The 72,089-nt window shown below is 37.2% G+C and overlaps 1 pseudogene; it reads right to left on the bottom strand.

Annotated features, from left to right (window-relative positions):
• Nucleotides 1-28,013: 28,013 nt before the first annotated feature.
• Nucleotides 28,014-70,141, bottom strand: LOC103214872 (magnesium transporter NIPA2-like; annotated as a pseudogene).
• Nucleotides 70,142-72,089: the final 1,948 nt, after the last annotated feature.

Raw genomic sequence — 72,089 nt, 5'->3', positions numbered from 1 at the left:
GGCTCATGCCTGTAATCCCAGCACTTTGGGAGGCTGAGGTGGGCTGATCACCTGAGGTCAGGAGTTTGAGACCAGCCTGGCCAACATGGTGAAACCCCATCTCTACTAAAAATACAAAAATTAGCTGAGTGTGGTGGCGTGCACCTGAAATCCCAACTACTCAGGAGGCTGAGGCAAATGAATCACTTGAACCTGGGAGGTGGAGGTTGTAATGAGCCGAGATCACACCACTGCACTCCAGCCTGGGTGATAGAGCGAGACTCTGTCTCAAAAAAAAAAAAAAAAAAGTTATACCCAGTGAAATACAGAAAATCTGAGATTTGCTTAAAAATACCCCCAGGGGAATAACAATAAGTAAAAATGCTGATAATTGTTGAAACTGGATAACAGTGCATGAAACTTCACTGTCTCATCCTTTCTTTTTCGGGAATGATTACTGATGTTCCTAAAAGAAAGTTTAGAAAATTTTACTCAAGAGGATCTCTGTGGAAAGGCAATGAGATTCCCATGGAGAAAATTTGTTTGGCATTTACCAGTCAGCAGACTGGGGACCAAGGTAGCACAGCAGAAGAAGAAGTAGAATGCACCGTTACTGTCGAAAGAACTTCAGGAGAGGTACTCAGTGCATGGGACTGTCTGTCGAATATGTGAAAGTACTCTATGTGAGAATAAGTGTTCCTTAAACACCTCCCCAGCTCAGACATTGAGAAGCCTTCATTGATAGTACCAGTCAAGCAGTGAGTATTCTATCCTCATGCATTTTTTTCTTTCTCTCTTTCAAAAACAGGTCTGGCAAGTAAAGGAGAAAATTAGTAAGATAGAAGAAATGGGAGAGGGGATTAGCAAGAGAGAAGAAGGCAGAAGAGGTGAGTGAGGGAGAGAGAAAAGCTACATACCCCATTTCAAGATGGGGAGAAGCTGTGTGTGATCAGCTGTAGTGATCCCACCTGCAGGCAACAGGGTGCTTCTGGGGAGAGGAAAAGGTTTCTTAATTCTAAATCAAGTTTTAAGTGTTGATTAATAAATGAGACTGGAAATTTAATTACTGAATTAATGTTTGGTTTTTGAATTAAAGCATCTGCAAGACTTCACACTATCTAGGTGTGACCTGCAAAGTCTTGGGCTTTGCCAGCATTTTTATCCAGTGACAGGTGATGAGCTGCCTGTGTTGAGTTCACTGAGAAGTTTTTGTTGTTGTTGTTGTTTTGAGGCAGAGTCTTACTCTGTCGCCCAGGCTGGAGTGCAATGGGGCAATCTTGGTTCACTGCAACCTCTGCCTCCCGGGTTCAAGTGCTTCTGCCTCAGTCTCCCGAGTAGCTGGGATTACAGATGCGTGCCACCATGCCCAGCTAATTTTTGTATTTTTAGTAGAGACAGGGTTTTGCTATGTTGGGCAGGCTGGTCTTGAACTCCTGACCTGGTGAGCCACCCACCTCAGCTGCCCAAAGTGTGGGGATTACAGGTGTGAACCACCACACCTGACCCCATTGAGAAGTTTTAACAAGGCAGATTGAAAACAAAAAAGATGCAGAAGATGCTTTTGGCTTACGCTGAAAGCATTCTGCTTGTTCAGTCTGTTTTGTATATGTGTTATCCCATATTAACCTTATAGCAATCCTATGGATGCTCAAAGGAGGCATTATTCACTGCATTCTGTTAATACCAGTAGATAAATTAAAATGTTAAGGAAGTTGAGTGATTTGCTCAGGATCACAGTATTGCTAAAAGATTGAAGCAAAGCTGGAACCTGGTCTTTCATTACTTTATTGGTGTCACGTGCGTCCGTGTGAAGAGACCACCAAACAGGCTTTGTGTGAGCGATAAAGCTTTTTAATCACCTGGGTGCAGGTGGGCTGAGTCCGAAAAGAGAGTCAGGGAAGGGAGATAAGGGTGGAGCCGTTTTATAGGATTTGGGTAGGTAAAGGAAAATTACAGTCAAAGGGGGGTTCTCTGGCCGGCAGGAGTGGGGGTCACAAGGTGCTCAGTGGAGGAGATTTTTCAGCCAGGATGAGCCAGGAAAAGGACTTTCACAAGGTAATGTCATCACTTAAGGCAAGGACCAGCCATTTTCACTTCTTTTGTGGAGGAATGTCATCGGTTAAGGCGGGGCAGGGCATTTTCACTTCTTGTGTGATTCTTCAGTTACTTTAGGCCATCTGGGCGTATATGTGCAAGTCACAGGGGATGCAATGGCTTGGCTTGGGCTCAGAGGCCTGACAATTGGTCCAGCATTTTTACACTTTATCTCCTAAATCCAAACCAGTCCGAAAGATTTAGAGAAACTCTGAGGAATGGACTAAAAGTGTTAAAGACTCCTCCTAGACCATGCAGAAGCATCAGGGTTTACCTGGTGGGTTCTACATTCTAATCCTGTAACTTGGTTCCTCCAGATTCCAGGGCCTTGTCACTTTTCTGGGGATCTCAGAGACTGAAAGTAGCTTCATGTTTAGAGAAGTCTGTTGGGGCCAAAAAGCCCAGCCCTTATTTTCTGGAATTTAAACAGATGTCACTTTTCTGTCAAACAGAAAAGACACTTGAAGGCTGTGACTTTTTTCCTCGTGACTCAAGTTTGATCAATCAATCGATCAAAACAGTGACTCTCATTCAAATGTATCCATTAGGGTCTCAAGGTAGAGACATAGACATAATTAGTTAATTCATATATAGATTATTGTTGGGTTAATTAATGAGCACCTACAATGTACCACCTCTGTGCTTGGCATTAGAGATGTGATGGTTAGAAAAAAAGAAAAGAAAAAGAAGAGAGGGAAAAAGGAAGGAAAAAAATGCAGTCTCTCTTGTCTCATGAGACTTAGAATCTAGGAGGGAAAATGGACATTAACGAAAGAATCATGCAAATACAAATTAAATATCTGCTATGGTAAGTGGTAAATAGGAGAGGATATGGTGTTATAAGAATCAGTACAGGGGTTTGTGGCCTACCTAGTGAAGTTAGAGTAATCTGGGGGAGTTTAACATTTCATCAACAGAGATTAACTCAGTACATTCAGTTGGGGTCAGGGAGAGAGAAAGGGAGATAGTTTTTAGAGACGTTCCTTCTAGAAGTGTTATCTTTCTTCCCTGAGAAAAATAGACTATTAATATAAATAGAATTAAAATTGAATTAATTTCCACAGGGAGAGCCTCTTCCTTCCATTGATCTGGGAAACATGAAAAACCTGAACTTAGTACTTTCGTAACTTCTGTAGAATAAGCTCTTTGTTATGCTCTAGGCTTTGAGGGAGCAGGAATTAAGACTTGGACTTAATTTCTTTTTAATGAACATGGTGACAAAAAGAAACTTTAGCAGGACTCAGCAGCAGTCTTGGCTTCCTGAGGCAGAGGAAGACTGACAGGGAGGATGGGGGACTGTGAATCAGACAAGCAAATGGGTCCCCATAATAGCCTCACTCTGGAGTGGTGTGAGGGTGGCAAATAAAGGTGAAAGGGAGCAGCAGGCCTTTAGGAAGAGGACACAGCTCTAAAAGACCCAGGGTCTCATCAGGACTGTTTGTGACCCAGGAGTAAATCTTCTTGAGCACTGGGATCTTCATGTCTCTCTCTGTTATTGATTCCCATGTTTAGTACCAGGCATTGCACAAACTGCTCTGCAAAAAAAATGTTTACTGAACAAATGACGAAACTTGAACCAAGAACTTTGATAAAATAATGAATAGAAAGTGAAGACCTTGGAAATAATGGAGAAAGAACAAAGTCATCCAAAAGGAGGGTGGGTGCTGTAGTTGTAAATTGCTGAACATCCAAATTGGCCTTCAGCTTCCTGCACATGGTCAAACCTTGACTTCATGCTCCAGTGAATTGGGGAGTCTCTACCCTTTTTTCTCAATAGTGTTTATGTATGATAATTTTTTGCAGATTTTGAAAGCCCGTTCAGTCCTGTGGGTGGGGATAGCAGGCTGATGAGTCAGGATGAATGCTATCAGATTACTGATCTTGGAAAGTGGCACTGTGTGGGGCTGTTGCTCTGGTTACACAGCAATACCCAACTTTTCTCCTGCACTCCAGGTAGCAGGAAAGAGGGTAGAAAACTGACGAGGGGAAAGGATTGAGAGCACCCTATACCTCTCTTGGTTTTGGTAGGAGGGATGATAACTTAGCTCTATCATTTCCTTTAAGACTTCTGTATATGCTAACTGTATTTTTATTAGGACTGTCACACATTGGCAGCATTCAATGAAGTGTCATATGCACACCAAGCCACCAGTATTACATCAAATCAGTGATTTTCTATGCTCTTTGAGAACAGTCTTAACTGTACTGCAGTCTCATATAACGTGCATTAGTCAAATCAGAAAAATACATTGCAATAAATAAAAAGGCAAATTGCAAAAATAGTAGTGTAATGGCGTGAAAAAGGAGAGAACAGTTGCTCATTCAGGTGTGGCAACAAATTTCAGAGTCTACCAATTGGCTTTTCTATCTTAAAATAATTTTGTTGCCTGGAACATTGCCTAATGTATTTAGGTGCTCAGTACATATTTGTTAAGTGAATAAATGCAGTTTCAGGCACTGCCAGTACTCATTCTACAACCTTGCTGAAATTATAATTACTTCCTTGGAGTAATAATGGATTTACAGAAATGAATCCCAAACTTTCAAACCTGGTTTTAGGGCAATATGAGGCTTTCTCTTTAGGGTTAAGTAAGTGTTATCCTCAGGATGTTCTTTATTTAATCTTATTTTTATTTGATGGCATTGTTTGAAATTAGTCTGGGTATAGGAGTAGTAAGTTTAAATCCATAATATCAAAAAAAGTTACTTGAATGCATATATCTGGGCCATTAAGAGAAGAAACTGGAATCAGCTACTTCTTTTTTCTTGATTTTGTTTTTGTTTTTTGTTCTTTTTGAGATAGAGTCTTGCTCAGTTGCCTAGGCTGGAGTGCAGTGGTGCAATCAAGGCTTGCTGTAGTCTTGAATTCCTGGGCTCAACCAATCCTCTCACCTCAGCCTTCCGAGTAGCTGGGACTAAAGGTATGCACCACCACACTTGGTTAATTTTTAATTTAATTTTTGCCCTTCCTTCCTTCCTCCCTCCCTCTCTTTCTTTCTTTTCTTTTTCTTTCTTGGTCATGTTGGTCTCAAACACCTGGGCTTTGTTTCAAACTCCTGGGCTCAAGCGATCTTCCCATCTTGACTTCCCAATTAACTGAGATTACAGGCATGAGCCACCACACCTGTCCTTGGAATCAGCTACTTCTGATCCTGACCTAAAAACTGGGTGGATGGGCTCACACTTTAGGCAAATGTCAGGCTAATTGGGCCTCCTTAATCCATACCCATACCTAATTGTAGGTAATTTCTAGGGTTCTTGTATGACCCAGGAGGAGTGAGGTTAGCTAGACAGGAAGATTCCCCACAGCTTGTCTCCCTTGCTGTGTCCCAAAGGGAAATTCTAGGTAGGTTAGGGAATTTTTGTTTCACTATGTTGATGTAAACCTATACAGCCTATCCCACTTGCTGAGTACAACTAAAAACTCTGGATAAAATACAAAAAATATCTATCAAAGGCTCAGATATTAAAGTAAACAAAGGTAGGCAGATTGTGAAGAGGCAACTCATATGGGGAAGGGACAGTGAGCCCTTGTTTTCTTTTTTCTCTCCTAGCTTTGCCCTGAGAGTGAATCTCAGTGTGGAGTTACTGGGCAGAGGTAGCTGAAACTTTGGAAAAATCTTGCTTCTCTGTCTGGGAGAACTAGGGAAAGAAGCATCTGTGGGTCAGAGAGTATGAGAAGAATTTTGGAAAGGAGAGCCTAGGGAAAAAGACCCCTATTTCTCTGAGTGAATCCACAAAAGTATCAGACTAACCCCTAAGCTATACATGTATGGTTCAGTCGCAAATGAGGTAGCACAGCTTGGGAGACCTAACCTGAGATTTTAACTACTGCTCTCAGACGATGAACCTAAATGGCTTGAATATGTGCTAAAACAAAAACAACGCTTCTCAGATAATTACAGTGGGACTCAGAGTCTACAGAACATCACATTCATCAATCTAAAATTACTCAGATCAAACAAACATAGCAGAAAAAGAACTAATTTTCAAGGGAAAGAAGAAAGAACAGATGCCAAACCCTAGATGACTCACATGTTGAATTAATAGACAAAGATATTAAAGAAGCCATAATGTCTATGATCTATGAGGTAAGGAAAAACATACATTTCAGCAGAGAAAAATTATAAAGGACTACCAAATGGAAATTTTAGAATTGAAAGTTAAATATCTGAAATAAATATTTCACTGAGTGGGTTCGTTAGCAGAATGGAGATGACAGAAGAAAGAGTCAGTGAATTTGAAGACTGATCAATAGAAATTATTCAGTCTGGTACACTGTTGTTGGGAATGTAAATCAGTATAGCTACCATGAAGAACAGCATAAAGGTTCCTCAAAAACAAACAAACAAACAAACAAAAAAAACAAAAAACAAAACTAAAAATAGAACTATGATATGATCCAGCAACCCCACTACTAGCATTTACCCAAAGGAAAGAACATCAGTATAGCAAAGAAACATCTGCACTCCCATGTTTACTGCAACACCACTCACAATAGCAAAGATATGGAATATGCCTAGGTGTCCAACAATAGATGAGTGGATAAAGAAAATGTGGTAGATATACACAATGGAATACTATTCAGCCATAAAAAGAATGAAATCTTGTTATTCACAGCAACATAGGTGGAACTAGAGGACATTATGTTAATTGAAATAAGCCAGGGGCAGAAAGACAAATATTTCATAATCTTATTTCTATGTAGGAGCTAAAAAAATTTAACTCATTGAGATAGGGAGTAGAATTATGGTTACTAGAAACTAGGAAAGGTAGTGACGAGGGAGGATTAAAGTGATTACTAGAGATGGGAAGGATTAAAGAGGGGCTGATTAATGGGTGCAAAAATACAGTTAGATAGAAGGAATAAGATCCAGTATTTGATAGCACAACAGAGCACTGTAGCCAACAATAATTTATTGTGTATATATATATGTGTATATATATACACATAGAGAAGAATTGAGATATTCCTAACACAAAGAAATGATACATACTTGAGGTGATGAGTATTTAATTACTCTGATTTAATAATGAAAAATGAAATATTTACATAAAAATATATTTACCTCATAAGTATGCATGACTATTTTTTTTTTAAAAGAAATTATTCAAAATGAAGAGAACAATTAACAAAGCAGATTGAAACAAACAAACAACAAAAAAACACAGAAATTCAGGCACCTGTGGGACAATATAACAAGGTCTAACATGTGAAAATTGAGTTCCAGGGGAGAGGAGAAAGATTGAAACAATAAACATATTTGAAGAAATAATAGCCAAGCCCAATTTGGCGAACAGTAAAAATGTACAAAACAAAGCTCAGTGAAGAGGAAATGAGATGTATTTTAAAAAATCAGGATTTGACACATTATAATTGTATCACTGAAAATCAAAAATAAGATGTCCTAAAAGCAGTTACATGAAACAACAGCTTGCATATAGGTGCACAATGATTTGAATTACTGTGGATTTCTCATCGGAATCTATGGAGGCCAGGAGACAATGAGACATCTTTAAAGTGCTAAAAGAAAAGGGCTGTTAATTTATTAACAAAATTCTAAGTCCTGTGAGATATCTTTTGGAACTTTAAAGATATTTTTGGATGAAGGAGATAAGAAAATTTGTTTCTAGCATACCTGCTTTATAAGAAATGCTAAAGGATGCTTTTAAAATGAAGGGGAAAATGGTGCTAGGGGTAAACCTGTCTTTAGGAATGTGAAAAGAACAACATGATGGTATATAGTTGGATAATTATAAAATACTACCATTTTCATTTTTCAGTACTTTAAAATACATATGACCGATTGAAGCAAACAGTATAACATTGTTGGGTAAGGTTTTCAATATATGTAGATGTAATTCATGTAGCAACTATAACATAGACTTCAGCCAGAGGGGGACTATTTGATTTCAAGACTATTCTACTTTACAGGAAGTAGTACAGTATTAACTCTATGAAGACTGTGAAAGATAAGATACATACATTATAATCCCTAGAGAAACCCCTAAATATAGTAAGAGATAGCTAAGAAAGTAACAGATAAATTAAAATTGAATACTAAAAATATTCAAGTAACCAAAGAGAAGGCATGAAAGAAACAGAAACAAAACACAGAGGGAACAACAGAAAACAAATTAAAAATGGTAGACCTAAATCCAACCATATCAATAATTATATTAAATGTTAATGACTGAAACACTAAAATTAAAAGGCAGAGATTGATATAGTGGATAAAAAAGCAAGAATCTGGGACGTGCTCCCTGTAAGAAATGCACGCTAAATATGAGGACATAAATACATACTTGAGGTGATGAGTATCTTAATTATGTAAATGTAAAGTAAATAGATGGAACAATATATGGGATAAAAATTATAAACATATCAAGGTTGGAGTGACTTTTTAAAATTTTAGGTTAAGATGATTTCAAGACTCAAAGTATTAGAGATAGAGATATTTTATAAGGATTAAAAAGACAATTCCTTAGGAAGACAAAACAATTATAAATGTCTATGCATCTAATCGTAGCTTTTTAAGTGTAATCTAATTTTTATTATATTTTACTTTAAGTTCTGGGATACAGGTGCAGAACATGCAGGTTTGTTACATAGATATACATGGGCCATGGTGGTTTGCTGCACCTGTTAACCTATCATCTAGGTTTTAAGCCCTGCATGCATTAAATATTTGTTCTAATGCTCTCCCTCCCCTTGTCCCCCACCACCCAACAGGCCCCAGTGTGTGATCTTTACTTCCCTGTCTATGTGTTCTTGTTGTTCAGCTCCCACTTATGAGTGAGAACATGTGGTGTTTGGTTTTCTGTTTCTGTGTGTGTTTTAAGAATGATAGCTTCTACTTCATCCATGTCCCTGCAAAGGACATGAACTCATTCTCTTTTATGGTTGCATAGTATTCCATGGTGTATATGTGCCACATTTTCTTTATACTATCATTGATGGGCATTTGGGTTGGTTCCAAGTCTTTGCTATTGTAAATAGTGCTGCAATAAACATGTGTGCATGTGTCTTTAGAGTAGAATGATTTATAATCCTTTGGATGTATACCCAGTGATGGGATTGCTGGGTCAAATGTATTTCTGGTTCTAGATCCTTGAGGAGTTACCACACTGTCTTCCACAATGGTTGAACTAATTTATACTCCCACCAACAGTGTAAAAGCGTTCCTATGTTTCCATAGCCTCACCAGCATCTGTTCTCTGACTTTGTAGTAATCGCCATTCTAACTGGCATGAGATGGTATCTCATTGTAGTTTTGATTTGCATTTCTCTAATGACCGGTGATGATGAGCTTTTTTCATATGCTTGTTGGCCACATAAATGTCTTCTTTTGAGAAGTGTCTGTTTATATTCTCTGCCCACTTTTTGATGGGATTGTTCGTTTTTTTCTTGTAAATTTGTTTAACTTCCTTGTGGATTCTGGATGTTTGTTAGATGGGTAAGTTGCAAACATTTTCTCCCATTCTGTAGGTTGCCTGTTCACTCTGATGATAGTTTCTTTCACTGTGCAGAAGCTCTTTAGTTGACTAGATCCCATTTGCCAATTTTTAACCATAGAGTTTTAAAGGTACTGTTCAGATCACCTGGTCACCTTGGGAAAGTCAATGCCAAGTCTGCTTTGTCTCTGTGAGGTATCCTCACTAGCATGGCTTCAGTGGTACCTGATACATATGGCTCCTGAGTCACAGTTGAGTCTGGCATAGTTACAAAGGCTATGTCCTCTCACCATTAGCTAAATAGTAGTCAACTTTTCATATTTAATTGTTCAGGTGTTTTAAAGTGATGATCACAAATATAATACAATTTTTCAGAGAAATTCAAACTAAAGATAAAATATAAATGAAAATCTTAGCTTTTGAGTTCAGTCTACATAGTCTTAAAAATTTAGCAGGCTTTTCTTATTGACAAAATACCATGCCAAGTGATATAGAGGCAGATAATATAACTGTATGTAACTGAAAAATAATCTCCAGGTGTTATTGGCTGATTTCTGTTCCACCAAAATTCATATGGTGAAGTCCTAACCCCCAGTTCCTCAGAATGTGCCTGTATTTGGAGACAGGGTCTTTCAGTAGATAATTAAGTTAAAACAAGGTGAAACAAGGTCGTTAAGGTAAGGCTTTAATCCGATATGACTGATATGTTCATAGAAAGAGGATGTTGGGACACAGACATTCATACGCAGAGGGAGACCCATGTGAAGACAAGGGAGAAGGTGGTAACTGTAAGTCAAGGGGAGAAGCCTCAGAAAAAAACAGTTTTCCTGACGGCTTGATCTCAGACTTCTTGCCTCCAGAATTGTGAGAAAACAAAATTGCTGTTGTTGAAGCCACCCAATCTTTGGTACTTTGTTACGGCAACTCTAGCAAACTAATACACTAGGCAAATGCCAGGGAAGGAGCAGGAGTAAAGTGAGATCCTTTAGGGATTAAGCAACACCTAAACTGTCTGCAAGGGAAAGCATTTCCTGCTTTGCAAAGGTGGTCACTCATATCCCAGGATTTTATTATTAATATGTGTGAAGTTTCTCAATATGTATAAGTACATATACATGATTTTCTTGTGTAATGAGAATAATGGAAGTAAGTTATTACTTCCATAAAATGTTGGAGTGGATGTAATTGTAGCTGAAAGGATGATTTTATTATATAAGAAAGATACTGTTGGCTAAAGCCAATTCATTAGAATGGTACACCAGTCTGTTGTTATTATTTTTATTTCTAGTCCTTACAAGATTTCATTCTTTTAGATAAAAACATGCGTATCAGCTTTGGAGTTTGATCGCCTTATGGGCATAAAGCTTTGCATATTTACTGCCCATGAATCATACCGGTATGTGAAATCCAGAGAAGATTCAATTTTTTCCTGCTAGATGCACCTCCAGCCGTTTAATTAAAATATGTATTATTAATAAAACTATATTTAAGTCATATTTTTTACAGATATGACTGAAACATTAAGTGCAAATTGTTTCATACTTTCATAGTAATTTGCTTTTAATGTTTTGTGCCTTAATCAAGGTAGTACACTAGTCAAAGGTTTGTGGTACTGCAGACTTCTTGATGGCAAAATTGAGAAAAACAAGTGGAAAGTCGTGATTAATGAAAGGACACATTTACTTTTCAGAAAGACTCTGGTTTTATTGCAAAAGGGTTCTGCACTAAATTGGAAAGAGCAATAAAAGAAAGAGCAGAAAAGAATATTTAATCTCTTTTAGTGCATAGCAATGCCATTTGCCATGTGCATGATAGCTTTGTGCATGCTTCCAACACTGTGTTTCAGCCTGGCTGTCTGCCTTTAGATGTCACAGTTGTTCTGCCATTGAACTGAACTGACTTCGTCTCTGTGTTTTCAAAATTCTTCCACTTTCCAGAAAGCTTGTATAATCAGTAACACTGATTAGAGGCGTTATAGCTCACTTACATAATTCTTAGCATGGAATTGATTCACAATAGTTTTATTAAATAGGTGATGAAGGTGATGGCTGGGTGGCTTTGTTAGACACTACGTAACTTGCTCTAAGAATGTAGCCATGGTGAATGGAATTTGTTATTACAGATGACAAAATTTCCAAACTCTTGAATTTGGTACAAGTGACGACGGTGGGGAGTGGTGCAGAGTTAGCAGAAAGGAAGAAAGTATGCAATGACTTCCTACTATGTGCCAGGTCCTGTGCTAATCCATTTGCCAGTTGTTATTTCATCCTCATGACATAACTTCAAGGAAGAAATGTACATCTCATGGGGTTCACATGAGGAAATGTAGGCCCTGGGAAGTTAAGTAACTGCCCCAGTTTCGTAGCTGGAAAATGACTGAGTCTGGGATCAAACTTTTGGCTTTTTAACTCCAAAGCTCCAGTGGGATCACTGTGTAGTCTCTTGCATATTGAGCCTCTACGAATCTATGCATCTTTTATGTCTGTTTCTAACTAACTGTATGAACATCACCACCAAGCCCTCGCCCCACCATGAGGTCCCCAAAAAATCAGCACTGCTCCTTCCTGTGTACTTTCCTACTCCTGTCCTTTCATTATCCTGCAATCCTTCCCACTCTCTCACTGCTTTTCTCTCTACCCACACAAGAAAGTTCTACATTACTTCAAATGGAGTGATGATGACCTTCCTACTTTGACACATTCTTTACCATAAGAATCATATATCTTCATGTTATTTAGCATTTTCAATAAATTCTATTATGATAGTTTTTTGCTAAGTGACCTGGCTGCTAAAATTTAATTTTTAGAAGTAATTTATTTGTGATTCTAGACCTGTAATTATAGAGTTCAAATTAATGAAGCCCCCTTCTTTACTTTAAAATGAGCTAGATGGGAAGCCATTAGCTCAGCTAAAATGAAGACAGCATTTTAGCAAGTTTTCTTTCGATACATAGATAGATAGAGATTCTGACTTTATGACATCTACTTAAATGGCGTCGGATTGGATAATTCTCCTTCGAGAAGAAGAAACAGCGTGGAGCTGACATAGGTCATAGAACAAAAACCCTTACTGAAATGTGTTTGCTGTAATACAGACATCTCTTTTAATACTGAATTCCCATTGCAGAGATACTTAAATATGACTTTTTGCTTTCAATTTTCCCATTTCTTTATGCTAACTATAGAAATTGAACTTAGCATCATGTTGCCACCAGAAAAAATGGATGCTTCTGTCTTTTCCCTAACCAGTGGGAGAGTTTACCTGTGTTTAAAGTAACAATGATGGCTGTATTAGTCAGAGTTCTCTAGAGGGACAGAACTCTCTCTCTCTATATATATATGTGTGTATATATATATTTAATAATACTTAATAACATAATACTTATAATATTTAATAAACTCATATATATGAGTTTATTTATACATATATACATATATATGTGTGTGTGTGTATATATATATAAGTTTATTAAGTATTAACTCACAAGGTCCCACAACAGGCCATCTGCAGTGAGGAGCAAGGAGAGCCAGTCCAAGTTCCAAAACTGAAGAACTTAGGGTCTGATGTTCAAGGGAAGGAAGCATCCAGCACGGGAGAAAGACGCAGGCTGGGAGGCTAGGCCAGTCTCTCTCTTCACATTTTTCTGCCTGCTTATATTCTAGCCACGCTGGCAGCTGATTAGATTGTGCCCAGCCAGGTTAAGGGTGGGACTCCCTTCCCCAGTCCCCTGACTCAAAAGTTAATCTCCTTTGGCAACACCTTCACAGACACACTCAGGATCAATACTTTGTATCCTTCAGTCCAATCAAGTTGACACTCAGTATCAACCATCACAACGACCATGCTTGAAAACAAAGGGAAGCTAAGCAAAATTAGGTCTGATTTTCATTAATAGTAGAAGAATGTTTAGGCAAAGAAACAGAAAGCCCCCATAGCCCAGGGCAGCCTAAATTCCAAGAAACAAGTGGCAAATCCCGAGTCTGGTTTTGCAGGTGCTGGTGAGTTTCTGTATTCTGTATATTTTTATATTTTATCTTTCACTGAGCTTCCCTGAAGAGAGTTCCATTGGTTTCACAGTGAGGGGCGCTGCCTCTTGACTCCACAGAACTCTTGGCATGGAAATTAACCAAACTTCAAAAGTTCTTTGTGTTCTAGAAAACAAACAAAACACACTCTGAGGGACTTATTTGCAACACTTAAATTCTAAAACACATGCGCATGCGCACACATACTTAAACACATATTTCAAAATGTGATGACCTATCTTGAAAATTTTGTAACTACCCACCCCCTGCCAAAAGCAGCATGATCTCTCAAGCCAGTTCAACCCATACAAAGTAGAAAATACCTAAAATAAATACAATTAACTGGGCACCACAGTTGCACAAACACAAATCTTCAAAGAAGAGAAACTGGAGAGGAAATAAACTAGAGCAAGCCAGCAACTCTGGCAGGAATGCGTAATGGAGAAGCCCTTTACAGAATGGCAGCTGTTAAAACACTCATCATACCAGACGGTCCAGTTGAGCAAGGCTTGGCCTCTGAAAATATTGCTGGGTTAGGTGGTATTTTTTTCTAAGGTGCCACATACATTTTTAGAACTGAAAGTGACCTAGGAGGACCGCATGACAGCAAAGTGACTGAGATCTGTTAAACAATGTGTTATCTGGTGCTTTCTTTATTTGTAAATTTTCATTCTGGTTTTAGAGCCAGGGGAGGTTTGGTAAGTCTCATTTATGGGCAGATACGGATGAGACCAGACATGGAAATTTTACTTGAGCGAATTTAATCAGTTTTGCTTTTAAACTTACACATGGTTAAATAAAATATTTCAAATACGGCAGTCACTTTCTTTAGGCCTTGTGACAGTCAACCTTGTGAGGTTGGACCATGATCTTCTGATCAATCTGTCTGCCCCGTGTAAGTACCTACTGTTGTGCTTACACCCAGAGGGCAAGCAGCAAACAGGCATCATAATGCTTACCTGTGTCCTTGTCCTCTCTCCAGTGTGGTTTTTGGAATGCTAATTTTAAGACTGAAACTTAAAAAATGTAATATTGTGCTGTTATATATTGGTGCTTACCCTAAACAGCTGTTTCCAAAAACTCTACAAAGTTTTAGGAAGGGCCTTGCAGGAGATCCCCCAGTGAAGTCCTTATTTCTGCTGATGACTCCTAATACAAGTAACTATTTTTTTTTTCTTTCCCCTTTTTGGAATTGTCTTGAGCAATGCACTCGAGAAGTTGATAAATTACTTGTGAACTTGTTCTAGCTACTTCAGAAAAAATTCAGAGTCATTAAAAATTTTTAGTACATTTTGCTTGAATTGTGAGGGTTAGGTCATGTATAGGAAAAGTGATTTGATGCTTTAGGAAACCTACATAGCCTTTTCTTTCAAGAGCCATTCTTGAACCCCATGCTGAACTAAGTGTCCATCCTCTGTGGTCCCACAACACATAGGGCAAAGCTTTGCACTTCTCACACTTGAATCAATCCATACATTTTTAGGTGTATCTCTCTCAGTAGTCTAAAATCTCCTCGAAGACAGGCACTGTGTCTGATTCATCTGTGTGTTCCTATTACCTATTTTGGTGTTTACACATCTTAGCCCTTACGTATTTATTTAACAGAACTGAAATGGGGGCAGAGGATATAGGTAACTACATTTCCGTGTAAGAACCTACATTCATTTAGAAGCATTCTTTATTTAAAAGCTGAGATAGATTTGGCTGCAAATACTTGATAAGTTTTTGCCAGACTTCTCCTATCTCTGGGCATTTGCTGTATCTATTGATTTTTATTTTTTAAATTTTCTGGTTGGACAATTTGTTGTACAATAATGATCCATCATGAAAATTAACTTCTAAATCCTGAAACATAAATTTATAAAGGATTATTCCACTTAGAAGCACCTCTACTGTGTTCCCTAGGTGATCTCTACCATCTGTTGAATCCAAGTATACCTACCTGTCATATTCACTTCTAAGTATTTTCCAATTTCTATTATTTTTGTAACCAGTCAATTATTTAGCATATTTTTCACTCTTCAAATGATTGTTTATTTAAGCAATATTTTACTACTGATATTGCTATTTATATTGTTGTTAGAGAATATCATCCAAGTGATATGGATTCCTTTTTTAATAGACTTTTAAAAAACTTTTTACTTTAAGCTCTGGGATACATGTGCAGAATGTGCAGGTTTGTTGCATAGGTATACATGTGCCATGGTGGATTGCTGCACCTATCAATCCATCATCTAGGTTTTAAGTCCCACATGCATTGGGTATTTGTCTTAATGCTCTCCCTGCCCTTGACCACTACCCCGCCACAGGCCCCTGTGTGTGATGGCCCCCTCCCTGTGTCCATGCATTCTCATCATTCAACTCCCACTTGCAAGTGAGAATATGTGGTGTTTGATTTTCTGTTCCGGTGTTAGTTTGCTGAGAATGATGGTTTCTAGCTTCATCCATGTCCTTGCAAAGGACATGAACTCATCCTTTTTTATGGATGCATAGTATTCCATGGTGTATATGTGCCACATTTTCTTTATCCAGTCTATAAATGATGGGCATTTGGGTTGGTTACACATCTTTGCTATTGTAAATAGTGCTGCAGTAAACATATATGTGCATATGTCTTTATAGTAGAATGGTATATAATCCTTTGGGTAAATACCCAGTAATGGGATTGCTGGGTCAAATGATATTTCTGGCTGTAGATCCTTGAGGAATCGTCACACTGTCTTCCACAATGGTTGAACTAATGTACACTCCCACAAACAGTGTAAAAGTGTTCCTATTTCTCCACAGCCTCTCTAGCCTCTGTTGTTTCCTGACTTTTTTAGTAATTGCCATTCTAACTGGTATAAGATGGTATCTCATTGTGGTTTCAGTTTGCATTTCTCTAATGACCAGTGATGATGAGCTTTTTTTCATGTTTATTGGCTGCATAAATGTAGTAGACTATTTTTTTAAAACAATTTTAGGTTCACAGCAAAATGTAATGGAAAGTACAGAGATATCCCATATATCCCTGTCCCCCAACATGCATAGCCTCTCCCGTTATCAACAACCCTACTGGAGTGGTTCATTTGTTAAAATCGATGAACCACACTGACACATCATTAACATCCAAAGACCATAGTTTACGTTAAGTTTCACTCTAAATGTTGTGCATTCTATGCATTTAGATAAATGTATAATAACATGTGTTCACCACTGTAGTATCATACAGAGCAGTTTCACTGCCCTAAAAATCCTCTGTGCTCTGCCTATCTATTCCCCCTTCCCCTCTAACCTCTGGAAACCATTAATCTTTATACTGACTCCACAGTTTTGCCTTTTCTAGAGTGCCATGGAGTTGGAATCATGTAGTAGATAGCCTTTTCAGACTGGCTTCACTTAGCAATATGCACTTAAGTTTCCTTCATATATTTTTGTGACTTGATAGTTCATTTCTTTTTAGCACTAAATGAATTCCATTGTCTGGATGTGTCACAGTTTATCTATTTACCTACTGAAAGACAATTTAGTTGCTTCCAAGTTTTGGCAGTTATGAAGAAAGCTGCTATAAACATCTGTGTACAGATATTTGTGTGAATGTAAGTTTCCATCTCCTTTTGGGAAATACCATAGAGTAAGATTGCTAGATTGTATGGTGTGAATACGCTTAACTTTGTATGAAACTACTAAACCAATTTCCAAAGTAGCTGTATCATTTTATGTTCTGCCCAGCAGTGAATGAGAATTCCTGTTGCTCCACATCCTCATCAGCATTTAGTGTTGCCAGTGTTCTAGGTATTGGCCATTTTAATATATGTGTAGCTTTATCTTATTATTGCCTTAATGTGCATTTCCCTGATGACCTATTTCGCTGATTTTAAAGTTTATGTGAAGGGGAAAATCTCCCAGAATAGCCAACACAATATTGAAAGAGAAGAACAAAGTTGGAGGACTGACATTACCTGATTTCAAGACTTAACTATAAAGCAATAGCAGCCAAGACAGTGTAGTATTGAAGAAAGAATAGATGAATAGATAAATGGAACAGAATAAAAAGTCCAGAAATAGACTTACACAGATATAGTCAATTAATCTTTGACAAAAGACCAAAGGCAATACAGTGAAGCAAGATACTCTTGACATCTACATGACAAAATTAAGATGTACCTAGACACAGACCTCACACTCTTCACGAAAATTAACTCAAACTGGATCACAGACCTAACTGTAAAACACAAAACTATAAAACTCCTAGAAAATAACATGGGAGAAAATCTCAATGGCCTTGGGTTTGCAAGGAGTTTTTCGATGCAATACTAAAGGCGTAATCCATGAGAGAAAAAGAGTCACTATAATGGAAAGTTTCTCTTCTACAAAAGACGCTGCAAAGATAAGAAAAAGATAAGCCACAGACTAGAAGAAAATGTTTTCAAAAGACATATCTGATGAAGGACTGTTATATAAAATATCAAAATAACTCTTAAAATTCAACATAACAAACAATTGACTGAAAAAATGGTGAGAGACTTTTACAGACTCCCCATCAAAGAAGAGGTATAGATGGTAAATAAGCATGTGAAAAGATGCTATACATCATATGTCATCAAGAAAATCGATTCTTTTTTATTTGCTGATACTTCATACATGCTCCAGAACATAGCTGTCCACTGATTGTGAGATATGAGGTTCCATATACGTCTAGTGTTGTTCAAATCTTTTCCACCTTTGTTGTTAAAGTATCTTTATTTTTGTTTCTTTAAAAATTATAGCTTTGCTGGCTATAGAATTTTAATTTGACAGTTATTTTTACCAACTATTTGAAGTTATTATTTCAATGTCTTTTGGCTTCTATCAGTATAATTTCTTTTCTGGCCTTTTTAATGGGTAATTTCCTCCTCCCTCTTTCCAGCTTGCAAGATTTTCTTCTAGAAATTTTACTTCATTAGTCGCATTTCATCATGGTTTCTCTTTGTTACATGCTTATTATATTAAGCATATTTCAAATTTTTTTCTTCAAATTATTTTTTTATAGTGCCATTTCTCATTTGTTCTGTCTGCTGACCCTCCCTGTTTCCTTGTGTTTTATTGTGTTTGGCAGATAATTTTTTCTCTTTGTTTTCTTGGAAAGTTTCATGTGCCTTGGGTTGAATATATTTTCCTATGTTGCAACCGCACAATTTTTGCCAAGATATTAGAGATTTTAATTTCTCAGTTTGGGATTCCAACACCACAGGGATAGCATGTAGCCTTCCATAACTGTGCAAAGTATAAGGTTGGAATTTTCATTTTTATGCATATTTTTTTCTCAATCTGCAATGATGTCAGCACTGAGACTGAACTATTCTTTAAAAGAGAAAAGAAAGTTTGTGCATATTATTTTATTCAACTATATTAAGAAAAAATATCTGATCATTTGCTTCTGATTCCTTTTTTTCTTGTTCTTTACCCTTTTATTAATGTAAGCTATAAGAACAAACTGTAGTAGCATAATGAAACTTACCTATTGGTTTAGGATAATGGCATTGCACAGTTATGCACAATACATTCTCATTCCAGACCTGGTGAAAAATGAATGATAAGTATCAATATAAATTATGTCCTATGGTTAGCAGAAATTAGGTGAGAGGGTTATAAGACAAACACACACATATGCAATTTGTCTTCAAATATGGTTTACTGTTTTTGTTTTTCTTATCATAACTTCATTGGTAATTAAACTAAAGAACTTCTGCACAGAAAAAGAAACTATCAACAGAGTAAACAGACAACCTAAAGAATGAGAGAAAATTTTTGCAAATTATGCATCCGACAAAGGTCTAATATTCAGCATCTATAAAGACCTTAAAATGACAAGAAAAAAACCAAACAACTGCACAAAACAAGTGGGCTAAGGACATGAACAGACACTTTTCAAACAAAGGCATACATAAGAAAATAAAAACTCAACATAAATGATCATTAGAGAAATGCAAATCAAAACCACAGTGAGATACCATCTAACACACACCAGTCAGAATGGCTATTATTAGAAAGTCAAAAAATAACAGATGCTGGTGAGGTTGTGGAGAAAAAGATTCTTTTTCTTTTTCTTTTTCTTTTCTTTTTTTTTTTTTTTTTGAGACGGAGTCTCACTCTGTCACCAGACTGGAGTGCAGTAGCACAATCTCAGCTCACTGCAACCTCTGCCTCCCAGGTTCAAGTGATTCTCCTGCCTCAGCCTCCCGAGTGGCTGGGACTACAGGCACCTTCCACCACATCCAGGTAATTTTTTGTATTTTTAGTAGAGACAGGGTTTCACCATGTTGGCCAGGATGGTCTTGATCTCTTGACCTCATGATCCACCCTCCTTGGTCTCCCAAAGTCCTGATCACAGGCATGAGCCACTGTGCCTGGCCCCCTTAAAAAAAAAAAAAAAAAAAAAAAAAAAAAATCAAGAATTCACCAGAAACGGGGACATATAGCAGTCTTAACTACATCTACAAGCCAATAGTTAGAATTTAAAAAAATTTCTTTTCAGTGACTAGGTGAGCTTTTAAGGATATTGGCTTTATTAAATGATCTTCATCCCACTTCTTCTCCCACGATAACATTTCTTGTCTTTGCATTGTCATTAAAACTGCAATCCTACAATTCTTATGATCATACCTGGCTTTAAAATGCATCCAGCATTTTGAATGAAACCACTACCCTGGCTTTAAGTTCCCTCTTCACTCCTGCTTCTAGAGGTCTTACCTTCCTTTTCACCTTGGCTACGTATTTAAACATAATTTTTAATATCATTAATCTAGTGTCTGGAATTTTATCGCGTCCATAAGTTGCAACTGGAGGGTGTGCCTACTAACCCAATCTGATGTAAGGTTAGCATTGAGGCTAAACTATTATTTAAAGGAAAAAAGTTTATGGAAAATATTAAAATATTATATTAAATATATGTAATAAGCTTATTAAACATATTAAGAATATACACGAATAAGTTATTAAACATATTCATAAAAAAGTCTAGTTCTGATTCCATTAAAGAAATCAATTCACTTTGCTTTGAATATTTGCTAAAATTGTTTGCCTTTCTTCACTGAGAACAATTGTCCTCCTCAAATTCACTTGAGAGGCAAAAAATATTTACCGTTTTCGAGGAGTACAAAGGAACTAATTGGGAGAAATTTGCTGTTATGTTACATTCTGCGCAATAAGAAGAAATACATATAATTTTATATTTGTTTTCTCATTTTAAAATTGCTATCTGAAATCCTCAGTAGTATTTGCTGACAGGAACCATTGGAAGAATCTGTTTTCCAATTGAAGCTAGTGATCCTAAATACATGCCTAGACTCAGGGTTGTGCCCATTTGTTTACCGCTCTAATTGCATAGGTAGTACAGTTCTAGCACATGGTAACTTCGAGAAATATGTCTTAAATAAATACCATTGCGTGAATGGATGAATATGCCCACAGCAATTCTCCAAGTACAATAGCAAAAATGTGGTACATATGCGAGTTATTGCCAGAGAATTGCTGCTTAAGCAACTGTCCCCACAACTCAGTAGTATAAAGTGATATTTATTTTTATATTTGTGTGGTTTTGCTAATCTAGACTATGTTCAGTTGGGCACACTTGTGTATCTGTGTGTTGAGGATTAAAAAAAATCTTGGCTGGGCTCGCTGAAGGCAGCTTGTATGGGCATTAAGTGTCTTTCTTGGAGCTTCAGTGATGAATTGGCTAGTCCATACATTTCTTTCAAAGTCAGTGGCAGAGGCTAGGAGAGCAAGCCAATTGCTAGAATGTTAAGAGACTCAGTTTGCCTCATGTTTGCTGACATCCCATTGGCTGAAACAAGTCACATGATCAGGTCCAATGTCAATGAAATGGGAAATATGACCCTCCTCTGAAAGTAAGGTGGAGGAAGAGAAAATTTCTGAACGATAATCCAATCTACCTCATGTGGGAAGAGTTGAAAATATACTGAAGCCTGTTTCACCCAAAGTGCATTTTCTGTTTAAGGGGTCCCTGCTCTAACAGACATCTGTTTGCAATTGCAGGAAGTTGTGAAACTCTCCTTTTACAAATTTGCACTATCTTCTCTTATTATGGTGAATGGCTACTCTTTTCTGAGTGCCTACCATGTGCCAAGTGATATATATATTCTTTCAAATTAAATTCTTTAACATTCCAACAAATTAACTATTTTATTCATTGCCATTTTTCATGTTTTTTATTTTTTTTTAAAGTGGCCCAGAATACTTAGTAACTGGTATTAGCAAGTAAATGGTAGAATAGACATTCAAATTCAATTCTCTTTGAAATCAAAATCCATATTTTTAATCTACACCATAGCTTAACTTTTATAATCCTAAAACTGCCTCAGAGGAATGAGTTTTGAGCTCTGAGTGATAATGATAAAAAAAAAAAAAAAAAAAACATAAGGACGAGATTTGTTTTTTTAGAAGGCTTTGTTTTCTTAGCTCCCAAAATAAGAATTTTAAAAGTGAAATATCTCTGACATATTATTGGTTAGAATAGAATCAATTACTGGCCTTTTCTATGGCTTGTTCAAAGTAATATCAATTTGTTGTTTTAGTTCCTTTTAGCAATATTATCATCTTATTGAGCATTTCTACTTGATTACTTTTTTTTCCCCTGGAATCTTGACCTGCACTTTTAAATACAAATCTATTTTGGTTCAGGATGTCCTGGAAACTCAGGCCTTCATATGTTTTCAGATGTCAAAAATACAGCTATAATTTTTAAAAGTAATTTTCTGATCATTAAAACATAACATTATAAGTTTTTAATATTTTTCTTGTTGAAAATGCCTGCAGTAAACAAATGTTGCCTGACAGTTTACAACTCCAGGAAAAAATGAATGTAGAATTACCAGTGGGGAGATGTCTGTCTGTCTGTCTGTCTGTCTGTCTGTCTATCTATCTATCTATCTATCTATCTATCTATCTATCTATCATCTATCCATCATCTATCTATCTATCTATCTATCTATCTATCTATCTATCATCTATCCATCATGTATCCATCTATCTATCTATCTGGATATTTACCAGTTTTTAAATGGTGAAAATATTAACATTTAATTGTTAATGTTTGAACTGATGATGGAGTGTGAGTAGAGATGTGTGAACTGATGATTGAACAGAGGTGAGTATAGAGCAGTAATTCTAGCTATTTTGGTTCTGCTACCAGTTTTGCTTCCAACTAACTCTACAATCTTAGAAAAGCAATGTCATTCCTTCAGTGAACTATCAGTTTACAGCCTCCCCTGGGATCAAGCCATCCTGTCATTTATGTTGAACTTGCTACTAGTTCCTTGCATTACTATTTTTGATGTGGAAAAACTTTACATGGAAAATTTATCTTTTCTTTAGGCAGAAGGAGATAGAAAGGTCTAAATCAACAACTTAATCTCACATGTAGAGGAACTAGAAAAATAAGAATAAACTAAAGCCAAAGCTAGCATAAGAAAAGAAATAACTAAAATCAGAGCAGAACTAAATGAAACTGAGACCTCAACAAAAAAATACAAAAAATAAATGAAATGAAAAGTTTGTTATTTTAAAGGATAAACAAGATAGATAAACCGCTAGCTAGATTAACAAAGAAAAAGAGAGAAGATCCAAATAAGCACAATCAGAAATAACAATGGTGACATCACAGTGAACCCCATGGAAATACAAATGATTCTCAGAGACTACTATGAACATCTCTATGCACACAAGCTAGAAAATCTAAAGGAAATGGATAAATTCCTGGAAATACACAGAGGGAACTAGGTTGATGGATGGGAAAATTCTATTGAGGTTTTTCAAAGAGCCACGTGGATTGGGGGGTTGTAGTATCAGACATGAGGAATTTATTGATTTCAAATGTAGGTTTGTGAGAACACTTAGAGTGCAGAGTATCCCTAGCCCCTGTGAGTCCTACTTTATAACAGCCATTCCCTCTTCTTTCTTGCTAACAGAATTCCAATTTTGTTTGTGTAGCAATATAATAATTCCAGGCTTTTGTCCCGCTCAGATCACTGCTCTCTGAGTGTGAGATGCTTGGAAGTGAAGCAGCTCTCCTTTTCCTGCAAGTGCAAGCCCCATAGCATGGATGTGGGCCCAGCTTCCTGACTTCATTGAGCTCTTGAGCCAGTTCTGGAACCACTCACCTCCAGACTTCTTGTTATGTGAGGTAATCAAATGCTTTCCTTTATTTTAGCTTCTATCAGTTGGGCTTTCTGATATTTGCAGCTAAGTGAATCCTAAAACAAACTGTATGTGGGAAATCTTAATTTCATTGCTGAAGAAGTTTATGTGCGCTCTGTCTGGCCTTTTGAATGCATCATGATTCTCTTCATTTAAGTTCACCTTCTTGTTTGTGAATTGGTGTAGGCAGTGGAAAACATTTGATGAGCAGTTTTGACTCCCCTATTCACCTGGCACTGGGTAGAGTGGAAGATGCCATCATCGTATCATAGTCTTTTTATCAAATATCATAATCATATCAAGAACTTCCAGAATGCATTGAGGACCTTGAATGAAATAATTTGGATAAGAATAAACTAAATTTTTATTTTCTATTTATTTTTTATCTTTTTTATTATTTATTTATTGAGATGGAGTGTCGCTCTTATTGCTCAGGCTGGAGTGCAGTGGTGCGATCTTGGCTCCCTGCAACCTCTGCCTCCTGGGTTCAAGTGATTCTCCTGCCTCAACCTCCTGAGTAGCTGGGATTGCAGGCGCCCACCATTACACCCAGCTAATTTTTTGTATTTTTAGGAAAGATGGGGTTTCACCATGTTGGCCAGGTTAGTCTCGAACTCCTGACCTCAGGTGATCCACCCTCCTCGGCCTCCCAAAGTGCTAGGATTACAGGTGTGAGCCATCACGCCTGGCTAAATTTTTGTTTTTAAAATCTCAGTTGAAGGTGAATTTATTCTGGATATCCTCTACTATTTATTTATCTATTTTTACTTTAGAGGATGTGTGATTCTTTTTTTCCCTACTATTTTTAAATATTTTAAGTAAAAATAATTGTTAAAATACACCCACAATACTCCAGAGACACAGTTTCCAATCAATTGCAAATTGAGGTGTAGGGAGAATGCAGTCAATACCAGTTTGCCTTTGAGGCAGTAAACCTGTTTATTTAAATCTATGTGCACCAAATCCCTCTCTTGAAGAAACCTGATTAGATAGATGAGCAATTGTATTTGTCTGACAGCCATCTTTTGCAGTTGGCTCAATGTGCCACTCAGCAGGTGAGGTTTGTGGAAGAAGACTAGATCTGAAAACAGTGGGAACTGGAATGATCTTTGTATAATGACACTGTACTTATTGCTAGTTTGTTCTCTGTGCCTATATAAATGTTAATATTTTTAAAAAATCCATGGCTTGAATGACACTCAGTGTTATGTCTTGGCTTAGTTGTGTCACCCCATGCCACACATTCGATGAAAATCCCCTGTAGGTTATATATGACAGTTATCAAGTAGTGACTCGGTCTTCCCCTCTCCCGGCAAGTTATCATAATTACACTCACCTTAACGAAAACTGTTTCTCCATCAATCCAAAAGTATTCCTTAAGCCACAGGTTACAACATCATCCTTGAAAAATGTAGTCACATTTTCTGCATCTTGCATATTAAAAGAAGCCTGAAATTTGAAGGCAGTGTTTACCTCAAAGTTGTTCCACCCTGTACCATTCAACAATCAGGTATGAAAATAGTACAGTTTTGCAAGTGTGCTTATATTTAATGGTTCATAAAGTTGATCATTAAATCTTTTTAAGTTGTGATTGGATCACCTACCAATATTAGGCATGAAATAGTTTCATGATAAAAGCTATCCGGCTGGGCACAGTGGCTCACCTCTGTAACATCAGCACTTTGGGAGGCTGAGGTGGGCAGATCATGTGAGGTCAGGAGTTGAAGACCAGCCTGACCAACATGGCAAAACGCCGTCTCGACTAAAAATACAAAAATTAACAGGGCGTGGTGGTGGTGCCTGTAATCCCAACTACCCAGGAGGCTGAGGCAGGAGGCAGGAGAATCACCAGAACCCAGGAGATGAGGTTGCAGTGAGCCGAGATTGTGCCGTTACACTTCAGCCTGGGTGACAGATCGAGACTTCGTTTAAAAAAAAAAAAAAAAAAAAGCTGTCTACTACCTACTGCTTTTACCAAGGACCCCTCATCAGAGGTCCAATGCCAAGGATTTCAGCTCACATCCTAAGCAGGAAATTACTCTTTCCATCCAAAAAGGTGTCAAATTTTTTCCTATTGCTGTAAGAAAGAATGCTGCTGGTAACTAGGAGGATGCAGGCTGCGCTACACACTCAGTCAATGAACGTGGGTTTAGACAGGTGACCAGATAGCTCTCGCACCATAGGGCTATTCTTTAGACCTAGTAAGGCAGGTGCCAGCATTTTGCAAAGCACATTGGAGAAAATCAAAACTTATTGAAGAGAAGAAATCCTTTCTTGGTATCTGATTGATATAGGCTAAGTACTTAATGACATTGATTTGAACAAATGCATTAGCAAAGACTAGGGAATTCTATAGTTAGAAATGAAGAGGCCAAAAGTAGATATCCCAGTGTAAGTCAGTGTGAAGTGCAAGAAGCAGTTTAGTACCCACAGAAGAGCATCTATACAGAACTAACACTAAGGGTCATCAACTATTCCTTGTGAGAATGAATAGGAAACTGTCATCAGAGCCCACCATATGTGCTTCATGTTCTGTGTATATACATTGTAGGTGAAGTGTAACTATTGTTAAAGGATGTGGTTTTACTTTGTAGTAAGATGAATGGAATCGTGACTATGTAGTGTATGTTCCATCATCTTATCATTCTCACGTAGTACTAAGTGAAAAGGCTATGGTTTAGAGAATTATCTGTATTGCAGGTGATTTACTGGGGAATGACATATTAAATTTTAACAGAAGTCTTAAGACTTATTTTAAGTCCTGTTGTATTTACCTGTGCTACATTTCTAGTTGCCTGCTACTATGCAATGGCATATAACAGCTGAGGGAAGTCCATTCAGCTGGCCTTGAGAAATGGGTAACATTTCGATGGGCAGTGATGGAGAATGGGCAATTCAGCACTTGTAGGGGTGCACAGTGCAGGAGTCTCCATTATTCAGGGCAAAGCACTGAGCAAGGACATGGTAAGGGAAAAGGTGTATGGAGATGTATGTTATATGTTACACATATAACAGTAGCATTCCCTGCTACCACGCAATGGCATATAACAGCACTATTTTATTTATGCAATTAAACTTCTCCCTACTCAGTGTTACTATCCATTGATTAATGTAGCATTTATTTTTACTGCTAATTCATTTAACAAACATTTTTTGAGGTCCAATTATGAGTCTGAAATTTGGTTGTGGCTGTACCTCCAAAGGATTCTATGGTCCAGTGTGGAGATAAAAATTCACAAATAATTATGCTTCAGAGTCATATATGCTGATTAACATATGAGCAGGGGCAGAGACACTTCTAAAAGGAAACGATAGTTAAACTTTACTGTGAGTGATGATGAGTTTTAAGGGGGACAAGACAGAGAAGGGGCATAAAGGAAGATGGAACAATAGTGGAGACACAAAAGGGGAGTTAGAAGTTGCTTATTCTGGCTGAGATGTTGGCTGCCTATGGAGGAGGTGGCACTGGAAAAAGGAAGCTTACCCCAGGCTCTTGAGATGTCAATCAACTTGTAGATGAGGCTGTGAGATTTGGGCTTTCTGTTGCAGGTGGAGAGTCCCTGAAGGCATTTGTACAGGGAAGAGATATATTTTGATTTGTGTTTTAGAAAGCTGTCTCTGAGGGTGGGATGAAGAATCAGACCTCTAGCAAGCAGATAGGATGAGAACTTAAATTGAGATGATGGAAATAAGGCTGTCCTAGTTGCATTGTTAGCATATTAGGCTGCAAATAATAAGTACTAAGCATTGGTCCTCCACTGGAACAAAGACTTTTTTAAATATGAGGACTATATTTTATTCATCTTTGTGTGACCAATAATGGGCGATCCATGGCATGATGAAAAGAGTACAGCAGTTTTGAATCAGACAGGCTCAGGTTCAAATGCCACCTCTATAACTGAGTAGAGTGTATCATCTTAGCTAAGTCATTTTGCCTTCTCATCTATAAAGTGGGGATAATAATACTTGTGCAGAGTAAGGACATTATGTAAAATATAATATGCCCATATGTCATTCTTATTATGGCCATAACTATGGTACACTCCACAAGTAAAGGAAAATATTAGGTTGGTACAAAATTAATTACTGTTTTTGCCATTAAAACTAATAGAGAATTTATAGGAAAGCCATTTCCCTTTGATATACTTTGCTATTCACTAGAGCGCTCTTGTGTCCAATTTTCTATACAGAAAATGCCTTTTCTCTCCATCTCCACCTGTCCAAAATCTTCCTATCCCTCGTGTTCTTTTTTCCCCACAGATTCATCTTTTAATTACCTATTTCTTAAAAAGCTGTCAGATTTCCATTTCCTTGGGAGATATTTTCACCGGTTTGTTTTTTGATTCCACAGGTTAAGCTTCTTAAGAATTTCATACATATTAGAGAGATTGCCTTCATTGCTTTCTTGTATTTTCAAAAGGACACAGGCAGACTTACTAGACTAAAGCCAATGTCTTTAAAGGCATGCAACAAGAATATCCCCACAATGATTGTAAAGAAGCCACTCAAAGTACCAATAGCGTCATCAACAGGCATAACTTGCCACTCCTTAGAAAGGATAGCTGAACAAGTTCAAACCCATGTTGTAAAGATTGCATAATACATTGGCGTCACAATGGAAGTGTTGAATACATCCAGGGCCCTATTTAGGTAATTAAGCTGTGTGCTCACACAGACGATGATGCTCAGCAGCAGAACCCAGGCCAGGGGATGCCGCAGCACAGGCTTTCCAGCAAAAAGCTCCTTGCCTATCCCTCATTTTCAAATGCAAATGTCGCCTCCACTTTAATGGCTTTAGAGCTTTCTGCCTCCCTTAAGACTCCGTGACTCTCAGAGCTCTTATGGTGCTTCTCACTTCCTACCTAATACCAGAAAGATATTTAAGAACCTAACTTGTATACCTCTGTAACTTTAAGAGGCTTTTCCGACTCTTTCCTTTTCATCTTCACTTGGCACCAAAAGTGGTATCATTCACATGGTAGACATTATGTCAATGTTACATGAATGCAAAGATAATCATTTCTGGGAAGAGAGAGCAGGAAAAAGCTGCAGGAGGGGAGTCCATTCAGCCGGACTTGAGAAATGAGTAAGATTTGGATGGGCAGTGATGGAGAGGGGGCAGTTCAGCACTTGTGGGGATGCACAGTGCAGGAGTCTCCATTATTCAGGGCAAAGCACTAAGCAAGGATGTGGTGAGGGAAAAGGCGTATGATGAGGGAAAAGAGGTCCTGTGGAGAAAACTGGGTGGAAAACACTTTTGGTCAGTTGGGAAAAATGAGAGTCAAACGTGAGGCTCTGGAATAAAGTTTGTAATCTATAGTCAAGTTCAAATCTTGGAGGCATGTGCAGGATAGACCGTGTGGAAGGAGAAAAGATTGGAGGCCTATCTTGGTATACTATGTTTTTATGAAGTAACGTGGGCTGAACCACATTAGTGTGATAAAAATTAAAATGATAGGAAACGGGCTAGTGCTTGTGTGACATTTAATAGGAGTTGGTAGGTGATTGCTTGGGGGAAGAGAAAAGGCTGGAGAAGTTGAAGTGAGGATGATCGTGCCATTAGGAGAAATAGAAAATTTTCTGGAAGACATTTGTTCTGTGGAAGGTGATGATTTCTGTCTCCAATAGGTTGATTTTGAAGTCATCGTGGTAGAAATCAAAAAGGTGATGGGATCTTGGGAGAGAAATCAGTGCTCAGGTGAAAGTTTTGAAAATCTTTTATATTGACATTATGGTTGAATGGCAGATAGTCTCAATTCAGACACCTGACTCTCATGGTGGGTGTGCCTGCGAGTGGATTGCCAGTCGGTGGAATAAAGTGGGAGAAGCTTAAACCATTTATGATTATTCTTGGATCTTGTTCAAGCCTTTCTGTATTTCTTTAACACCTATATGCTGAGGGTGCTAAACCTGGACTTACACATCTTTATAAAGTCCACATAAAAAAAAAAAAAAAAAAAAAAAACAGGAAAAAAGTTTCTTTCAACTTGGATGGAACTAACAGGGCTACCGAGAGTCAGAAATTATCCTCAATTCCCTTAAGCCTTAGCTTCCAGAATTTACGTCTTCCACATTTGAGGAAGATGTATTACTTTTGGGGTATTAGTATTAAACATTTATAATATAACTCTCAATTTAAAAACAAATTCCCTTTCTCACTTTGGTTTTCTCCAGGAAAACACTCCTTAGCTTCACCAGAAATTTGCCTGAGCCGTCCCCAACTCTAATATTCAATAGTTAGTCCCCGCTGACTCTTATCAATTATGCCTTTAATGCATAAAACTGTTTTTGGTGGTTTTGTTTTAACCCTGTATTCATAAATGAAATAGTACTCAAAATAAAGTCTAATAATAAAGAATGTGAATTGGAAACTAATGCTTGACTTTTGAGCAAGTATTCTTTTTATTAACAATTGAGAGAATGCTTAGTGATTTTAGTTTACCAACATTGAGGACAGTCATTTAAAGAAAAAAATGAAATACTGAGTTCATATTGTCCCAATTATGTTACTATGTCATTTTTTCTGTTTTTGTTTTTTTGATGCATTCAAAAATTTTATTTTTCTCTAAGAAATGCCCTAATCAAATCTTTTTCTAAGACAAAAATAATTTTTAGATACTACCAAACACAAGTAGAATTCACATTTATTTTATTTTGTTGTAGAAAGGTTTTTATTTGCTTATTTATTTTCTTCAAAGAATTTGAGGCTACTAGGTCAAATTTAAAGACTTCTTTTCTTTTCTCTCTTTTCTCTCTCTCCCTCCTTTCTTTTTCTTTATTTTTTCTGAAGACTTGGGAGTGTCTGGACTATCTATGTGAGAAGTAGGACCAGATGCTTTTGGAGTTGCTCATATGCTCCGGGGGAAAGAGGAAAAGTTCTTCATTTCAATAATTTGGTACTTGCTCCTTTAATCAATTCAGCGTGTAATTGTAGGCTCACTTGAGAACAGTAGATTATTTATTTTGACAAAACAGTGGTCTGTAGGAAGCGTACAATACTTCCTCTGTCTTTTTAACATTTTAGGTCAAGAGATCTACAGTTTGGTAAGGTCCTTGACCTGGGAGTTAGTGACCTGGGATCAGTTCTGACCTAGACACATCTGAAGACCCCAAGGAGAAGATTCTCTTTCTCTGCTTCTGTTCCCTCTTCTGTAAGTTGAAGTGGTGGGATTCAATGATATACGATCCTTTTTGTTTTTACTTTTAAAGATTCTTTGAAGGTATGGTTTCCAGGATAGCTGGAACTTTTCAAGATGATTCTCTTCCTTCCTCCCTCCCTCTTTCCCTCCCTTCCTTCCTTCCTCTTCCTTCCTTCTTTTCTTTTCTTTTCTCTTTTCTTTTCCTTTCCTTTTCTATTATTTTCTTTTTGATTAAAGCAACAGCTCAGAGCTCATTCTGAGGAAAGAGGAAAGACCCTGGCTAGATATTCCCAGGGAAAGCAAGTTTCAAAGTGTACTCAGAAATCTGTATAGACAAAGCAGCTTGACCCATGTCATTGTAAACCTTGCTAAAATGTATTATGAGAGGAAAATGATCAGCCAGGAAGATCCTTCTAGATTTACTTCTTAGTGCTTACATTAAAATGTGCATTTTAAACTTGATATTACCATTTAGAATCTAGATTCGTACCTGATAGAATATTGCCACAATTAGCTAGTTATTTCCATATTAGAGAGATGGAAAATTTCTTCTCTTAGGGTTTGCTGTTTTTACAGATGCAGCTACTGGAAATTTGAAATGGGTCAAACTGCTTTTAACCTGGCTACCATTGCTCAATTTTATCAATTCTTCATTTTGTATTAGCAGAAAATCTGTTTCATGACTTCAATATATAAAAGAACACAAAGCAGCCTGAAGCAGATAAATATTGAACTAGTCAAACACACATGCTGCTGAGAATTAGAATAACTTGTATTTTTGCTCTGGGACTAGGCCGGGAGAATATTGAGGCTATTCATACCTAACTCACCTTTCTCGATCTATTTCACCTGCTTCCATTTTTTTTTTAGTTGAGTAAACATCTGCTTTCTATTAGATTGTTTTATCCCCTTAACCTTCATAAATGACAATTAAGTCCATCTAGTCTGTCAATAGCATGTCATTTATTTGTTGCTACAGCTGAGCCTGACCTTCATTGATTTTATTGGAGTAATTTGCTGGAAATGATTTTTTAATGTTAGATTTATTGCCCAGGCACTTCATTGTCAGATAATTGAAGTAAATTGTATTTTTTTTCAAACCAAATGCAAGAAGTGCAGGAAAGAAATATACGTTATTTTGAATAATTGTTTCCTATTGGGAAATATTATTATTGGGGTAGAGAGACATTAAATATGATGTCATACACTTTTCAAGTTTGCAAACATAGATTGTTTTTGAGTCATGTACATTTCTCTCCCTTTTTGGCTTTTCCTTAAGGATAGCTGAGGTAGAAATAGGAGTTGGTAATGAATTACAATCAAAAATGATGTTGCAAATCAGATTTGATATATACATAAATCTATCAAGTAGCTACAACACCACCTCTTACATAAAGTGCCTTGCTATTTTGATTTAACTGCAGGTTAAATTATGAATATGCTGATATTGCATAGTTAATCTTAGCTTTTACAAGGTATCATCTTATTCCCTCAGTATCAGTGTTAACAAGGCTTTTTTATGTTGTGCGTTTGGTTCTCCAAAAATTTTGATTGTCTGCCCAGATGATAATTGTATTTCAGTCCCTAAATGAGACTGTATTGGTATCTGTTTATTCCGGTGGTGTTGTACTATGTTTATACAGTAGAGGAGATACTGAGCGATGTATTTTACATTTGGAAAAGTGTTGTGAATATATGACTTTTTCCTTGCTGTGCTGTTGTGTCCCGGTGTTAGCAGGGACATGTCAGGAAAGGTTTGACAGCAAAGCTGCTGCTCTTGTTATTCAGAAAATGGACTTGGTTTGACATAAAGGAGATCAACCTTTGAACTCCACTTTAGATACTAGCAAATGAAACGTGCTGCTATTCACACTCTAAATGATCATGCATTTTTGAGTAGGAAGTTTTCCAACATATTGAAACTAGTTAAGGAAAAGTGGACAGAACTTGAGTCTTATTGTTTAAATGAACTTGTTGGTTTTTCTTTTTTTCTCCCGTGTGAGCAGAATCAAAGAAAGTCATTGTGTAATCAAAGGCAGAAAGAACACTGGATCAAAATTCTCTAGAAATCTGTTCTAATGTCCGCAATTTCTCCATGCATTCATAATTGTTTTGAAGCCCCAAAAAAGTAAAAACTATAATTTTTAAGGGTTTAAAAAAACATTTTGTATAGTTAAAAGATTTTTGGAAATAATAGCCCTGTTGTCAGTTTATAAGCTAAAACTATAACAATATGAATGGACATTGGTGATGCAGTGGTTCTCACTCATGTTGCCAATAACTTCCTCTCCCGCTGTATTCTTTAACGTGAACTTCATATCAGTTTTAATGAAGAACAGATAGATTATCACATTCTCAGGTTTTTTAAAATTCAAACTTGCTGCATCTGGAAAGGCAGTTATACATAGGCTTAGGAATGATTGTTCCAAATAATATTCCTGGAATAAAGTTCAGTAAAAGTAGAATCTGCTTACAAATTAGGAGTCTGATGTAGTAATTTCAGAGTAAAGACGGTAAACAGCCAACAGTGTCCTTCTCAATAGAGTGGACCCTGCGATTCAATTTGAACAGAAATTGTGGGGAGAAAGGGCTGCAAAGACTTGAGGGAAAAACTTCTTGCTTTTAAATTGTCACGTCTCTTTTCTGTCTCTGTTCCTGTCACTATTATTGATATAAAGAATCCATCAACACATTTTTATGGGTGATTAAGAAAGGCTGACCTTTCTTTTGCAGGTACAAATAGGTAGTTCTTCAGAGGCTGTTACTGAATGACAAGATAATTCTATCCATTTAATATTGAAGTGATGTTGATAGTATCATTCTTCTGGAGTTGGAAACAGGACAGTGTAAAGGCCTTTTCTGCTTCAGCCTGTTCTGCCCTGGGTGATGGATTTTTCCTCTGACTAATCGCTGTCACATTAACCCGCACTATTTCATCCTTCAGAGCTGTCAAGATAATGACGATAATCCAAGTGGCTCATTGTAGGTAAAGGAAATTATATGAGCAAAGTAATATCATAAAACAGTGTTTAAATATTTTAATTTCATTTGTCAGGGCTGCCCCAACACTTCATTACACATATAACCATCTCTCATCAGTGGAATTAGTGCATTATTCATTACTGTTAATTATTTTCACATAATGGCTGCCCTGATATATTTAACCTCCACATTATATCTCAGATAATGGGTCTGTAAAATTGAATTGTGTGAAGAGTGGAGTTCTAAAGCTCATTTGCAGAACATCAAAGAACAAAGAAGAGGAAAAGAATTTTAAATGGGATGTTTTGCCCAGCTGGGGCCAAACATTTGTTTCTGTCTGATTTGCATACAGAAAATAGGTGGTGTAGAAGTAGCTTCACACTATATAGGCTGTCTGCTCCTATTACGCAACCAATTAGGATTTGTTAATATCACACATGTCAGAAGCAACTTGAGAACTATAATATGGAAAATGAAATAGTTCAGAGGATACATAATATATACAAAATGTAATTTCCTTTTTGAGACAATTGTAATGGGCAAAGAAGAAGAGAGAAAGAGAAGGAAAGGATACTATCAAATTTTAGATTAATTATTTATTTTTATGAATGACTTTAATAATAGACACTAAGTTTTGAAAAGTAGTAAAACCTAAGAATAACCATAAAAGTCCATTTAGCTTTTAGCACTCATTCTTATCATGGCTAGTACAAAATTTGCCGCTCATATTTATGATGATACTTTCTCAGTAACTTAAAGACTTTCAACATTCATGCAAACAAAGCGTCACTTTAGAATTACCAGCATCCTGTGCATACAGGCCAGGTTTTTGCAGTTTAATTCTTCATGATTTTGGATTACTATTCTTTTATAGAGCATTTGACAAGCTTAATGATCTGATTAGCAATGTCTAAATATATCTGTATCCAGGTGTATTTTCCTTACAGTTTTAAGTGTAATTAAGTGAACCAAAACCAACTGAAATTGGTAGAATCTGAGTCAGAATCTCCTGAGGGTGAGACTTAGACACCCATATATTTTGAAAGCGCTGCAAGAAATTCTGAGGGACTTCCTATGTGCAGACACTTGGTGTTAGAGGTTAGGGGAGTGTGAAGCTCATCGCAGGCTCGGAGCCTCCCTTTATTGTTTTTGAATGACTCCCTAATTTTTGTATTTTTAATAATCTTTTCCTTTAAATTTTTTTTAAAAATTATTTAATGTTTGTGGGTACATAGTACGTGTATATATTTATGAGGTACATGAGATATTTTGATAGAGGCATGCAATGTGTAATAATCACGTCAGTGAGAATGGGATATCCATCCCCTCAAGCATGTACCCTCTGGGTTACAAACAACTTTTGTGTTTTTAAAACATACTTTAAAATTAGTTTTTAAAATAATACATTTTATTATGCATATTCAAGGTTTATAACACGATACTATTGGATACATATAGGTAGTAAAATGTTCACTATAGTGAAACAAAATAACGTACTTCTCATGTCATATAGTTTTTTTTTTTTTTGACAAGAGCAGCTAAAATCTACTTATTTAACAAAAATTATTAATCTAATACAATTTTATTATTAATAACTATAGTCTTCGTGTTGTGTGTTAGATGGTTAGACTTGTTCATCCTACATATCTGCTACTTCATATACTTTGACTTACATCACCATCTCTGCTCCCCAGTCTCCTAGCCCTGATTACCACTGTTTTATTTTCTACCTTTATACATTTGACCTTTTTGTTTATTTGTTTGTTTCCACTGATAAGTGAGATCATGCAATACTTTTCTTTCTTGCTTGGCTTATTTCACTTAGCATAACGTCTTACAGGTTCATCCGTGTTGTGGCAAATGGCAGGATCTTATTCTTTTAAAAGCTGACAGATTCTTAGTTTGTTTTCACATCTTGGCTATTGTGAATAATGCTGAAGTGAACATGGCAGTGCAGCTGTCTTTACAAGGGAGTGATTTCATCTCCTTTGGATGTACACCTGGAAGAGGGATTGCTGGATCATATAGTAATTCTATTTAAAATTTCTTTAGGAACCTCTATACTGTTTACTATAATGGCAGCACCAATCTACATTCCCAACAACAGTGCGCTAGGGTCCCCTTTTCTCCACACACTTGCGGACATTTATCTCTTGTCTTTTTGATAATAGCTATCCTAATGGGTGTGAGGTGATATCTCATTGTGATTTTAACTTTCAGTTCTCTTAGTGATTAGTGATGTTGAACACCTTTTCATATACCTATCGGCTACTTTTATGTGTTCTTTATAGAAATGCCCATTCAGGTCCTTTGGCTATTTTTTTTCTATTTTTCTTTTAATTTTTTTAATATTTCCATTGGTTATTGGGAAACAGGTGGTGTTTGGTTACATGAGTAAGTTCTTTAGTGGTGATTTGTGAGATTTGGGTGAACCCATCACCTGAGCAGTATACACTGCATTCAATTTGTAATCTTTTATCCCTTACCCCCTCTCCACCGTTTCCCCCTGAGTCACCAAAGTCCATTGTGTCATTCTTATGCCTTTGCATCCTCATAGCTTAGCTCCCACTTATGAGTGAGAACATATGATGTTTGGTTTTCCATTCCTGAGTTACTTTACTTAGAATAATAGTCTCCAATCTCACCCAGGTTGCTGTGAATGCCATTAATACATTCCTTTTTGTGGCTGAGTAGTATTGCATTTTATACGTATGTATACATACACACACACACACCACAGTTTCTTTATCCACTCATTGATTTATGGGCATTTGGTTCCACATTTTTGCAATTGTGAATTATGATGCTATAAACATGCATGTGCAAGTATCTTTTATGCATAATGACTTATTTTACTCTGGGTAGATACCCAGTAGTGGCATTGCTGGATCAAATGGTAGTTCCACTTTTAGTTCTTTAAGGAATCCCACACTGTTTTCCATAGTGGATGTACAGGTTTACATTCCCACTAGCAGTGTAAAAGTGTTCCCTGTTCATGACATTCATGCTAATATCTATTTATTTTTATTTTTTTTTTTTATTATGGCCATTCTAGTAGGAGTAAGGTAGTATTGCATTGTGGTTGTGATTTGTGTTTCCCTAATCATTAGTGATGTTGAACATTTTTTCATATGTTTGTTAGCCATTTGTATATCTTTTTTTGAGACTTGTCTATTCATGTTCTTAGCCCACTTTTAATGGGATTGTTTTTCTCTTGCTAGTTTGTTTGAGTTAGTTATAGATTCTGGATGTTAGTCATTTGTCAGATGTAAAGATTGTGAAGATTTCCTCCCATTCTGTGGGTTGTCTGTTTACTTTGCTGACTGTTCCCTTTGCTGTGCAAAAGCTCTTTAGTTTAATTAAGTCCCAGCTCTTTGTCTTCGTTTTTATTTTATTTGCTTTTGGGTTCTTGGTCATGAAATCCTTGCCTAAGCCAATGCCCAGAAAGGTTTTTTGAATGTTATCTTTTATAATTTTTTTTTTTTTTTGAGATGGAGTCTTGCTCTGTTGCCCAGGCTGGAGTTCAGTCATGTGATCTTGGCTCACTGCAACCTCCACCTCTCATGCTCAAGCAATTCTCGTGCCTCAGCCTCCCAGGTAGCTGAGATTACAGGCTCAAGCCACCATGCTGGGCTAATTTTTGTATTTTTAGTACAGACGGGTTTCACCATGTTGGTCAGGCTGATCTGGAACTCCTGACCTCAAGTGATCCACCTGCCTTGGCCTCCCAAAGTTCTGGGATTACAGGCGTGAGCCACTGTGCCCGGCCATCTTCTATAATTTTTATAGTTCTAGGTCTTAGATTTAAGTCTTTGATCAATCTTGAGTTGATTTTTGTATAAGGTGAGAGGTGAGGATCCAATTTCATTCTCCTACATGTGGCTTTCCAATTATCCCAGCACCATTTGTTTAATAGGGTGTCCTTTCCCCACTTTATGTTTTTGTTTGCTTTGTCAAAGACCAGTTGGTTGTAAGTATTTGGGTTTATTTCTGCGTTTTCTATACTGTTCCATTGGTCTATGTGCCTATTTTTATAGCAGTTCTATGCTGTTTTGGTGACTATCGCCTTATAGTGTAGTTTGAAATCAGGTAATGTGATGCCTCCAGATTTGTTCTTTTTGCTTAGTCTTGCTTTGGCTATGTGGGCTCTTTTTTGGTTCCATATGAATTTTAGGATTTTTTTTTCTAGTTCTGTGATGAATGATGATATTTTGATGAGAATTGTGTTGAATTTATACATTGCTTTTGGTAGTTCGGTCATGTTCACAATATTGTTTCTACCCATCCATGAGCATCGGATGTGTTTCCATTTGTTTTGTGTCATCTATGGTTTCTTTCAAAAGTGTTCTGAGTTTTCCTTGCAGAGGTATTTCACCTCCTTGGTTAGGTATATTCATAAGTATTTTATTTCATTTTTTTGTAAATATTGTAAAACTATTGGGTTGAGTTCTTGATTTGATTCTCAGCTTGGTCGCTGTTGGTGTATAGCAGAGCTACTGATTTGTATACATATCTGAAAATTTAGCTGAATTATTTTATCAATTCTAGGAGTTTTTTGGAGGACTCTTTAGGGCTTACTAGGTATACAATTATATCATCAGCAAACAGCAACAGTTTGACTTCCTTTTCACTGATTTGGATGCCCTTTATTTCTTTCTCTTGTCTTATTGCTCTGGTTAGGACTACCAGTACTATGTCGAAGAGAAGTGGTGAGAGTGGGCTTGCTTGTCTTGTTCTAGTTCTGAGTAGGAAGGCTTTCAACTTTTCCACATTCAGTATAATGTTGGCTGTGGGTTAGTCATAGATGGCTTTTATTACATTGAGATATGTCCCTCGTATGCTGATTTTGCTGGGAGTTGTAATCATAAAGGGATACTGAATTTTGTTGAATGCTTTTTCTGTGTCTATTGAGATGATCATGTACTTTTTGTTTTTAATTCTGTTTATGTGGTGTACCACATTTATTGACTTGCATATGTTAAACCATCCGTGCATCCCTGGTATGAAACCCACTTGATCATGGTGGATTACATTTTGGATATGTTATTGGATTTGGTTGGCTAGTATTTTGTTAAGAATTTTTTCATCTATATTCATTAGGGATATTGGTTGGTTGGTTGGTTATTTATTTATTTATTTATTTATTTATTTTGGTTATGTACTTTCCTGGAGGGTGATACTGGCTTTTGTGGATAATTTAGGGAGGATTTCCTCTTTCTGTATCTTGTAGAATAGTGTGAGTAGGGTTGGTACCAATTCTTCTTTGAATGTCTGGTAGAATTCATCTGTGAATCCGTCTGGTCCTGGACTTTTTTTATTGGTAATTTTTAAATTACCATTTCAATCTCACTGCTTGTTATTGGTCTATTCGTGGTATCTAATTCTTCCTGATTTAAGCTGGCAGGGTTGTATCTTTTCAGGAGTTTAGTAATCTCTAGGTTTTCTAGTTTATGTATGTAAAGGTGTTCATAGTAGCCTTGAAAAATCTTTTGTATTTTTGTGGTATCCGTTGTGATATCTCCCATTTTATTTCTAATTGAGCTTGTCTGGATTTTCTCTCTTCTTTTCTTGGTTGATCTTGCTAATGGTCTATCAATTTTATGTATCTTTTCAAAGAACCAGCTTTTTGTTTCCTTTATCTTTTGTATTTTTTTGTTTCAATTTCATTTATCCTGCTCTAATCTTGGTTATTACTTTCTTATGCTGGATTTGGGTTCGGTTTGTTCTTGTTTCTTTAGTTTCTTCAGGTGTGACCTTAAGTTGTCTGTTTGTGCTATTTCAATCTTTTTGATGTAGGCATTTGGGGCTATGAACTTTCCTTTTAGCATCACCTTTGCTGTATCTCAGAAGTTTTGATAGGTTGTGTCACTATTGTCATTCAGTTCAAAGAATTTTAAAATTTTCATCTTGATTTCATTATTGACCCAATGATCATTCAGGAGCAGGTTATTTAATTTCCATGTATATGTTGGTTTTGAAGGTTCTTTTGGAGTTGATTTCCAGTTTTATTCTGCTGTGGTCTAAGAGAGTGCTTGATATAATTTCAATTTTCTTAAATATATTGAGGCTTATTTGTGGCCTATCATATGGCCTATTCTTGGAGAAAGTTCCATGCACTGATGAATAGAATGTATATTCTGTGGTTGTTGGGTAGAATGTTCTGTAATTAACTGTTAAGTCTGTTTGTTCTAGGGTGTAGTTTAAATCCATTGTTTCTTTGTTGACTTTCTGTCTTGATGACCTATCTAGTACTGTCAGGGGAGTATTGAAGTCCCCCACTATTATTTTGGTGCTGTCTATCTCATTGATTAGGTCTATTAGTAATTGTTTTATAAATTTGAGAGCTCCAGTGTTAGGTGCATATATATTTAGGATTGTGATATTTTCCTGTTGGACAAGGACTTTTATCATTATATAATGTCCCTCTTTGCCTCTTTTAATTGCTGTTGCTTTAAAGTTTGTTTTGTCTAATATAAGAATAGCTATTCTTGCTTTCTTTTGGTGTTCATTTGCATGGAATATCTTTTCCCATCTTGCCTTAAGTTTATGTGAGTCCTTATGTGTTAGGCGAGTGTTTTGAAGGCAGCAGATAGTTCGTTGGTGAATTCCTATCCATTCTGTGATTCTGTATCTTTTAAGTGGAAGATTTATACCATTTACATTCAACATTAGTATTAAGATGTGAGGTACTATTCCATTCATCATGCTATTTTGTTGCCTGCATATCTTTTTTATTTAGTTTGTATTTTTGTTTTATAGGTCCTGCATGATTTATTCTTTAAAGAGGTTCTGTTTTGATGTGTTTCTAGGATTTAGAACTCCTTTTAGCAGTTCTTGCAGTGCTGACTTGGTAGTAGTGAACTCTCTCAGTATAAGTTTGTCCATAAAATACTGTATCTTTCCTTCATTTATGAAGCTTAGTTTCACTGGATACAAAATTCTTGCCTGATAATGGTTTTATTTGAGGAGGCTGAAGATAGGGCCCCAATTCCTTCTGGCTTGTAAAGTTTCGCTGGGAAATCTGCTGTTAATCTGATAGGTCTTCCTTTATAGGTTACCTGGTGCATTTGCCTCATAGCTCTTAAGATTCTTTCCTTTGTCTTAACTTTAGATAACATGATGACAATGTGCCTAAGTGACAATCTTTTTGCAATGAATTTCCCAGGTGTTCTTTGAGCTTCTTATATTTGGATGTCTAGTTTTCTAGCCAGGCCGGGGAAGTTTTCGTCAATTATTCCCCAAATATATCTTCCAAACTTTTAGACTTCTCTTCTTCCTCAGAAACACTGATTACTCTTAGGTTTGGTAGTTTAACGTAATCCCAGACTTCTTGGAGGCTTTGTTTATATTTTCTTATTCTTTTTTCTTTGTCTTTGTAGGATTGGGTTAATCCAAAAATCTTGTCTTCAGGCTCTGAAATTCTTTCTTCTGTTTGTTTTATTCTATTGGCGAGACTTTCCAGAGCATTTTGTATTTCTATAAGTGCATCCATTGTTTCCTGAAGTTTTGATTGTTTTTTACGTATGTTATCTATTTCACTGAAGATTTCACTCCTCATTTCTTGTATCATTTTTTATTTCCTTAAATTTCCTTTCTTTGGTGCCTCCTTGATTAGTTTAATAACTGACCTTCTGAAATCTTTTTTGGGTAAATCAGGGATTTCTTCCTGGCTTGGATCAATTTCTGGTGAGTTAGTGTGATTTTTTTTTTTTTGGAATGTTAAAGAACCTTGTTTTTTCACATTACCAGAGTTGGTTTTCTGGTTCGTTTTCATTTGGGTAGGCTCTGTCAGAGGGAAGGTTTAGGGCTCAAGGCTGTTGTTCAGATCCTTTTGTCCCATGGGGTGTTCCCTTGATACGGTACTCTTCCCCTTTTCCTAGGATTGTGGCTTCCTGAGAGCTGAGCTATAGTGATTGTTATCTGTTTTCAGAATCTAGCCACCTATCAGGTCTACCAGGCTCCAGGCTGTACTGGGGGTTGTCTGCACACAGTCCTGTGAGGCAAACTGTCTGTGGTTCTCTTAGCCGAGGATACCAGCACCTGCTCCAATGGAGGTGGCAGGAGGGTGAAATGGACTCTGTGAGGGTCCTTAGTTTTGGTTGTTTAATGCACTATTTTTGTGCCGGTTGGCCTCCTGCCAGAAGGTGGCACTTTCAACAGAGCATCAGCTGTGCTGGTATGGGTAGAATCAGGTGGTGGACTGTGCCCTAGAACTCCCAAGAGGGTATGTCCTTTGTCTTCAGCTACCAGGGATGGTAGGGAAGGACCGTCAGATGGGGGCAGGGCTAGGCATGTCTGAGCTCAATCTTGCCTTGGGTGGGTCTTCCTGTAGCTGCTCTGGTGGATGCAGGTGTGGTTCCAAGGTCAATGGAGTTATGTTCCTAGGAGGATTATGGCTGCCTCTGCTGTGTCATGCAGGTGTCAGGGAAGTGGGGGACGGTTGGCAGTTACAGGCCTCACCCAGCTTCCACAAAACCCAGAAGGCAGTTATCACTCTCACCATGCCCCCTACAACAGGACTGAGTCTGTTTCCAGGCAGTGGGTGAGCAGGACTGAGAACTTGCCTCAGGCAACCAGCCTCCCAGCTGCAAAAGCAAGTGGGGCTTTTGTGCTTCCCCACCTGTGGAGTCTGCACACAAGATTTACAGCTTCCCCCGAGTTCTGGCCAGGAGACTTCTCATTCAGTTGGAATTGTTACAAAGCTCAGCTGGAAGTTTTCTTCTGTCTGTGTCCTTTTCCCCGTTCCACTGACAGCCCCCTCCAGGTAGCCCTATAAGACAAGTCAGAAGTGGTTTCCCTGGGAACCCAGAGATCCCACAGGACTTTTCCCACTGCTTCCTCTACTCCTGTATCTCACTCAGCTCTCTAAATTGACTCAGCTCCAGGTAAGGTCAGAATCCTCTCCCATGATCTAGACCTTGAAGTTGCCAAGTGAGGGTGTGTGTTTGGGGGCAGACAATCCCCCTTTCCCGCTTCCACAGTTTGGGCACTCACAGTATTTGGCATGTCTCCCAGGTCCTGCAGGAGCAATCTTGTCTGTGGGTTCTCGGCTTTCCTGAATTATTCCTGCAGCAGTTCTGGAGCAAAAGTTCATGGTGTGAGACTCCACATGCTGCTCTCTCCATCTGAGTGGGAGCTGAAATCTAGTCCTGCCTGATCCTCCTTGTCTGTTTTTTAATCGGGTTATTTGTTTTTCTGCTATTGAGTTGTAAGTGTTTTTCATAATATTTGCAAACCCCTCATTAGATATGTGGTTTGCAAATATTTTTTCCAGTTCATAGGTTGCCTTTTCATTTTGCTGATTGTTTCCTTTGTTATGCAGAAGTGTTTTAGTTTGATGTAGTCCCATTCATTTATTTTTTTCTTTTGTCGCCTGAGCTTTTGTTGTAATAGCCAAAAAATTATTGTCAAGGCCAATGTGAAGGAGTTTTCTCTCTGTTCCCTACGAGGAATTTTGTGGTTTCAGGTCTTACATTTAAGTCTTTTACCCATTTTGAGTTGATTTTTGTTTATAAGGTATGATAAGGGACCAATTTTATTCTTTTGCATGCGGAAAAAGAATTTTTCTCCCAACACCATAGTTATGATTGTGTCCTACTGGTGCTCTTGTCAAAAATTAGTTGACTGTGTATGTTTGGACTTATATTGGGGCTCTCTATTCTGTTCCATTCATCCATGTTTCCATTTTTATGCCAGCATCAAACTGTTCTGATTATTATAGCTTTGTAGTATAATTTTAAATCAGGAAATGTGATGCCTTCAATTTTATCTTTCTCAGTATTGACTTCAGCTATTCCAGATTTTTTGTGATTCCATATAAAGTTTAGGATTTTTTTCTATTTCTGTGAAAAATGCATTAGAGTTTTTAATGGTAAAGGATCATGGTTTATAATTTTTTAATTTAATTTTTAAATTGACAATAATTGTGTATATTTGTGGGGTACAATGTGATGTTTTGATCTACATATACATTATAGAAACATTCAATCAAACAAATTAACATATCCATCATCTCACCAACTTATCGTTTTTGTGGTGAGAATATTAAAAATCTAGTCTTTTAATTATTTTGAAATATGTAATACATTATTATTAACTGTGGTCACCATGCAGTGCAATAGTTCCCCAAAATTTATTCCTCTAGTGTAACTGAAGCTTTGTCCCCTTTGATCAAGATCATCCCTTTGCCTTTCCTTTTGCCTCCTTCCACAAACCTCTGGTAACCACCTTCTATTCTCTGTTTCTATGAGGGCAACTGTTTTAGATTCCACACATAAGTGGCTAATACAATATTTGTCTTTCTGTACCTGGCTTATTTCACTTAGCATAATGTTTGCTGTATTCATCCATGTTGTTGTGAGTGACAGAATTTCCTTTTTTTTTTAAGACTGTGTAGTATCCCAAACACTATATATACATATATAGTATCCCAAACACTATATACACATATGTAAAATATTTTTTATCCATTCATTTGTTTCTGAACACTTAGAATGCTTCCATAGCTCTGCTACTGTGAATAATGCTGAAATGAACACAGGAGTGCAGCTATCTCTTTTACATACTAATTTTAATTTCTTTGGATATATACCAAGAGGTGGAATTGCTGTATCAGCCAGTAGTTCTATTTGTTTTCTGAGGAACTTTCATACTGTTTTTCATAATGGTTATACTAATTTACATTTCCACCAACAGTGTACAAGGGTTCCCTTTTTACCGCATTCTTATCAACATTTGTTGTTATTCATTTTTTTGTAGCAGCCATTCTAACAGGTGTGAGGTGACATCTCATTGTGGTTTTAATTTACATTTCCCTGGTGGTTAGAGATGTTGAGCATTTTTTCATATATCTGTTGTCCATTTGTATTTCTTCTTTTGAGAAATGTCTGTTCAGATTCTTTGCCCATTTTTAAATTACGTTGTTTTCTTCCTGTTGAGTTGTTTGAGTTCTTTATTTATTTTGGATATGCCAGATATATGGTTTGCAAATATTTTCTCTCCTTTTGTGAGCTATCTCTTCACTTTATTGTTTTCTTTGTGATGCAGAAGCTTTTCAGTTTGATATAATTAGATATGGCTATTTTGCTTTTGTTGCCTGTGCTTTTGGAATCCTATTTGAGAAATCATTACTGAGACAAATGTTGGGGAGATTTTCCCCTAAGTTTTCTTTTAGCAGCTGTAGTCTCAAGTCTTACACTTAAGTCTTTTATCCATTTTGAGTTGAGTTTTTCTTTTTCTTTTTTTTTTTTTGAGACGGAGTCTCGCTCTGTCGCCCGGGCTGGAGTGCAGTGGCCAAATCTCAGCTCACTGTAAGCTCCGCCTCCCGGGTTTAGGCCATTCTCCCGCCTCAGCCTCCTGAGTAGCTGGGACTACAGGCGCCCGCCACCTCGCCCGGCTAGTTTTTTGTATTTTTTAATAGAGACAGGGTTTCACCGGGTTAGCCAGGATGGTCTCGATCTCCTGACCTTGTGATCCACCCGTCTCGGCCTCCCAAAGTGCTGGGATTACAGGCTTGAGCCACCGCGCCCGGCCTTTGAGTTGAGTTTTTATATGGTATTAGTTAAGGGTCTGATTTTATTCTTTTGCGTGTAGATGTCCAGTTTTCTCAACATTATTTATTGAAGAGACTGTCTTTCCCCATTTTGTACTCTTGGCATAGTTTTTCAAAAAAATCAATGGACTGTAAATAGTTATGTTTAGTTTCCTGCTTTCTCTACTGTTTTGTTGGTTGAGATATGTGTGTTCTTATGCCAGTATTATGCTGTTTTGATTACAATAGATTTATAATCTATTTTAAATCCAGGCAGTGTGATGCTTCCCAGCTTTGTTCTTTTTGCTCAGGATTATTTTCGGTATTAAGGATCTCTTCTGGTTCCATGTTACTTTTAGGATTTTCTTTTTCTATTTCTGTGAAAAATGCCATTGGAATTTTGATTCAAATTGTATTGAATTTTTAGATTGTGTTAGGTAATATGAATATTTTAACAATATTAATTCTTTCAGTCCATAAACATGGAATATCTTTTTTTTATGTTTTTCAATTTTTTTCATTAATGTTTTATAGCTTTCAGTGTACAGATCTTTCAACTCCTTGGTTAACTTTACTCCTAGTACTTTATTTATCTTTTTTTTTTTTGATGCTATTGTAAATGGGATTGTTTTTCATTAATGTTTTATAGCTTTCAGTGTACAGATCTTTCAACTCCTTGGTTAACTTTACTCCTAGTGTTTTATTTTATTTTATTTTTTGATGCTATTGTAAATAGGATTGTTTTCTTTACTTTTTTGGATTGTTCATTTTTGGTGTATAGAAATGTTACTGATTTTTGTATGTTGTTTTTATAACCTACAACTTTATTGAATTTATCTATCAATCTTAACTTTTTTGGGGGATGGAGTTTTTAGAATTTTCTGTATATAAGATGATATCATCAGCATCAAAGACAATTTTGCTTTTTTCATTTCCTACATGGATGTCTTTTATATTTTTTTCTTGCCTAATTCCTCTGGCTGGTACTTTCAGTACTATGTTGAATAAATGTGGTAAGAGTGGGCATCCCTACCTTGTAGTGGGTCTTAGCGGAAAAGCTTTCAGTTGTTTCCCGTTTGTTTGGATTTAAGCTGTATTTCAAAAATGAACTTCATTATGTTGGGAAATTTTCCTTCTATATGTAAACTGTTAAAAGTTTTTTTTTTAATCAAGAAAGGAGATTGAACTTTGTCCAATGCTTTTTCTGTGTCAGTTGAGATGATCCTGTGAATTTTATGTTATTCTCTTAATGTGACATATCACATTGATTGATCTACATATGTTAAATCAGACTTGCACACCTGGGATAAATCCCAGTTGGTCATGATATATATTATTTTTGATGTATTATTAAATTTGGTTTCATAGTATTTCACTGAGGATTTTTGCACCAATTTTCATCAGACCTACTGCCCTGTAGTTTTCTCTTCTTACAGTGTCTTAGTCTGGCTTAGGTGTTATCAAGGTGATCTTGGCCTTGTAAAACATGTTTATATATGTTCCCTTTAGCTCTATTTTTTAAGTAGAAGTTTATAAAGTATTGGTGATACTTCTTTTTAAATGTTTGGTAGAATTCAGCTATGAAGCCATCTAATATTGGGCTTTTCTTCTTTGGTAGGTTATTAATTATTACTTCAGTGCCTTTATTTTTTAATTGGTCTGTTCAAGCTTTCTATTTCTTCCTGATTCAATCTTTGTAGGTTATATTTTTCTAGCAATTTATTCATTTCTTTTAGATTATTCTTTTTTTTTTGCTATATAATTGTTTATAACAGTCCTTTATGATCTTTTTAATTTCTGAGATATCTCTATTGTAATATCTCTACTTTTACTTCTGATTTTATTTGAGTCTTCATTATGTTTTATTTAGTCTAGCTGGAGGTTTGTCAATTTTGTTTATGTTTTAAAAAATAATCTTGCTTTTATTATGTTTTCTATTTTTTTGTTCTTTATTTGATTTATTTTTGTTCTGACTTTTATTATTTTATTCCTTCTGCTACTCTGAATTTAGTTTGTTCTTTTTATTATTTGAAAATGTCCTTGAGGCATAATTTTAGGATATTTACTTGGAAACATTCTTCTTTTTTAATGTAGGCATTTATTGCTATTAAACTTCCTTTTTAGAAATGCTTTTGCTACATCCCATAGGTTTTGCTAAGTTGTGATTCCATTGTTATGTGTCTCAAGATATTTTTAAATTTCCCTTTTGATTTATTCCTTGACCAATTGGTTGTTCAGGAGCATATTTAATTTCCACATATTTGTACATTTTCTAAGATTCCTCCTGTGGTTATTGATTTCTAGTGTTATATCATTGTGATCAGAAACAATACCAGATGTGATTTGAATCTTTTTGAATTTATTAAGACTGTCTTATGATCTAACATATGGTATATCCTAGGGAATGTTCCATGTGAGGTAGAGAAGAATGTATATCCTGCTGCTATCAGATGGCAAGTTCTACATATGTCCATTAGGTTCATTTAGTGTAAAATGCAGTTAATGTAAATATTTTGTTGTTAACTTTCTGTCTGGTTGATCTATCCATTTTTGAAAGTGGGGAAGTTTCATGCCACAATTGTATTTGCTATCTATCTCTCCCCTTGTGTTCATTAATGTTTCCTTTTTATATTTAGTTGTTCTGATGTTGGATGCATATATATTTACAATTGTTATGTCCTGTTGATAAGTTGACCCCTTTATCATTAAATAATGTCCTTCTTTGTCTCTTTTGCCAATTTTTGACTTAAAGTCTATTTTACCTGATATAACTACTCTCGCTCTTTTCGTTGCTATTTGCTTGGATTATCTTCTTCCATCCCTTCACTTATAGCCTATGTGTGTCCTTAAAGCTAAGCTAGATCTCTTGTAGACAGTACGTAGTTGGATATTATTATTATTTTTCTTTATTCATTCCGTTTTGGTTGCAGAGTTTAATCTTTATGTGCTTTGGTTGCAGAGTTTAATCCATTTCCATTTAAGGTTATTATTTGTAGGTAAGAATTTACTCCTAACATTTTGTTGATTGTTTTCTAGTCGTTTTGTAAATCTTTTTATTCTTTTCTTTCTTTGTTATGTACATTTTGTGTTTGGTGTTTTGCTACAGTGCTAAGCTTTTGTTTCTTTCTCTTTTTGTTCATGTATCCATTGTGGCTTTTTTCTTTGTGATTACCATAAGGTTTATATGATGCTTAGTTTTGAACAAGAATAATAAGTGCTGCCTGATGGCAGTAGCTATGTATTCTTGGCTTCCTTTACTGCTATCATGCAGGGCAATATAGAAGGTCACCTGGTAACTGCTTGTTAAATCTACTTTGCCTTCTTCAGGTATTCACTGTTATAATTATACTGAAATTAATTTCAAATCGATACATTTTCTTTCTTTTGTATTAAAAAAATTTTTTTGAGACAGGGTCTTGCCCTGTCACCCAGGCTGGAGGACAGTGGTGTGATCATAGTTCACTGCAGCCTCAACCTCCCAAGCTCAAGAAAATCTCCCACCTCAGCCTCCCAAGTAGCTGGGACCACAGGCACACACTACCATGCCCAACTAATTTTTTGTTTTAGTTTTGATAGAGATGGGGTCTTGTTATGTTGCCCATGCTGGTCTCAAACTCCTGGGCTCAAGTGATCTTCCTGCCTCAGCCTCCCAAAGTGCTGGGATTACAGTCATGAGCCTCTATGCCCAGCCTGGATTTTTTTTGGTTTTGTTTTGTAGATAAAGTTCCATGAGTGGGATTTACCATTTTTATGACTCTTGGTACATTTCGTTAAGTAGATTTCTAAGAGTTGCATCAGTACTCTAATAACAATGTATAAATATAATAATTTTATTGCACTCTTGGCAGAATTGGCTATTAACATTAAAGCATAGTTTTTGTTAGTTTAACACTGTCTGTAGAAAATGGCATTTTACTGTTTTAACATGTATTTTTTTTTCTTCTTACTATCCTGGTTTAACACTTCTCTTTTTTATTTATAATTTGTTTTCTGTGAATCATCTCTTAGTTATCTAAGACTTTTGGGTATTTATCTAATGATTTCTTAGTATTTTTCTTTTTTCTTTTCTTTTTTTTTTTTTGAGATGGAGTCTTGCTCTGTCGCCTAGGCTAGAGTGCAGTGGCATGATCTTGGCTCACTGTAAGCTCTGCCTCCTGGGTTCACACCATTCTCCTGCCTCAGCCTCCCGAGTAGCTGGGACCACAGGCACCCACCACCACACCCAGCTAATTTTTTTTTTTTTTTTTTTTTTTTTTTTTTTTTTTTTAGTAGAGACGGGGTTTCACTGTGTTAGACAGGATGGTCTCGGTCTCCTGACCTCATGATCTGCCTCCCAAAGTGCTGGGATTATAGGCGTGAGCCACTGCTCCCAGCCTCTTAGTATTTTTCTTAACAAGTTGAATGATTTCTTCATATAATAAATGTATTATAGGTTTTATTGCTCTTATTTACTACAAACATCTTTTACTGTATGTTGTTTGCATTCTTATTTAGCCTTTGTTTACTTGCATCAAAGTTTCCTCATTTTGTATGTAGCCAAATACATTGATGTTTTTTTCTAGTAAGTTTTGTCCCCATCTGTCTTCGAGACTTAAGACACAATCTCAATTAGCTATTTTTAAAAATAAATTAGATTGAGTCCAGAGATGTTTGAAAATATAGTGGAGAAAGTCTAACAACGTAGTTGAAAATGAAATTATGATAATTTACCTTTGTACGTTACAACGTTCTTTTATTTTAATGAATTAGGTAAACTCCCTTCCTGAATACCCACTGTGAGAATAGACCAAGTTGGTGGGATATAAACAGAAGAGAAGTTCATCTCTTCCACTAACTTCCCTCTTGTTCTCATTCATTTTGTACCATATGGTTAAATTGTCCTATAGTATCAATCTATCACATCATCACATAAAATAATATCTGAAATTTTGGCCTGGTCACTGAAATATTTCTTTTATTTGTTGCCTCTATGTGGTGTTTTAATTGTGTATCCATTGCCTAATGCCAAGTGAACATTGTCCAGTATTTATTTATTAAACATTTATTGAGCTTTTACCATGAACCAGCAGTGTTGAAAATAAGCAAAAGCAATCCCTACCTTCAAGGAACTCATAGTGCAGTCAGCGCATTCCTTCTAGAATATTCTCTGTATTCTGCTTCTGGAACCTTGCTCCATTTTCTCAGTATACGTAAATATTCCTATACCTTAAATATTCCTTCACAGCAGTACCTATTTTTTTAAGGCTCCCATTTAAATCCTATTTTATCTAGTAAACTTTCTATGTTAACTACACCCATGCTGGCAAGAATGATGTTTTATCTATATTATAACATTTCATTTTTATGAGCTTCATAGTAAAGTTACAGATATATGCCTCTGTCTCTTCCGTGAGACTTTGACATTTATGACAAGAGCAGTTTGATCTTATTCAACTTTGTATACCCCCTCATGCATAGCGAGGCTTGTGCTCATGGTAGGAAATGAGTAAATATTTGTAGTTTTTTTTTTTTTTTCTGTTCATTGAAAGGTCAAAATCCAAGATTATAATCAACTCCTCCAATATTGAGTCACAATTACCATGATTTTTGCCATTCTTCAATTTGTATGTTTATTGACACTGTAGAGATGCTGTGCTTTCCACAGGACTCAAATTTAGTATCCAGTAAGTGTTCAATAAGTTTTCTTGACTGACAAGCTGAAAAGGTGGCATTAAGTCTGTGTACAGAATCTGTAATAACATTTGCTGTCCACTTAATTTTTCATATATTTCTGTATTCTTGCAATTTTTTAAAAAAGGGCACAAAATTTAACTAGTCAATGGATGCTTGATAAACCAGTTTTTTTTTTTTTTGGTTGAAAATCTTGCTTTAGTACCATGCCAAGTGTTAATTTACATAACTTCCTGTTTTGGTCATTTGCTAAAAAGGTTTCTTTCACAACTGCCAAGTGGCAAAGGGGTTTCGGCTCTTTCCATTAAGTTTTAATAAAACATCCTGTAGTACAGATCCCCTTTACCTGGCTCATCTGGGAATTGTTTGGAAGAGATCCATTTATTTTACTTAAAGTTTGTTATATCCTTCCATTTCGGTGGCAAATCCCAGGGTGCTGTTATAGCCCAGAAAGGTTGGTGTTCATTTGTTTAGAGACTTATGAAAGATTACTCTTTGCGGTCAGTGTCAGAATGTGTCATAACAGGGGTCCTCCTTTTATTTTTACTTGGTAAACCCTGTGAATGAAGACAATCTGATGTTTCTAATGAAAGTGACTTTTATAAGCAAGTCATCCCCCACCGATTGCTTGACAAAATACCAAGGCCAATCCTAGGGAAAATTGGGAAGCTGAGAAAGTTTGCTTTTATTCCTTGCCTGTCATTGTTTTCAGAGCCACTTTGTCATCTTGGAAAGCCTCCCTTATTGTGTGACTTGCCTGTTTCTTCCTTCTGTGTCCTTTTATCCAGACTTTATCTCTGACATTTATTCTAGAGACATCTCTCTATCCTCTCCCACTTTCCTCAGCTCCTGCCACCTTAATAGGAAGGTAAATAGGAAGTGTTTCTGATCTCTTACTATGACTCTGGCACTGCACTAAGCACCTGATATGTACTATCTCATCAATCCTTAAAGCTATCCTATGAGTTGACTATTATTATCACCATCATTTTTCAAATGAAATAACCGAGTTTAGTTTAAAAGATTTGTCCAAGGTCACACATGTGGCAGATGGTAATTTTTACAGATGACCACAGCACCATCTCTCATCCTGCCTGTTCTTCCATAATGTGACCTTGCCACTCTGCCCATTAAGGGTTTAGGTCTGTGTCCTTTCCTTCTTTTGAATCTAGGTGAGTTTATGATGACTCCACCTAAAGGAATCTGGCTGATGTGAAGTGGACTTCTGCACCTGGAAGATAAAAGGCACAGTAGCTTCTGCCTTGGTCACTGAAACACTTGTGCTTGAAGCTCTGAGCTGCAAAGTGAGAACTCTACCCTGAGATGGCTACATCATTGTGACGAAGTCGAATCACATGGGGATGTCACAGGTAGATGCTCTGACTGGCAATCCTAGCCTTTTAGTCATTTCATCTCCAGTGCCAAACATGTGACCATGAATGAAGCTGTCTTGGACCTTCCATATCAGCTCACCTACCAGCTGAGAATCACCAAGTGACCTTAATCAGTGCTACAAAGGGCAAAAGTATCAATGAGATGAACACTTCCACAAATTCCTAACTCACAGAATCTGCAAGAAAGCAAAAACAAACAAACAAAAAAATCATTGAGTTTTGGAGTATTCTGTTACATAGCAAAAGTAACTGGAACAGCTAGTAGGTGGTAGAACCTGAATGGGAGCTGGGCATTCTGACTCCAGAGTTCTCCCACTTCATCCCTAAAGATGAACAGTCCCACAATAATCTGTGACACCAATGTTTGCATATAACAGAATCTTGCTTTAACTGCAAGGGTTAAATTTCTAATGGCAAAATTTTTGGCACCAGTTGGAAAGGTTGGTGGTGTCCTCACATCAAATCAAGGTGCTCATTATCTATTTCACACTAGAAAGACAGTAGCCCTGATCATTGAATACTTAGTATAATTTATTTTATTTCCTACTTATTAGAAAACACATTTTCCAACTTTTTATTGGAATGTAACACACATATAGAAAAAAGCACAAATCATAGGTGTATCATTTAATAAATTATCATAAAGTTAATTCTCCCATGTAATCACCACCCAAGCAATAAATAGAAGGGAATAAGGAGTTGTCTCTTCATTGCTATAAGGGTTCCTGTATATAGCAACTTATTTGTTGCTTTACACTACCATGAATTTAGAAAATGAGTAACAAAATGTCATAGACTTTTTTAGGTAAGAAACAAATGGACTATTATAGATTTAGCTTTGGGTTTGGTGACATCTATTTGGCTCTGCCGGGACTTTTGTTCTTATTTCCAAGTTTACAGACATGTTGGCCCCCACTTAGTCCCCCTACCTATTTGGCTACTGGCTCTCCACAAAATGGTGTGCTCAAATAGAGCTAAGTTTGCACATACAGCTTGCATGTTTATGACCATCTGTGTCAATCATGATTTTCTGTCTTAGAACGCCTTACTCCCCCTTCTTGGCCCTTGTAAGGCTACTCCTCCATTCCTACCTCTGGAAGATCTTCCCTGACCTTTCACTGCCCCCCACCCTAACCTTCACAGCTCCCAAGGACTCCAGGGTGATGTAGTACTGCTCTCCTCAGGACTTCCTGACCATATATGATTGTCTCATTTATTATGTTTTTCTCACTGTCTTGCAATTATTTGTACACATTTCTGCCTGCCAAAGAAATTGTGAGCTCCTAAAAGGCAGGACTTACCTAGCATATTTCTTGCCACGTTGCAGGAATCAATACATATTTACTGAGCCGCCTGGAAAACTATAGATGATTATATCCTTTAAATAAATAAACCACAGATTAAAGGATAAACATTAGGTAATGAGAACTTCAACTCAAGCAATTTTTTAAAGCTATTTTACAACTTTAAAGTCTGCTCAACTAATTAATTAAAATATCAGACTAAATGTAACTTACAAGACATAAATGCAAAACTACCATATCTTTTCTTCTAACACAGGTCAAATATTAATTTGGTAAAAAGCTCTGTAACAATGAGAATATTTTTTCCTTTGATATGTAACAGTGTATGTCTCAGTTTCATCAACTCTTCAGAATAAAAAGTATATCTAAATGAGGTTATATTTCTTTTGGTATTGAAATTATAATGATTTTGAGTCTCCATTTCCCAGTATAGATAGCCAAGATATTTCTCCATGTCTCACAGTCTCCTCTGAAAACAATTCTTCCTTCAACCTTGGGCCCACAGATACAGATTTCCTGTCAGCTACTGATTCCCTCTTATTCTCCCTCTACCTCTATCTCTGTCTGTCTCTCTCTCTCTAACTCTCTGTCTCCCTCTATCTGTCTCTGTTTCTCTCTGTCCCTGTCTGTCTGTCTGTCTCTCTGTCTCTCTTCCTTGCTCCCTTTCTTTCCCTATTTCTCCTTCCTTCCATTGCTACCTCCATCCCTCCCAGACTCCCAGAACAGGCACAGAGAAGACTCAATCCATACTGAGAAAAATAACATTTCTCTGAAGAAAGCATAACTTGCAGAGATCCAATGTTGTCTACACCAGAGGCAACTTTATATATAACACCCAGAGCAGTTTAGCTCTTTGTAACTGCTAGCCTCAAATAGTTCTACTTCAGAAGAGGGTCTTTATATTTAAAAACTGAAAGGGCTATTAGGTTGATTTTCCCAGAACACAAGGAAAACTCTGCTCTCAAAACAGCATTCAAAGAGTATTAAATGTTGCTTTTAAAAGCAAAAATTTTCCAGATATTTTAATATTTAAATATCTTTTAGGGCTTAGTTTTAACAATAGCCCCCCAATTCCATGTGGGAGAAGAGTGAAATAGTGTATAACATGTCCATTCCTACGAGACTGTCTTCTCTTGTATGAAATTCTCTCTAGACTATCACCAGGACATATTAAAGGAAGAATGTAAACAAATCCCTTGACGATTTTGTCAGAAACTTGCATTGAATTAAAATTTTAGTAAATCCATTTTTTTTCTTGGCATGGAGAAGAGATTTCATCTACATGAAAAATGAAACATCAATCTACTGGGGAAATGTACATTACAAAATCAAATTAAGATCAAGAAGTTGTAAGACAGGTTCAGTGTCAATGCCCAGATCCCTGAGTGCATTTTGCCTGGGCAGAAAACTTCTCAGAGTGGATCTTAGGATTCTTTCCAAATAAGCAGCCTTCTCCTCCCTAAATCTCTACATATGGTTGAGGATCAAAGTCAATGCTCAGCGGAGACTTGTGATCTGAATACCACCATTTTCTGGTAATAAATAATTCCTTATTTAGATCAGAAATATAATAGAACAAAAAGGTTAGAACTGCTGAGCTCTATAATCCGACACAAAGGAAAACCTCATTCTTCAAATTGTTGCTCACCCGTCTTTTAGATGAAGCTTGAAAGATTTTGTTTGCAAAAAGCTGTTGAGAGGTTAGAAGGTCATCCTTAGCTACAAAGCTCCTTAGGGTTTTCAAAGTACTTAACCATTCCCTGAAGGTGCCCTTTCCCTGGGCAGTGTTCAAAGCCTCTCTAGAAGATTCTTCAATATTTCTCTTTCCACAGTCAAACTAGGCTCATTGTTTAGAAGAAATGGATTCAGGTGAGTGTCTTTGAACTACATTTTGAATGGACTATGAAGTCAAGTGGCCTTAAACAAACACATATGAGCAACTTGCAGCTAAAAAAAGGATTTTTAAAATGTTACCTATTTCTACGAGGGAAAGGTGGTTGAGGAGAGGTGTTTTATGTCAGTTAAAAAGCAAACATGCCTTCTTAGTAGATCTGAATTTCAAGGTTCTATCTTGTATTTTTCATGTATAGTTTGATTTTGAGATATAGGCCAGCACTGCCTTTTTGAAGTATTGCTATTTAATTTGTGGGAGATCTTTCATTCGAATAGCTACATAGACAGAGTAGAGGTTTAAAGCAATATCAGGATTAATCAGGCCAAAAGATCCACTGCTATAAAGAAAGTAATTAGTAAGTAATTAGTGAGCACAAACTATGTGTAAGGCAATAGTGTATTTTGTGACCTTGTTTCTCTAGATCAAAGTTTAATTCTATATTTTCCAAGGCTTGTTCTAAGAAAGATATGCCTCATTTCTATAATTAGAAATGAATAAATGGTCCAATTTATTCATGAGTCAGTTTTCACAGGGTTGAGGCAGAGTCATGATTAGTGCTTATCCTGCAGCTCTTGTAGGTCACAAGGAATGCCTCTTCTGTGAAATGATATAATTCAGAAAAGCTGTGTCCTTCCCTTTGTTGCTCTAATTAGAGTTGTCACATACACTTTAGAGCCCTAGGTGTTAGAAGTTAAAGGGATATATGTAATTGACAAAAAGTGAATTTTAAGTGAATTCCTATTTGTACTTTTAGCAACAGCAGAAAATGAAGGAAATTTTTACCATCCCAAGAGACCCAGATTATCATCTAAAAGTGCTTATTTAACTGTTTTCAACTTTTCCCATATTTCCAAGCAGATTTTACTTCACATATATAAAGTATGGGCAAAGTATGTGCACACACACGTTTGCACACACAAATACATATACACGCTTATTCTCAACGCTTGTGTTGGCGGCAGGAGATGTCAGGAAACATCAGGGACTGGTTGTAGACTTATCAAGTCAGAGATCGTTTGTTTCAACTGTCATTTTGCTTAGGAAACTCAAGACTGATTTGTGCAAAAGCAGTTAGTTACCTCAGGGGCAGACCTAAAACCAGAACCCAGATGTCCTGACTCCCTATTAAATTTTATTTTTCTCTACTTCTCATTAAAATCCAAGTCACACAAAAGGTAAAGATGAAAGGCAAAGAAAAGCCAGAGTCTATTTATAGTTTCCTCCAACTTGAGATTTCAGCAGTACAATTTTGGATAAATTTACAAAAAATATTGATTCCACTTACCCTTCTCACCTGCTGGAAGCCAAAAGACTGATAAGCAACGTATTAACGGGTTGCACAGCTGAGCACTAACCAATCAGAATGAAAGCTGACAGCTGGGAGGGAAGTCTTGGGAACCATTTAATCTGCAGATCCCATTATTCTTTACCTCCTACCATGTTGCTTTATATTCCTTGCCTAGAGTTCCAGATGACCTCTGGAGAGCTGCACTGAACCTGTAGCCTCTAGGACAAGGGCTATGAAATCCTTTCTCACTTTCCCTAGATCAACTTCTCCATGGTACTGGAGTTGGAAGTCACTGCCCCACACCTGAAGTTTCTGGTGTGGGTCTTATACGAAACTGCCCATCACCCGGAACCATGGCACTGCCTTATCATAATACTATTATGAGGACTTTGCTGTCTTATCACAATACTACCTATCATGAGTACTTCACTGAAGACTTTTTCCCATGTGTTTCATTGAACTTAATTTTCCACACCTTCACAATGGCTACAAATCTACCTATGACTGCAGCTCTTGAACCACGCTAGTACCCTCATGGGGACCTGCCGCTATCCCTCCCACTGTCAATCCTTCACCTGACAACCCCCATATTTCTCTCATGCCAAATCTTAGCCTCCTTCCGTCAGAATCTGCCTATGTTCCAACTCAGTGTGTAAGGACTTCATGTGCCTTTATCCTCATTTGTCTGAGAGAGATAAATGGGTGGAGATTATATTTCATTTGGTGGTTATTCCTTACATGTTATGTCCATTCTGTATTTGTACCTTGACAGGAAAAAACTTTAAAAAACAATGTTGATATCTAACTCAAGTGTCTATTTGCAGACTGGGTAAACAAAAAGTTAATTGTTACATATTTTTTCATGGAATACTATTAACAATAACCTAAGAATAAATGAGTTACAGCTGCCTGTAACAACAGGGATCAATTTCACAAACATAATAATGCTGGGTAGAAGAAGCCAGACTCAAGATAATCCCCATTATGTTTTCACTTAAATAAAGTTAAAAAGCAGACAAAACTAATCTATGGTGTTAGAAGTAAAGATAGTGGTTACCTTTCCAGGGAAGAGAGAAGGGATTAGGTGGTTGCTTAAGGGGGGATTCTGGGGGTTGGCAATGTTTTTTTTTTTTGCCCTGGATAGTGATCACATGGGGGAGTTCACTTTATGATACTTTATCAAGTCAAACACCTAGGATTTATGCATTTTTGAATGTGATTTACACTTCCACAAAAAGCTGAGAAATGTGTATTTTCTAGTCAATGCGACGTAAAAACAAAATGAATTATGTTCATTATTCAGTGACCAGGGCTAATGTTTCTCAATTGTGAGACAAGTAATGAGTACTTTGATTTAATCTGAGGAACCTATCAGCACTTTCACTGGTGTTAGAATTTTCACTATTAGAAAGTTGTCCTCATGGTTAAAGCAAAATCCTGGTATATGCAAATAGTGGTAGAAAGCGTGTCACAGGTTATTGTGGGTTTGTTCATCCTTAAAGTGTAGGGATGAGGTGTGAGAGCTCTGGAGTCAGAATGCCCAGTTCACATTTAGGTTCTACCACGTACTAGCTGTTCCAGTAGTTCCAACACACACACTCTGATGATCCTTTGAGGAAGAGCCAATAAGATCGGATTTGTTCTTTGTCTGAAAATTTCCCCACATAAGCAAAATATCTGGGAGTAAGACCCATATTTTTGTTGTAGATGAGAAAAGAACCATGATTTTATCTCACCTCCTTTTCCTGGTGGTTTGAGAAACCCTATCAGTGAATTTTCATCATAACGATATATACAAAAGTTCAATATTTGTGTGGTTGAAGCTATAGTCAATAATCTGTCCATTTGTCCTGTGTCAAGTTGCAAGTGTGACAAGGCAGAAACACCACTAAGTGTACCTCAGTTTTATAAAGAGACAAATTTCACCATGTCATGCATAATTTAAATAATAATAGTAACTAATCAAGGGTCACAAAATTGCACAGAGACTATCAACCCTGCATGAATTTTCCATGTGATAAAATACCTTCACGTATTTCTATTTAAAGCCTTTGCTCACTTCTTAAACTTAATGCCATGTTAAAACATGCACAGGGATTTTCAAATATGCTTGGCTGGGCGTGATAGCTCACGCCTGTAATCCCAGCACTTTGGGAGGCCAAAGTGGGTGGATCACGAGGTCAGGAGATGGAGACCATCCTGGTCAACATGGTGAAACCCCGTCTCTACTAAAATACAAAAAAAATTAGCCAGGCCTAGTGGTGCATGCCTGTAGTCCCAGCTACTCAGGAGGCCAAGGCAGGGGAATCGCTTGAACCTGGGAGGTGGAGGTTGCAGTCAGCCGAGATCGTACCACTGCACTCCAGGACTGGTGACGGAGCGAGACTCCATAAAGAAAAAAAAGAAAAAAAAAAAAAAACAAAAAACAAAACCAAAAGGAAAAGAAATATGCTTGAGTTTGTAGCTTGCTTTCTCTCAAAACAAAAACAAGCAAATCAAACCAAGTTTGTTAAAGTTATTGCTTAGAAGTTGTCTTCTAAAACTTCCTCATGGTAAAAACAAATATAGGGTAGTATAATTTGTATCTGAAAGCAGTTTTTATAATTTTTTATTTCTATTTCATTTGTTTTTGCTATAGGTTAGATAGTACAGAAATGTTGGGAGCAAAGAATGATAGAAATGCCATTTTTCCACTCCCCTCCAGAGGCAGTCAAGATCGTGTAGGAATGAGAGCTATGGGAATGGGAAGGACTTCGGATTAATGAACTGAGAGAAAATAAGGAGAAAACACGACTGAGAATCATACTAGTCAAAAAAACAGTTAAAATATATCATAAAAAGGTATTTATTTAAAATAGCTTTTGCTAATTTAAAAAATAACACATGTTCATCTTAAACTTATTTATAAAATGCAGGGAACTGTAAAGAAGAAAGTAAAAGTCACTGACAGTCCTATTGAGTTAACCACTGGTGACATTTTGTGGTATTTTCTTTTCAGTTTTTTCTCCACTTCTGTATACAAAATATATGTGTGTCCTTTACTGAAATAAAGTCAGTCTATATACAGTTTTTAAAATTTTGCTATTTTCACTACACATATGAGCATTTTCTCCCTTTGTTTAAACATTTTAAAATTTTTTTTTGCTGTATTTTATTCAGTTATATGGTATTTTAGAATTTGATCTTTTCCTACATATATAACTTATCAACTAAAAGGAGTCTTCCATTTAGAATACATTGTTTAGTCAATGGCATCTAGTTAATAAACGTACTTCACTGAAGTAATGTTTTTCTATGGCAGAACTCATGGGGTTTCTATAGACCCGTTCGGAGAGGGGATTGATGGCAGGGATGCAAGTGGCTCCATAGGCTGCGGACGAAACTAACTGAACCCACATGGTGGTGACCCAGACCTTAATTCTCTCTGATGGGATGGATAAGTCTTATCTGCCCTATTTCAAATCTAAAATCTTTCTTTAGAGCACCCTGGATTATCTATATTCCAATTGTTTCTTTTCAAACTCCCATGATGAAGTAAACCCTATATCTGCATTGTAAGTTTTTTAGTTTACTTTCCTCCCTCATTCAAACAAACTCTCCAAATCCTACCTCAATCTAAACAGTTTCTCAAATCCCAGAAATCACTGTGAATTTTGCTAGAGTGAAGATCTTAAACCTTTCTTTCCCATCACACAAATTCAGTTTCCTCTTGATGTTTACAGTGCAAATGTTTGCTGGCTTTATATATTTCTCTAGGCTTTTCCTTTGTGTGCTTTTAAATCTGCCTTTGCTGAATCAACAAAATCAGGTCTGCATAACATAGTGGACAGATCTGTGCTAGAGTTAACACACTGCTCTGCATTGGGGTGTGTGTGTGTGTGACTGCATGTGTGTGTGTTCACACGTGCCATGCCAAAAACTTCTCTTTAGTTTCTTTCCTCCATATTTTTTCTCAAATGCTCTTTACAGCTATAGTTTCACACATTATCTTTGGGTTCAAATCCATTCTGGGAAGTCCTCTCTTTGTTGGACTAAGCAGGGGTGAAGTTGCAGGTAAGAGTGGGCATTGACCTAGGAGCCAAGTTTGTTTGTTTGTTATTGTTATGTATTTATTTTTTTGTTTCTATAGTTTTAGCGGTATAAGTGATTTTTGTTTACATAGATGAATTGTATAGTGGTTAAGTCTGGACATTTAGTGTACCAGTCACCAAAATAGTGTACCTTGTATCCAACAGGTAAGTTTTCAGCCCTGGCTTCCATTCCATTCTCCCTGCTTCTTAGTCTCCAGTGTCCATTATACCACTCTGTATGCCCTTGCATACCCATAGCTTAGCTCCCACTTATAAGTGAGAACATACGGTTTTTGGTTTTCTATTCCTGAGTTGCTTCACTTAAGGTAATGTCCTCCAGTTACATGCAAGTTGCTTCAAAAGACATTATTTCGTTCCGTTTTATGGCTGAGTAGTAGTCCATGGTGTATGTGTGTGTGTATATATATATCACATTTTCTTTATCCACTCATCAATTGATGGGCACTTAGACCTTTACAATCGCAGATTGTGCTGTGATGAACATGAGCATGCAGGTGTCTATTTGACATAATGACTTCTTTTCCTTTGGGTAGGATCCCAAAGTAGTGAGATCGCTGGATCAAATGGTAGATCTATTTTTAGTTCTTTGAGAAACTTCCATACCGTTTTCCATAGTGGTTGCAATAATTTACATTCCCACTAGTAGGATATAAGTATTTAACCTGAGAGCTAAGTTTGGACTAAAAAGAAATTGCCTCACTTAATCCAGTAGTCATTTTAGGATATCAAATGTTCTACTCTACAATGATTAGTTGCATGGTTAGTCTAGCCATATGGCCAAATATCATGGATTGATGTTGGTTGAAGTTGTTAAATAAATGTATTAAATCTCAGTGGATACATTATTATATGCTACGCCTGGGTTGCTAGCAAAAAGGGATTGGGAGGCAGGTTCTAAGAGGCAGTGATTGGCCAAAAGGAATTTAGAAAATATGAAATACAAGATTTATCTGGGAGAACAATATATGTATCATTTATGAATGAAAAATATTCCTAATATACAAAGAACTCCTAAACATTAAACATGAAAAATAGCAAAATGAAAGGCAATTCCTAAAGAAGATATGCAAATACACAATGGATTGACTTAATTTCATTAGCAGGCAGAGAAATGCAAAACAAAACAACTGTGAGATACCATTTTTTGCTTGAATCCTAATCCTAATTCTAAACCTTTTCTGTTGGTAAATATTAAAAGAATTGGTAATGTCCATTATTGTCAAGAGTGTAGAGCAACAGAAATACAAATATATTAATAGTAGGAGGATGACCTACCAAATATTTTTGGAAAGTAAACTAGAGGTATCTTTGATAATTAAATTTTGCAAAATTACCTTTAACTATGGAGTCTTACTGTGGGAATCTAAAATATAAATTAAACTATGAATATGAAAGGACATAGATAAATGTATCTGTTGTAATATTGGTTATCACATTGTAGTAAATGGTATCAAGAAAAATACCTATCAATAGAGAAATGACAACAGGCATACCAGACCACCACAATAAAGTGAATATCACAGTAAAGCAAGTCACACAAGTTTTTTTTTGTTTGTTTCCCAGAGTTTATAAAAGTTATGTTTACACTCTACTGTAGTCTATCAAGTGTACAATAGCATTATGTCTAAAAATGTACATATTCTAATTTTAAAATATTTTATTGGCCCGGCATGCTGGCTCATGCCTGTAATCCCAGCACTTTGGGAGGCCGAGATGGGTAGATCGCCTGAAGTCAGGAGGTCAAGACCAGCCTGGCGAACATGGCGAAACACTGTCCCTACTAAAAATACAAAAAATTAGCCGAGTGTGGGGGTGCATGCCTGTAATTCCAGTTACTTGAGAGGCTTAAGCAGGACAATCACTTGAACCCGGGAGGTGGAGGCTGCAGTGAGCCAAGATCACGCCACTATACTCTAGCCTGGGCAATAAAGCAAGACTCAAAAAATAAAAAACACTTAAATAGAATAAAATAAAGTGCTTTATTGCTTGAAAGAAAAAAAATCCTAACAATCATCTGAGTCTTTAGTGAGTCATAATCTGATTCCTACTGGAGGATCTTGCCTCAATGTTGATAACTGCTGACTGATCAGGGTGGTGGTTGCTGAAGGTTGGGGTGGCTGTGGTAATTACTTAAAATAAGACAACAATGAAGTTTGTAACAAAGATGGACTCTTCCTTTCACAAAAGATTTCTCTGTAGTGTACGATGTTTAATAGCATTTTACTTACCACAGACCTTCTTTGAAAATTGGAGTCAATTCTCTCAAACCTTGCTGCTGCTTTAGCAACTAAGTTTATGTAATACTATCCATCCTTTTGTTGTTGTTTCAACACTTCACAGCATCTTCACCAGAAGTAGATTATATCTCAAGAAACCACTTTCTTTGATCATTCATAAGAACCAACTCTCATGCATATGAATTTTATCAGGAAATCACAGCAACTCAGTCACATCTTCAGGCTCTACTTCTAATTCTAGCTATCTTGTTATTTCTACTATATTTGCAGTTACTTCCACCACTGAAGTCTTGAACTCCTCAGACTCACCCAAGAAAGTTGGAATCAAGTACTAACTCCTGCTAATGTTGATATTTTGACCTCCTCTTATGAATAATGAATGTTCTTATTGGCATCGGGTAGGCTGAATTTTTTCCAGAAGGTTTTCAATTTACTTTGCCCAGATCCATTAGCAAAATCACTGTCTATGGCAGCTACAGTCTTATGAAATATAGTTCTTAAATAATGAGACTTGAAAGTAAAAATGACTCCTTGATCTATGGGAATAGATGTTCTATTAGCAGGAATGAAACAATGTTTATCTCCTTTACATCTCCATCAGAGCTCTCGGGTGACCAGGTGCCTTGTCAGTGAGCAGTAATATTTAGAAAGAGTATTATTTTTTTTCTGATCAGTAAGTGTCAACAGTGGGCTTAAGTGATTCAGTTATCTCTGCTGTAAACTAAGACACTGTCATCCAGGTTGTGTTGTTCCATTTACATAGCATAGGCAGAATAGATTTAGCATAATTCTTAAGGGCCCTTGGATTTCTGGAATGGCAAATAAGCATTGGCTTCAACTTAAAGCCATCAGCTGCATTAGCCCCTAACAAGAGTCAGTTTGCCCTTTGAAGCTTTGAAGCAAGTGTTGACTTCTCCTCTCTAGCTATGAAAAGTCCTAGATGGCATCTCCTTCCAATAGAAGGCTGTTTTGTCTACATTAAATAGCTGTTATTTAGCGTAGCTACCGTCATCAATGATCTTAGCCAGATTTTCTGGATAACTTGCTGCAGCTTTTACATCAGCACATGCTGGTTCACTTTGCAATTTTTTGTTACGGAGATGGCTTCTTTACTTAAACGTCATGAACCAGCCTCTCCTAGCCTTCAACTTGTCTTCTGCAGCTTCCTCATCTCTCTCAGTCTTCAGAGAATTGAAAAAACTTAGGGCCTTCGTCACGGATTAGCCTCTGGTTTAAGGGAATGTTGTAACTGGTTTGATCTATTCAGACCACTGTAACTTTCTCTACATAAGCAATAGGGTTTTTTCACTTTTTTTTTTTTTTTTCTTTTGAGACAGAGTCTTGCTCTGTCACCCAGGCTGGAGTGCAGTGGCGTGATCTCAGCTCACTGCAACCTCTGCCTCCCAGGTTCAAGCGATTCTCCTCCCTCAGCCTCCTGAGTAGCTGGAACTACAGGTGCATGCCACCTTGCCTGGCTAATTTTTGTATTTTTAGTAGAGGCAGGGCTTCACTGACCTCAGGTGATCTGCCTGCCTCGGTCACCCAAAATGCTGGGATTACAGGCGTGAGCCACCGGTCCTGGCCCACTTTCTTATCATTTGTGTATTCACTGGAGTAGCACTTTTAATCTTTTTCTTTGCATTCACAACTTGGCTGTTTGACTTGAGGCCTAGTTTTCAGCCTGTCTTGCCCAAACACACCTCCCTTGCTAAGCAGAATCAGTTCTAGCTTTGATTTCAAGTGACAGATGTGCAACTTTTTCTTTCACTTGAACACCTAGAGACCATTGAAGGGTTATTAATTGTCCTAATTTAATATTGTGGTGTCTCAGGGAATAGGAAAGCCTGAAAAGAGAGAGAGAGAGAAGGGTGGATGGCCGGTAGGTGGAGCAGTCAGATCACACACAACGTTTATCAATTAGGTTTGCTGTCTTGTATGGGCACAATGCATGGCACCTCAAAATAAGTACAATAATAACATCGAGGATCACCAATCACAAATCACTATGACAAATAAGATCATAATGAAAAAGTTTGATAGTGTGAGGATTACCAAAATATGACACAAAGACACAACGTGAGCACGAGCTGTTGGAAAAATGGCACTGATAAACTTGCTTGACACAGGTTGCCACAAATATTTAATTTATTTTTAAAAATGCGTTATCTGTACAATAAAGCACAATAAAGCAAAACGCAACCAAATGAGGTATGCCTATAATTAAATTGTGATGGAGCCACACCATAGAATTTTATGTAGTTATCAGAAAAATTAGTTGGTTCTACATGTATGGTTGTATTAAAAAGTTACAGAAAAAAGTATAGAATAAATAGAAACATACCCTCATGTATTTTAGAGTATATGTTTATATTCTTTGTAGGAATATTGGAACAGATATGTAGACTCGACATGATGGAGGAAAAATGGATGGAGCTTGTTATCAATCCTTGCTTGAGGCCAAAAATCACTTTTAGCTCAACCAATGAGCAATTACTGAAAATTTAATGTACATAAAGCTGTGCTAGACCCTCGAGAAAACACAGATATGTGAGATATAGTTACTGATCTCTAAACAATTAAATTGAGTTAGGATAAAACAAACATATACGTGTACATGACTACATGCTAGGTGATATGATATGAATTCCAGGTGCTGTGGAAATTTGAAGGAGAAGTTGATCCGGGTGGACAGGGAGCAGGTTTTGGAGAAAAAGAACTCAAATTGTGTTTAGAGAGCACACTGCTTGCATTCTTTTTGCTTCTTTTTGCTCCACTTCCCTTTATTTAGACTTTCATTACTGTGTACCTGACCTTATCATTTGCCCTTGGTTGTCCACCTTTGTTAACACTTGCTTAGTATTTTGGACTCTTGAGTAACTTGGGCCCCAGTTTGTCCTCAAGGGTACCTTTGAGCCCATTTCCCTGTCTTAGTCCCTCAGAATAAGAATTAGATGGACTTCAGACAACCTACCCAAGCTCAGTCGGTCTCCACCTTTGTTGACATGGGTCAACATGACAAGCACCATAACAGTTGGTTGTCATGATTAATCTCCATGTTGGAAATCCAGGTCAGGACACAAAAGAGCTTGCTCAATTCTTTCCTTTTAGGCTGTTAAAATAAATGAGGGTGAACCACGCTGGTCGAGTTTTGCCGCTCTACGTCTAGTTCATTATGATTACACAGACCTAGCCTCAATTAAGTAATATTCTCTGCAGTGGGAGGGGGCCATTTTGTGAGTGAATTTGAATGTCTGCATAGATCAGCATTATTGTTCATCACATCTGCACTTACATATATTTATATGCACACTCACAAGTGCAAAGATGCAGTTTCAAACTTAATTAAAAATAGGAAGCAACCTAAAGTGTGCTAGTATTTCCCGTCACTTCAGCATGATCTACCACTTTGACAAAATTTCATAAATCTCCTGCAATAGAAAATTCTACTGCATAGAACCATTTTATGTAGCAATATAGGTATTTAAAATATTCAACAACTTTCATCATGTTTTGCCTCATGGTACATAGGATTTTTATGTATTTAATAGTTACATATGTTATACATTTTAAACAGTATTTTTTACTAATGGTCCCCAACAGTACATTTTTCTGAAACTCTAACATCTGTGTTTTGTTCTTGTAGCTTATGATAATAATCTTAAATTGAGCACATCCAACCATAGAGGATGAATTAGTAGCTAGCTTTCAAAGGTGGCTGGATCCAGCAACCAAAGCATCAAAACTTATCAAGTCCTGGTGACAGGAAGGCCTCCTTCTTCACTTTTTGAAGGGCAATTCCAGATCTGGCATCTGAGTAGCTCCTGCTGTTGCCAGGCCTGCAGCAGGTACACAGAAACTCAGAGGAGAGGAACCGTGGGGAATGTTCATTTGTTATTTATTTATAAACTTGCCGTGCCACATCATGTAAAATTAACACCTTTAATGGACTCCTGCCTCAGTTGCTTGAAGGACGAGCTTTCACCAGCCAAGGCCACCCACTGGCTTCCAGGAAGTATTGCTGTGTGTTTGCTTTGGGCTTCGAGTTCCATGGAGTTTACCTGCTGAAGTCGTGCCTGTGCCCAGCCGGTCAGCAAAGGTCTGCCCCATTAGAGAGAATGTTCAGGAAGTGGAATCTTTGGGGTTTTTGTGCTGAAGAGATGAGTGATTACTTTGGAGCATAAATTCCTTTCTCCATCTAGTTAATGAAGAGATTTACTTCAACATTCATTTATTATAAATTGGAGGGGGGGATGGCTTCTCCCATGTGCCAGCATCGAGAGGGTCCCTTTCCTGTAAGAGTTCATAAATAATCAACGTTTACAATGAAAAGGTTTTGTAAGCATTATCTTTTCCTGTCACAAAAATCCCCTCATGTTTCTAAGGGAAGGCCAATATAGTTTGCAGACAATGATTCTGGAACAAAAATGGCTTTATACATAGGGAATGGATGTAAGCATTTGGGGATTTCTAAGGAAGAGCTCACCTTCTACACTCACCCCATTGCTCCAGCTTCAGTGCCTAAAGTTCCAGTCTAATTCTGTAACATTATTGAAATGCAAATAATGTCTGTGAGAGTGGAGGAACAGGTTAGGTTATTCAACAAACTTTTGTCAGCTTACCATATGCTGAGTATTGCACTTGATAGATATAAAGGCTGTAGAAGAGATCATGGTCTAATGGTAGCAAGAAAAAAAGTGACAGATAATTAAAATCCAACTTTAAGTATTATAGTTGAGGCCAGTGCTGAGTGGTAGGGAAATAGAGAGGAAGGAGGATTAATATTGCCCAAAGAGATTGGAGAAGGCTTCAGAGAGAAGACACTTTTTGAGCTTGAAGAATGGATAAACTTATATCCAGATGGGAAGAAAAAAACAATTCCAGTTAATTTTTGAGGGAGCAATGACAATATGTATTTGAATCCTTGCTAGATGCCAATTGTTGTGCGAAGGGTCAGGCCCCGTGTGAAGTGCTTTAGACCCATCATCCAGTCCAATTCTTACAAGGGAGGAGCATTGTCAGTGCCTTATGTGTCAGAACACAGAGAAGGCCCCCAGAGGTTAACTAACCTGCCCAGTGTTGGAATTCGAACATAGGGCTATATACTCCCCAGCCAGTGCTCTTATTGTGGCCCTGCAGCATTCACGGCTGCCTTTTCCCAGAGCCATGGGGAAGTATGACCTGTTGGGAGATGGCAGAACCATGGGGAAGTATGACCTGTTGGGAAATGAGTGAGATCTAACATGGCTGTGAGTTGAGAGAGAGAGGGCGCTGGGAAGTCAGGTTGTGACCAGATTGTGAAGAGCTTTGAAGGCTGTAAGACATTTGAACTTTGTACTGTATCCTGTAGGCAATGGGAAGCCAGCCATTGGAGGTCTTTGAGTGTGTGTGCTTGCATGAGGGAAAGAGAGAGAGAGATAGAGACAAAGACGGGGTGAGATTAAGAGAGAGAGAGGGAGGGAGGGGGTTATGTTTATCTTTTAGAAGGACAACTATGGGCCGGCGTGGTGGCTCATGCCTGTAATCCCAGCACTTTGGGAGGCCAGTACTGGCAGATCATGAGGTCAGGAGATGGAGACCATCCTAGCTAACACGGTGAAACCCCATCTCTACTAAAAATATAAAAAAATTAGCCGGGCATGGTGGCGGGCGCCTGTGGTCCCAGCTACTCGGGAGGCTGAGGCAGGAGAATGGCGTGAACTGGGGAGGCAGAGCTTGCAATGAGCCAAAATGGTGCCACTGCACTCCAGCCTGGGCAACTGAGCAGCAAGACTCCGACTAAAAAAAAAAAAAAAAAAAAAAAGGACAACTATGGCAATGTGTGGCAGATGAACTTCAGAGAAGGGTAGTAGTGGTGGGTGGGGTAGTGAGATGACGAGTGAGTTATGTTATATCTTCTGCGAGATACAGCATAGGTTCGAATGTAGGCCTTCCATTCATTGTGGTACAGAAAAGTTGACCAATTTTCGGTTTAAGAACATGTAGATTTGAAAGGTGGACAGGTCTGTAAATGACTAGCTGTGGCATCCTAAGCAAATTAGGTAAGCTCCTTTTACATAGTCACAATGCCAGCCTCAGTCTCTTCACCTGTAAAGAGGGGATAATAATAGTATTTTCCTCACTAGACTGTTGTGAAGATTAAATAAGATAGTGATCTATGGTCCAATGCCTGGCTCGTTGCACATTTCCTATTATTGATAGCTATTACTCTATGAGCACTTTCCAAGGAGAGTTATTTTATCAGACTACTCAGTGAGCCACCAATGAAGGCCATGAGGAAATGGAATTTGAACACTCATTGATGTGTACAGTGGGTGGCAGGTAGAGTAGAAATGAAGGAGAGTAACAAAGTTCTAGAGCATTCTACCAGAGTGAGAGCTGGGCCTGGAAGCTGTGCAATGATGTCTACAGTTAGATGGGAAAGAGGAAACCAAGAGAAAATTGAAGGCAAGCATTCCTTCCCAAAGTGGCACTGGAGATGAACTTAGGTAGTGCACAGATGAATATCGACATTGTGATGATGTTATATTTATTCTAGTTATTGCCAATAATTACTTCTGTGTCTTTTCCTCCATTCACTGTGATGTTATGAAGTGGGTCTGTCTGAAGATAAATATTAAACAAATAATAGTGCATGTGATGTGTGGATATAGCAAAAATTGTGAATATGATCTGAGGTTGGGGACATGTGGTGCTAGAGAATGTGGCCTTCTCCAGGACAGAGAACTTACCTGATGTACGACTCTCTCTCACCCTGGTATGTAGCACCACAAGCCTGGCAGGATGGATGCTTGGTAGATGTTTGTTCCACCAAATCATGTTCCCTGCTGGTACTCTGGGAGCACTGTGAGTTTTTAGTATCAGCTTCATGCACTGCTACTGTCATCCTTTCTTAGAGGTCATCTCTTGCCTTCTCTATCTCTCAAAAAGGGGATTTCCACTAACAATACAGATTCTAAATTCTATGGTGCATAATACAAACATGCTGAATTTACACCAAATAAATGAAGGAGGTGTGCGATGCTCTCTGTAGCCTTCAGCAGGGAACATAATAAAATGATTAGGAGCAAGGGCTTAAGGTCACACAGACCTGGTTTCAAGTTCCTATTCTACTGTTCATAGCCACTTAACCTAGGGTAATTCATTTAATTACTCTAAGACTCAGATTTGTCATCTGTAAAGCAGTGATCTGATAATAAAAGTACTGAACTCATCAGGCAATTATGAACAGTAGATTATATAAATGATGGAAAGTACTTGCACAGGACTTGTTAGAAATACTTAGTAAATATTTATTATTATCATAGTAATATCATGCTAGCTATGGTGACTGGAAGTTTCTGGTTTCTACAGGTAGAGTGTCCAGTTTATGTCTGTTTTGGAAGATAGTACATGCTTCATCTGTTGCCTACCACAAGACCTGGCACATAAATGTTTACTAAATAAAGGGGGTAATGAATAAACATTAAAAGAGGAAGTGGAATGAGCTGATTTTAGGTGATTTGAAGACATTTTGCACACATGGTTTAGTAAGCTTTGTTATTATACACAAGGCAAGATGACTTGTGTTTGCTGACAAAAAAGTAAATGGCCACTCTCCTTTTAAAGAGTGATAATCTGTCAATATACACATCAGCCAATATCACCTTTGCTTCTCTGCTTTTTGCACTCCCAGAGATATCATAGGTGAAACTAGCATAGGAGTTAGATACCTTTTAAGCAAAAAGCACTTGGGGCAATACAGGACTTGGCAAGTATAGCATAGCTCATGCAGTGTTATAACTCTGGAGTCTGAGAGGCTGAAAGTTTTTACTCACCTAAGAAATGCAATAATCCCTTCTGAATATACTGCCTCAAGCATAACACTGCTTATAAGATAAGAAGTGCATTTTGACCAAGATGGCCAAAAGGTCCCCCTCAGCTTGACTCACCTTTAGCCAGGCAACTCTCGGGCCCTGACCTCCCTTTTCTTAGAATATTTTACTTTAGAAAATTTGCAATTGTAAATTCTTTCTCTGCCTTTATGAGATGTAAATCTCCTACAACCTAGCAATGTGTTTCTCCCTGAGCTGGGATCTATCTCTCTGAAATGTAACCATTGAAGGTGATAACACCCCTCTCGTGGTCCCTGTGGGAGGATAGGAGCCTAATTTCTATAAAGGACAATTAGCGAATACAGATGGTCTAATCACATTGACTACCCTCCCCCAATGTCTTCTGGTACTTTTCCATCAGCTTACCTCAGGGTTAAAGTACTCCTGCCTTTTGTTTCAGTGAAGTTGAGTTCAGCCTCTCTCCCCATTGCAGTAGTCTTGATTGAATAAAGTCTCCCTTGCTATTTTTAGCAAGTGTACAGTGCAATTTTTATTTTATAGTTCCTTGAATTAAAAAGGGGGGAGGTGAAGACTCACCCTGTGTATTTACTGACTGTTGTTAAAATCAGCATGTGGCCCATCACCATCAATCAGACAAGTCCCACAATATCCAAAGCCTTCTGATAGTGAGTTTCACAATTAATGAATGAGACAGAATAGGGTGTGGATTGCATGATTTTAATCTGCACAGAAGAGGGTGCTGAAAAGCCTCAGGTTGAAGACCCAGCACACTGAGGTCAACCAATACAGAAGGAATGCTGCTCAACTTCCCAAGCCAGGGCTTGACTAATATGCTCATGTCTTTAAAAAGCACACTGCTTTAAAAAAGTAAAGAATGAGGTTCAGTGGATCTGAGATGGGATGAAAGACAAAGAATTTGAAATATCTTTGCCAAGGTGGGCTCAGTGAATTCTGAAAATTAGTCAGATAATTGATTTTATCAATTTGTTTTTATCAAAA

The sequence above is a fragment of the Chlorocebus sabaeus genome, chromosome 3 (genome assembly GCF_047675955.1).
Source record: "Chlorocebus sabaeus isolate Y175 chromosome 3, mChlSab1.0.hap1, whole genome shotgun sequence".
In the NCBI taxonomy this organism is placed as follows: Eukaryota; Metazoa; Chordata; class Mammalia; order Primates; family Cercopithecidae; genus Chlorocebus; species Chlorocebus sabaeus.
Note: the sequence above shows the minus strand (reverse complement) of the source record. Positions and strands in the feature narration are given on the sequence as shown.